At 37.7% G+C, this 72,089-nt stretch overlaps 1 protein-coding gene across 1 annotated transcript; it reads left to right on the forward strand.

The window, feature by feature from the left end:
* The first annotated feature begins 7,550 nt into the window (after positions 1-7,550).
* LOC307160467 (neurexophilin-1) lies at positions 7,551-41,888 on the forward strand. The gene is made up of 3 exons (XM_079874598.1): positions 7,551-8,054; positions 37,706-41,560; positions 41,812-41,888. Exons 1-2 carry the CDS (start codon positions 8,001-8,003, stop codon positions 38,501-38,503), a joined length of 852 nt encoding a protein of 283 aa, XP_079730724.1. The 5' UTR covers positions 7,551-8,000; the 3' UTR covers positions 38,504-41,560; positions 41,812-41,888.
* Positions 41,889-72,089: the final 30,201 nt, after the last annotated feature.

Consider the following 72,089-nt stretch of genomic DNA (forward strand, 5'->3'; position numbering starts at 1 on the left):
GCATATACAAAAAAGTTAATTAATTACAACTAACAAACAAACTAACAAACAAAAATGCTTCTTAATAATTGAGCAGCCATATGTCAATGAGGATTCTCCTTTCCAAAGTATTCATCTTTAAGTAAATAAACTAACTGCATCATTAGAGATAACATCAGAACAGGCTCCATAGCCCTTAACGGCATGAGTCACATCAGATGGAGATAAGTAGCCGGGATTATTGATTTTTATATGAAGTGTATTCACTCGCCTTTAACCAAAGTCTCTTAAAGCCATTTATCCTCATCGACAGACATTAAACATGCATCACTGCTGTATTAATGAGGACTACTGTGTCTGGTTCCATATCTTTGACAGTAAAACAGAAAACGAAGAACAGACATGACCTTCATGCTTAAATGATCTTGGTAAAATTTCCAGAGAAAATTACTGGGGCCTGGACTTTTGTTGTTTTTTGAACATATATATCACCAAACTAGCAAACCAAACCATGGTTTCTGCTTTCTCAGACATATGAAAACACTAATTCAATTAGCATCAGCATTTTAGGTTGCGTCTAACCCTTTTTAGAAGGTCATGGCTGCTTCCTGTTTTGACCTGATCATGGCAAAAGGGTGATGCGGGAGCAATACACACAAACACACATACACAGAGATCTCTCAAATTACACTTCCACAGAGGCCGGCAGAGCATGTGTGTATGTCTGTGGCAGGGTCAGAGCTATTTCAATAGGCTCCCCATTCACCTTTATCAAAGGATTCTCATCCTCTTTCAACAGAGCAAAGCATATCTAAAGACTACTCTGTATGTGTGCATCTCTGTCAGCATAGTAAAAGACCTGTGGTCTGCCTCTATCCCATGAGATCCTATTACTTTTGTTAAAAATGCAAACAGGACAAAATGCCAGCAGAATACTTTCAACTTCAAGGTATAATAGTGCCCCTAAAACTGAAAATTCTCAAAAAAAAATAAGTTACTCACCCTCATGTTGTTTCAAACCCATATGACTTACTTTCTTCTGCAAAACACAAAAGGAGAACATTAGCATGCAATTACAACGAATGGGGACTGAAGCTCTTAGGCATCAAACAAAACATAAAAGGATGGTAAAGGCCATAAAAGTGCTCCATACTATCCATCTTTTTAATGTTGAAGGGAGGATAAAATGATATAAAAGGTCCACCAGCCCTCTCCCCTCCAATGTCAAGACCAAAGCTCATTTGAGGAAGGAAGATGAGGACAGAAGACAGGGCGTCAGACAGGTGAAGCTGTCAGGCTCCAAATAAGATGGATTAATCCTAATTAGCCTGCATGTATTATTATCTTTAATTATGAACTGTATAATAAACAAAACAGCAAGAGAATGACAGAGACAGGCAGAAACAGAAAGACAGACACAAATGAAATAACTGTGGCGACATTGCAGTTTTATCTATGTTTTTATGTCTTCTGTGGGCATCTGTGCTTATATTTAGCATGCTGATGCAGTTTAATGAAGTCCATTTGAGACTCAGATCAATAGAGGCCATATGGACAGACCGGCTTGCCCCTCTAGCCCCATCCCATCAGCTAACCCACAGTTGGATTCAGACTCAACCAACAGAATACATGCTTAAGGTTAATGGCTCATTGTCATTTTGATTAAGTTGTTTGGTGCTCTTTAAATGACAGCCACCGGAGAAGCTAATAGAAGGTTTTGAAGAAGAAACAGCAAGAGAGCAAGAAAGAGGAAAAAAAAAATGATGTGGTGGAAATGAAAGAGTGAGGACATGGCTTAAGCCACTGCTGAGTTGTGGGCTTGGCCTTGACAAAGTCTGGAAACAATTTCTTTAAAACGAGAGAAAATGGCAAAATACACACCCATTTCATGCTGGTCCCTTATAGCCTTCACTGGATAAACTGGTCAGGCTTCAGATATTCTGTATATTAAGAGAAAAAAGGCTACATTATTCATATATATATACAAACAAAGTAATTCTGAGATCTAAAAGATTTCATACAGTTGTGAATTTTCAGATGGAGGGAGTGTTTGGGAAACCTGTTTGGTGACGCTAACAATGCAGAATTCGCATACTTCACCTTTGTTATATTAAAACAAAGACATATTCAGTGGTGTTTATGTTAACACTAACACATCTGTGGGCCACTACTAAAAAGCTATCTAATGATGTCAGACTGACAAGATGATTTGCTGCTAAAGAAACATTTTTTTTATTATTATTATCAATGTTGAAGATATCTATTTAATGCACCCTCCTATTATTATTATTATTATTATTTGAAAAAACAAATAAATCTTAATGACCTCAAACTTTTGAATGGTAATGTGTGTCAAAAGATCAGAGAGCATTATAGTGTAAATGGAGCCAGACAGGGCAGATTAATGTTACCATCTGACAGTCATCCCTCTCACACCTACACCTGTAATGAGTCTGTCTATTAAAAGCCGCAAAATGGATCAAACTCAGAAGAACTATTTGCAAAGATGGGAAAAACTGAAAGATTGCACTTCTTTTCATTCTGTGCCATCACTCAGAAAAGGGGCAGCAGATAGAAACAAAAGAAAAAAAGGATGAATAAGGTACTGATGACGCCTGATCCTCCTGAACTCAAAGAGAAGTGAACTCGACCTCTGCAGGGCATCTCTCTAGCACCTTCTTCCCTGCTCTCCTTTTACTGAGACTGCAGCTCTTTCATCCTTCATCTGCACATTTCTCACGTCTTTCATGCGGGCTTTTCTTTGCTGAGGGTTTGCTTATGTTTCTTTTTTGTCCCATCTGTCCCCTGCTTGATGTTATCTTCTTCATCCCACATTCCTCTGAAGTCTTAAGTGTAATTTTGTCATTTTACAAAAGCTGAGTAAATGCTGGCCTTATGTAGAGTTGGGGGATTGTATCGTATGTTTCGGCACAATTTGTCACTGCTCAAAACAAACACCAATCATATGCATTTTTTTTTCTCACTGATTATGTTTACATTTGTGATCTACATTTTTTCCTCCCCTCATCTTCCATTGTTTACATTCATAATGAGTGTGTATCACTGTAGATTTAGTGATGTTAAATTGAACTCGCCTAAACATTAAGAGGCAGCTGTGATTATGTTTCAGGCACTGATGATATTTCGGCCACCCCGATTCTCTCAATCTCATTTATATCCTGTTTCTCTGTGCTTTAGTCCCTTGTTATTTTGTTCTATCAATCTCTCCCCCTGGAAAATAAAAATAAAAAACATAGCCATGTGGGACACATCAGTGGGAGTGAAATCATATATTCATAATTCTCTGGTGAGGATCATTTAAGCTGGAATAACTGAGTGAGTGTCACTTACAGTTTGATGTCAAACCACCTTTAAAAAAGCCCATGCTGTGTCAACTGCTGAGAATAGAATTAAAGAAAACTATCAAGTCACTTACACAGCACACACACACTTTGCACATATGGAGAAGATGTTGGTATATTTTCCTTAAAGCAAGGGTGCCCTCTTCAGTTTCTATGGGTAAAACACACCTTCAGATCCAAAGAGGTGGATTTTTTCTCTGCTGAAATAAAACCAGGACAGGATGAATGCATGTTATGTCAAATAAATAGATAAAAATGAATCTTATCACTTTACTTAAAACCTGAGAAAGAAAAACTGAAAAGGGAAGTATATGGATGAGGGAAGACATGATATTCACATAACACACTGTCTATTAAGATGCCTTCACCTGGAGGCTGTTTGTAGGCGTGCAGCACAGGGGTACGTGCCTGTTATCCCACAATTCTGATTACTTTCTTGTGCCTCTCTCTCTGCGTGCGCAGTCCTGATTTTCACCTTTCTTCCATGTTTGAATGTGTAAATTGGCAAGACAAAACACGTCCAAATGATAAACTTTCACTCTATGATGGTTAAACTTAGCAGTTAATTCGCGAATAACATGTGTGCCGAACCGTGGGGCCTGGTCTGTACGGATCACGGATCAACTGCGATCCGTGATCCTAATAATTAATGTCCCTGTTCCCAAAAATGCTGGTACTCAAAAGTGCTTCCCTCCACGTTTTCTGCTGCGCATCGTTTATTTTTACCACGCATGTGCACCAGTTATGTGCACCCCTGACTATAAACATATAAGCAAAAAAATCATGAAATATTAATTAGTCTCACCTCTAAAGCTCACTTAAATTGACATTAAACGTGACATTATGGATGTACCTGTAAGGCAGTTTTAAGGTTAGTTCACCCAAAAATGAAAATTCTGTCATTAATTACTCACCCTCATGTCGTTCAAGACCTTCATTCATCTTCATCTATATTCTAGGATAATTTTTATGAAATCCGAGAGCTTTCTGTCCCTCCCATAGACAGCTACATTGCAACTTTCAAGGCCCAGAAAGGTAGTAAAGACACCGTTAAAACAGTCCATGTGACTACAGTGGTTCAACCTTAATGTCATGAAGTGGTGAGAATACTGTGCTCATAAACAAAACAAAAATAATGACTTTTCTGTGCTAGTATGGTGAGCCGGCGTTCTAACGTAGAACCCGGAAGTGCTGCACTGTGTTTACACTACGTGAGTCTGACACAGATAAAGTTGTTATTTTGGTTTTGGTTTTGCGCACAAAAAGTATTCTCGTCGCTTCATAAAATTAAGTTTGAACCACTGTAGTCGGACTGTTTTAATAATGTCTTTACTACCTTTATGGGCCTTGAAAGTTGCAATGATGTTGCTGCCTATGGGAGGAACAGAAATCTCTCGGATTTCATCAAAAATATCTTAATATGTGCTCTGAAGATAAACGAAGGTCTTAACAACATGAGGGTGAGTAATTAAAGCCACACTGTTATGGGTGTAAGGGTAACGCAGCTAGCCTGTTTTATCATATTAGATACATTTGAGTGTGTTGAAAGTTGCTATAATGCTACTCTGTGCGTTCGCTCGGTGGCTACTACACTTGTTGCACACTGCAGTGAGCTAGATCCATATTAGGCATGGTAAATATGGTACTCAGTCACAGTAAATCAAGAAAACGAGATTTAAACAAAAAGACTGTGTTGAGCTGTATAACAATGATTAGTTTTCAGTCTATGAATGTATCCAAACAGTTGCTCACCTGTCTAATAAAACACATAATATATTAAAGTGTCTTTGGTGTTTCCATGGTTTCTACGATGAAAATTGAGGGTAACGCGGGTATGATGTTATACGCACGGACACGGTCCGTTACCTGGTTAAAATAGCTTATTTCTCTGGATCTAAACATTTGGGATAATGTAAGTACACAAATCAACAAAATATATGACATTGTTCAAGTGGTTTTTGGATATTTTAATCCAAAAATCTTACATAGAGTGCCTTTAATGACAGAAATGTCATTTTTTGGGTGAACTAACCCTTTAACAGTGCTGAGCACCGAGGCAGCAAGACAGTTAGTTGTTAGTCATTTCAATCAGCCATTGACAATCAATTGGACAATTTTTTTCAGAATGGCCGTAGTAACAAAAATCAACACAAGATGGAGCTAAAGACCTTTTTATTGTATATAACTAGCAGGCAGTCTCTCGTCATTGGATTACCCACTGTCTCCAACACAGCACACTCAAATGACATTAGTGCTGTGAAACAAGATAAAGCCACTAACGCCCCCAGCCCTGATCCCTACACTAATGCAGGCTCACAGACATACACAAACAGAGACACTATCGCTTTCAATCACAGATACACGCTTGTAACATCATCCTTATGGATCATTTCTTCTGAATACTGCAGAAGAAATTGAATCGGATGAATTTTATAAAAACACCCCAAACAATCTATGTATATAGATGTATAATCTATGTATATACTGCATAACATAAATTAAGCCTGTTTTATGACCAATAAGATTTATTGAAAATTAGGCATTTCATATAGTAATACGATTTTTCTAGTAAAAACAGAAGTCAAAAACTGACCATTTCAATTATGTAGTTTGTCAACTTAATTACATTATTTTAAATTAAAACTAGTAACTTTGAGCTAATGAAAAACGTTTCAGGACGCCGGCGTCCTCCTGCAGATTACAGTAATGTAGAATTGGATGTTTGTAATAATGTTTTATAATTTCCATTATTTTCATTAGTCTGAATGTAAAACAGTGTTATTATTTAAATCAACATAAAGGCAAATACAACAATGTAAATAATTACACAATTTATTTAGTTTTTATTTTATTTTAGGGTGAAATATAACCTGGACATGTTCTTTCACAGGTTTCATGAGAGTCACCCAAAAGTATGTTGATCACTCTCTATTAAAAGTTATGTTTGTGGAAACAGTTGATGTAGAGAAGAAATCGCTTATTACGTCTGTTGCTTTGATCTTCTGTGTTATTTTTTCTTCTCTAGTTCATTGCTTTTCGATTTTTACATTTTGTGTCTCAATCTCTAGGGTTTCAATCAGAGAATTTGACCCTTTGCCCTCTCGCCATTCCATTACCAAGCCAACAGACTTGCACTTAATCATACACGCACACACTGCTTTAATGCCCAATATTAATATTTGACAGGGGATGTAGAGTGACCTTAGAGGGTCAAAGGTCACTTTTCTAAGTGTGTGCACTATGCACAAAGAGGGAGGGAAAAGTAGTAACATTTAAAAATAGGCAAATTATCACCCCTGTGTACCAAAAAATAGATAAGAAAATAAATGATGGCTCATAACAAAAGTGTGGCAATCAAGCGAGTGCTCTCAGTTGGTTCTACAGTGCAAGCGATCTGATTTCATATTAGACTCACATAGAAAGGCAGAGGATACCGGGCTGTTTCAAATCAATAAGGCTACACAAATCGCATCCCAATACACACAGTAGGGCTCTCCCTGGGCCAATTACCAGTTAGGTGGAGGGGTGAGTATCTTGGATGACAAAAAAGAGCCAAATAACCCAAAACAGATAACAGAGGTACATTGATGCAGACAAACCAATGAGAATAGCCTGTACCTTATGACAAGGCACCGCTGGCATCAGGTTTAATAAACTGTGACTGCCGTCAGCACAATGTGAGAAGGACATGTTCCTAGACAAATGTGCATATTAGTCACTTATCAATAGGTTATCAACAGTGTACTCAACTTAATGTTTTCTTTTTCCGAGGAAAACAAAATATAGGCAGAATGAAAGCACCAGCCACCATTGAGTTTCATTGCATTGTTAAAAAAAGAAAAAAGAAAAAATGCAATGACATTTTTTTTGGTGAACTATCCTTTTAACCCTAAAGTTAATGGGAAATGATTGGTTAACAGGAATGTTGTTCCAGGAAGAACAAAGAATTCATATCCAGGGATATGCAGGCTATTGATAAATTTACCAAGCAATCCATCAGTATGCATTTTTGTTATATAAACGACTGAAGTTAATTATTATGATTTAGGTTCAGGAAAGAGAAGGTATGAAGGGGGTTGACAGGATGAAGGAAGGAAGGAAAAAGAAAAGTATGCTTGAGAGAGAGAGAGAGAGAGAGAGAGAGAGAGAGAGAGAGAGAGAGAATGTAGGGGAAGAAGATGAAGAGAAAAAAGAGTGAAAAGGGGATGATTGGGGCTATGACGAGGGAGACAGAAAGAGAGAGGGGGGTTTAAAACGTCAGCATAGGAGCTCTGCTGCCAGTCTGCATGTACTGATATGCACGACGCTCGAGGAGTTTGCGCTCCGGTCAGGCTCGCGCACTGGGATCCTAACCGTCACCAGCACATAAAAGCGCGGATAACGGAGATGATTCTCTTCACACAGCAACACGAAACGAAACAAAGTGTACGCAGATGGAAGCGATGAGGTGTCCTGTCAGTTTCCACACACCTTTGGATGTGACGAGCTCCAAGTAGCGGGAGTTTACCGTGAAAGACAGCAGGTGGGATTCCACTAAGAGGAGAGCTCGCGCTTGACTTTTTGTTGGACATGGGACCGGGTCTCGCCTGTTTTGGATACGGTACCGGAGGAACCGCGTCTTCTTGAACGAAGAGCTGTCGACAGCTGGACAACGACGAGATGCGCTCCGACCACGGCTTCATCCTGCTGCTCCTCAACGGGACAGCGTGCTTGGTGAGGTTTAAATATTAATGTGATATATTAAGTTTGTGTTATATTAAGTTTCAGTCTTGTTTATTGAACCGAACTGGGTCTCTGTCAACGGTTGAGAGGTGCGCTTCACGTGGCCTTCACCTGTGCGTCAAGGGGTGACCGTCATCGTCTTCCCGCCGAGCGCTTCACACTTAAGGGCAGGAGTTTGGGGCACGAGCTCTGGATGGACCTGCTCGAGCGCGTATCGACTCTTTCTTGGAAGTCATGCTTCGCTTCGCGCGCAAGGGGTCCCATGCCTATTTTCTGTATTTTGTGTTAGTGTGTGTGAAGGAATAAGCGGGTGGAAGGAAAGATACACTGAGAAATTTCAGGGGCGTCCTGATCCTACATTTTCGAGGGGGCACTAGTGACAGTATTCAGTGACAGTATAGGATATATAGGCTATATAGGCTTTATATATAAACATATATATTAACATATATATTATATATATAACAAAAGAAAAAATTGAGAGAGAGAGAGAGAGAGAGAGAGAGAGAGAGAGGGAGTAAGGAAAATAAAATCAATGTAACATCGCTACAAACTTTTTGTTGACCATATTTAAGTAATATCACATGATCAAATGTGCTGAATAATTTTTACAGTACAATTGTGAGTGTGATAGTGCGGTTTTATAAGTCATTCATTTTAAGTTAAGTAGGCTAAGTGAGTTTCAGACCATGGCCAGTTTTTTGTCAGCGAAAATATTTCCAGAAGTTACTCACCATGAAATCAAAATTGACAGTTCTTGTTTTTTTTTTTTTTTATGGACTATTGCTGTATTTATTATAAATTATTTAGCAGTCCGCATCATCATTATTATTTTTTCTAAATTCACGTGTTCTGTAATCCTTAATCAAAATTTCCCTCCCACTTGCAGACATCTCTTCTCTACTCTGATTACGTGTTTGCTGGCGCAAGGGCGGGACAACCTGTCACCCTCACATGAGATCACAGCAATAGCAAACGGCAACCAGAGTTGCCAAGTCCACTTGTAATACGCGACTTTGGGCTTCTTCTTTTATTTTTTGTAAGTCGCGTTACGGGTCACGGGTCAAGGGTTTAGGTTTTTTTGGGATTATTTAAAAAAATGTGGGTGCTCGTTAGGAAAATATGACTTGCAACTTTGTTTCTTTATATTTATGGTCACAGTTTTTCCCCAATACATTGTTGACACTGTCTGCTCACAGTAGCCAACCAGTGCAATAATAAAAGTGTAGTAGCGTGAATCGTCATCTCATATCCCACCCCCTTCTCCCCCTCATTGGAGAAAAATCACATTCAACGCGACGCTGCAATCCAAGCCATGTTAGTAGACGCAAATAGAGATTTATGTAAATTTTCAAAAACAATGCCACCAACAGAGATTTGCATGATGGAGAGGAAACATGGGAGGTGATGTTTCTTTTTATTTTATTTTATTTTTATTTAATTTTAAATGTAGCCCATAAATAAGCACACTAAAAAATAGTTTTGTGGCACTGTTCTTTTTACCCCAATATTTTTTGTTAAAGTAACATATTTCTTTTACCACCAAAACACTATTGTATTGCGTTTAATTAACTTAACCTGTATAATTTCCCACTATACTTAATTATCAATCGTTAAACTAATGTAAAGGGTTTAATTTCGCGATTCAAAAAAAAAAAAAAAAAAAAAAAAAAAACGGATGTGACGATTTCCAACGTATTGGATGAAGACTGCATGCGAAGGTGCATGGCGTCAGAGCTAGAAGTATCAGCCGGTTAAGAAAATATAAAGTTAGTCTAAAGGCAAAGTCTTTCATTTCTGTTAGTATTGCGGAAAGTCTAGGCTATAATATATATATATATATATATATATTATATATATATATATATATATATATATATATATATATATATATATATATATATATAGGCTATATATATATTGGCTGCTTGTTCAAACTGCTTCATTAAAATGAGCTTAAGCAACACAATTGCTATACATTTTGTCCAAACTTAATTTGATTGTGTTCAGTCTGCTTAAATATATGTAAAATTTAAGTTTACTTAATCAGTTTGTGTTGGATTACATGAATGATTTGTGTTGCATTAACTGAAAACTGGGCGGTGCTTGTTAGTTCCCAGCATGCTTTGCATAGCTGAATAAAGAGAGAAATAAATGTTGAAATTAAGTGTTATTTTATGTGTTTTTGAGAAAACGAGAAAAGAGGGAGACTTGATAGTATGTAATTGTGTTTAATGTTCAATTACATTGGAATTATTAGAACCATTTAAATTACACCATTGGAGAAGAGTGGATCATTTGGTTAGGTTGTGGACTGATTCTTGTAAGTTTAATCCTTGTGGCTGAGGAAGCACTTATATTTTAGCATTTAAGATATTAATAAGTGCTATCACTAGTTGATATCTAGCTATAGTAGAACTTCATTTGAGAAATCATGTAAATCCAACACTCTTGTTTTTCAGTGCAATATTTAATAAACTAAAGCATGTTCACTAAACTTATAGCTTAAGTCACAGAGAAGCAATTCCATTTATTTGGTTGGACATTACTATTTCACATAGATTCTTTCTCATTCAGTTGTGTTGTCACAACACAGTGAGGTTACATAGATTAAAAAAATTCCATTAATGTTAAAAAATAATAATTTGCTTGCGTGGAACCACTGTCCATTATTGAATTAAGTTAGTTTAAAGAATATTTTTTTGAACAAAAAAACAAGTATTCTAATACTAACAGTAGATATATGGTTTGAATTTATTTTATAACAAATATGTGGCTATATTACAGCTCCCCCTCAGTGCTCTTGTCTTTTTCTCCTTTTCCATCTCCAAACCTATTCTGCTCACAGGTTATCGGAGGATAGTGCTTGCCCTCCCGCTTTGTTGCAATTTGATGATTTTTGTAAAATAGTTTCTGCTTTTCAAATTCTGAGTGGTTTCAGCTTAATATGCTGCAGGCTCATTTACTGATAATAAATAATATTGATGGTAATAGATTATATAATAATATTGCTTTGGGCTTGTTTTGAAGCTGCAGTTGCTTATGCGGTTGACGACAATGATCTAACAATCCAATCAATAACTGATGTCTCTACATTTTTTTTCTTGTCGAGAAGGTGTATCACTCGGATAAACATCACAATACGGAAGCTTTTATTACTAAGCAAAGCACAACACGAAAGCCGGTCTGGAACACTCCACTCCGGGTTTTCCATTTTGCCGTTTCTTGGAGCAAGAGAAAATGACAACTTTCTAACTACACTTTGCATTACTCACATACTCTAGTCTGCAACAACATGAACACAGACAATAACTGATACAAACTGAACGTTTAAAAAGAGGAAAAACATCTATATAGTGCGTAGAGGCCAAGGGTCAAATTCCAGAACTATTTTAAATACATTTTAAATAGACAAAGTGCAATTAGACATTTGCTAACATTTTGTTTCCATTACAAAAAAAAAACAGTTTTTCATTACATGACGGTTAATAATGATTTATTAAATTATTGATATCTGTGACAGCATATTTAGAATTTTTTTCCGGCATGATTTGTGAAACTACTACTACTAATAGTAATAATAATAATAATAATAATAATAATTACTATTATTATTTAGCAGCTCTCAAAATCCACTTTGCTCAATCTGACAGGGGCACGTGGTTCCTTTGAATATAGGCATGACACTTCTGAGAATAAGACAGATGATACTTTACCAATCCTACCGACCAAGTTTTAATAATTTCACAATAACTCCACAGCTAACATTTTAATGAAAAATTCCCGTTGGGGTTGGGACTTTTTTCCTCAGTGGTCAGAGTCAATTGTCGTCTTGGCACACTCTACAGAGTCTTACACTGCTCTTGGCGTACCCATGACTGGTATCAATGAGTAAAATATCCATAGTTTATCTTTAGAGCAAAGGTTGTGTACAGCTGCCTGATTTTTATGCACCTGCTGCGAGGGTGTTATAGCTTAACACCCGCAGTCTAAATTTAATCCCCCTCTAGCAGTCTCTGTGTTACAATTATCTGCTGTGTAGCTGGAATAATTCATGACTTCTTCTTTGACACGTTTTAATCCTCTTGTATTCTGCAGGGATACAAAATGATATCATTAAAGTGAAAAAAAGAGAAGCATATCAGAATTAGGAATCTAAACAACAAAGAAGCATTGCTTTATTTGTAGAGTTTAATTATGCCACATACAGGGTCTTTTGGTAGGATGTTGCATTAGTACAAATCCAGCTTCCTGCTGTAAAGCCTCCCATTTGGCGACTTACATTTGTCTATTCGGAAGGGGGCGGACAACTAATAACCATGACAAATCTTCCCTAGAATAATTACAAAACACCTACGTGTAATTAACTGAGAGGGGCTGCCAGTGAGAGGAAATTTAATAAGGTCACATCTGTAACCCAAGTTTGGATTTGATGAGGGTCAGTCCTGAGAGAAATGTACAGCATACATACCAGGGCATCACCAATCTTAATAAAGAAAAAACACAGTCTTATAGTCTTACTTTGTGATATGAAAAAAAATAATATATATATTGCCAAGAAAAGAAATGCTGAAAATAGCAGACTCATAAAATTACAGGTGAAGGTTATAAGGAATTTAATTAAAATACCATACACGGTTTTCCTTGTGTTGTCAGTGAATACCTTCAGACATGTAGCCATACTTTACGTCAGGAAGACACTAATAATGTAATTATCCAATTTAGCTTACGGCGTTAGGTCATTTATCTGCCACATTACTTAAAACCTGAGGGAGAGTCAGACGCAAGAAAATGGCTTATGTGTTCGCACACCGAAATTGGGCATCATGGATAATTCATTTGCTGTGTGACAGTGATAAATTATAGAGCAATCCATGAATTATCCCTTATTAAACACTATTATGCCGTTATTATTAATAGACATGTAGAGCACATTAATAATCAACCTTAATTTTCAGCAGCTTTATTGAAACTAAAGGGCCTGCTTTAATGAAGCCTTCAAGCGTTTGCCTATAGTTAAACTAAGAAAATCAACTGATCAGCTGATGCTTACGAGGTTAGAAACATCTAAAACCTGGCCACATATACATTATGGGAGCGAATCCACTAAATTACCATTTTGTGTGTGTACTGAATGCAGAAGTCACACTTTCGAAATCGTGTTAGCTGAAATACTGTAGAAAATCATAGCAATGTTTTGAAATTTTGACCTGTTTGATGTTCTCTACTTTTTAATTACACTAGTTGTTCCGTTTGTATATGTACATGTATATGTATAGTCGGCATTAAATAGAAATTCACCAAATCATTTTTTTAATTAAAACTCGATCTTGCGGTAAAACGGCAGACTTCTCAATGGCAACATACAGTATGCCAGACTTCTCCAATCATTGTTGCTTATACCATGATCTGTCCGAATACTCGATTCTGATTGGCTGCAAGGTGTGCAATAAAACCGTTAAGTCAGTTTAATCACCGTTCTATATTAATGCGCTGTTTTCATTGATGTGCACACAAGGCATGCATATCCGAAACATTCAGGAGCACAGAAACTTGTTATAATAATAATAATAATATAATAATAATACATTATATTTCTCAGCAACAAGGGGGTTATATGATTACTATTTTGAAGTAGTTAATCTCATAGCTTTGTTGTTAAATAGAGAGAGAGACGCTGAACAGACGCAGGTATGAATCCCTCTCTTTCGATAATTAATTCAAATAGTTCATTCATTCTGATCAATGTAATCTTACACACTACTTTATCTCTGTGTCTGATTTAAAGCAAGCAGAATGCTAGATCTAACGAGCCATAACTGACGAAAATAAGTGTCAATTTTACCCTTCTGGTCAAATATTATGCTGCAAACATCAATAACAGCTTTAAGTTGTCAATGCTGGCAAATGGCCATGGTATAAGCAGGATAATCCACGGCTAGCTGTGGATCGATTTTAATGCACTTCACGGAGGCAACCACCCTCCGCTTTGCGTTGGCCGGTTCTTTGCCTCCTCGTCATGCATTAAAATAGTTTAATGCATAGCTAGCTGTGGATTATCCTTTACTTAACCCTTTCGCACGTATGATCACACCAGTGTGATCAGTCTAGGCTGGTCCCTGGAGCGAACGATCACACCGGTGTGATTAGAACGGTCAGTGCATCACGTGATCAACTGCTAAATTCAGATGTGCTTTCGCGCGTTGGCTGGCGCTGAGCCAGAGACAGGTGCGCTCAGAGACGTCATATATCACAACTTTTTAGTGTTTTCAACCACATAATGTATATTTTAGGTTTCAGACATATAAATTCACATAAGTACTAAAAAAACAATACATTTAGAGTTTGTAAAATACACACTGATGTCTATGGAAGAGGCAATAATAATCCTTTCCATTATAATTAGACATGTTTTATTCATATCAGATACACATTGTGTAAATAACTTTAAAGTTTACTCTATTCTTCTCACAGTTCACTGGCCACTTACTTTAATGTATTTCGGGAGAAGTGGATGAATTCACGTGTTGTAAATCCATCAGATCCGATTCTCTGAACTGTGGCACAAACTAACATGGCGGCGCCCATCGCACATACAGCTCAACTAACACGATCGTTATAAAGGTGTTTAAACAACAAAACACATCCACTTGCATATATTTGACAATAAGAATATCAGATATTTCAGGCCATAGCTAACAAATTTGTGAATATTTGAAATAAAAAAGGAAAAAATGACATAAAAGCAGATCATCATTCATTCAGCGCTGTTGTTGCTGTGGTGTGTCACGTGATCACCATGGAAACCATAAAGTGACACATTCTAAATAACAGTCACCTTGAAAAACTCACGCTGGGGGGTCAGCCAGAATATTTTAAACTTACGTGTGAAAGGGTTAAACCCTGCCCTTTTTCTTAAAAATGACTGCAAGCTCGCATTCAGATCTGTCTCTATCCAATCAATATCCTTTGGATAGAATTAAGTCCCCACCCTAATTGTTTTAGTTTTTCGTAAATCCATTTCACTCGTGCTGCTACTTCCATCACATTGTTACTTTAATTCAAATGTGCTGTCACTTTAAACCTGAATTTTTCAGGAGTGAATTCAGTTGTAGAAGGAGGTTGTCATTACCATATATCAGTTCGGAAGTCAAGTCACAACAATATTTTGCTGCAGTGTGAACGTACACTAAACAGATCAATACTGCAAACATCTCACCCAAAATATATCCAGACAGCAAAATAGGTACTACATCTGGTAATAGTACTACATCTGGTACATGTGGCGTAACAGATGTAGGCCGGATCTTGGCCGACACTATGTTGCTTTCTGGATATAAACAACAAAAACATTATAAAATAAAAGTTAATACACAACAATATAAAATAATACAATAAAAATTATATAATAACAATATAAAATAAAAAAGGCCATACTTGCACATAAGGCAGACAACTCCTTTCTGTTCTTTAAATATTCAAAGAATCAACAGTCATCCTTTTCACCCTCTTTCACTCCTGATTGTGATGATTTAAAGGGGACCTATTATGCCCCTTTTCACAAGATGTAAAATAAGTCTCTGATGTCCCCAGAGTGTGTATGTGAAATTTTAGCTCAAAATACCCAACAGTTTTAGTGTGTGCCCTTTAAATGCAAATGAGCTGCTGCTGCACGGCACAGAGGGCGGAGCATCACGAGCTCGCGCTCAGTGTCAGAACAATCTCATCTCACGGAATGATGATAATATCAAAACAGAAACTCTCAGTAACGGTGTTCATTTCGACCCGGAGTCGGACAATAATGCCCACAGAGTCAGAGAATATATGCTGTATGGAGATGGAACAGGTATGGTATAGTTTAGTTTAATTACGGTTATAACATATGTGTCATTGCTTGTATCCACTATTAAGCCTGCTGTAGAGGACCCCGTCTGAATGATGGCCATAAATATACTGATGAGTTTAATAAAGTTTATTGTACATCACACAAAAGAGGAAGCGTCAGTTTTACTCCAGACAATCACCGTAAGAGCTGAGTAAACACAGTATAAGAAGTGCGTAAGTACATAAACAAATTTCAGTAGAGTTGAGGGAGCATTTTCTTCAAAAACTAAATGAATCCACCTCGTCTTCAGCGGCTGGCTCAGATTTCTGTAGTAAATAGAGAGAGAGCAATGTGGATTAATACATCCAGCCACACAACACCTATAGGCTACAACGCTTGGCAGACATTCTCATCAGTGCAGCAATGGCGGATGTGTACAACTCGCTGTGAACTCGATCAGGGCGGGTCTATGTTAAAACGGCAGTGTCTGTCAACATTCGTGGGCGGGGCCTGTGGCTTTAGTGACGTCACACCAGCCTCATGGCTGAAAACAGGTCGTTGGGAGACGACACTGCTTATGATTTATGGGGATTAAAAAAAAAAGTAGTGAGTGGATTTTTATCACTGTAGGGTGGTTGTGTACACACACTGCCAACACACATTTATGTCCAAACACCATACAAAGTGAATTTTGCATAATAGGTCCCCTTTAAGTGATTTCTCCACAGAACAATGTCATGCAGTCAAGAGCTTATTGCAGGCAATTACCGTGTTAAACGTGTTTATGCTGATGATATTGGCCTAGCATCATTCTCATTATGAGCTCATTAAATTAATACAGTTACAAGATGTAATTTTTCAGAGCCGGCAGTCCACTTTCTACATAGTCATAAGGGAAAATAAACTAAACACTGACATTAAAATCAGACAACTCCAGTCCATCTGTCTGGGTGTGTGCGATAAGCTTTGGTTTTTGGCATACAGAGAAAAGATTAAAAAAGACTGTTTGTTAAAGTGTATGCATATGTGTTTCATTTTCATTTCATTTTAATTTTATGCTTTTGGCAGATGCTTTTATCCAAAGCAACTTACGTTGCATTTCAAGGTACACATTAACATTCTTATCAGGTCTTGCTTTCCCTGGGAATCGGACCCATGACACGCCAACACTCTACTGTTTGAGCTACAGGAAAGTGTGTGTGTGTGTGTGTGTGTGTGTGCGTGTGTGTGTGTGTGTGTGTGTGCGTGTATGTGTGTGTGTGCGTGCGTGCGTGCGTGTCCACAAAACATCTATTCACTCATTGTTTGTCAAATGCATGTGATCAATATGAGTGAAAGCTGTTTGTGTTTTCAGACCTGTTCTGTTTAGAGGGACATTTCTTATTGCACCGACATTCTTCTAAAAGTTAATCCAGGATACAATAGTCCTGAAGCCATTCAGGAGAGAGTGTTTCTGACTGTCTCCAAATCTGGTGTTGCTTAAACAATGTCACTTGATTTTAAGCTCTTAAAAAATCTGTTTGCATGCCATAAACTGTCAGATATTCTGTGACTCACCTGTTCAACAAGGCCTTTCTTGTCCCTCACGGTCTGCTGCCTTGTCTGGCAGATTTACTGTACAAGAAAATTCAGAGACTGTCCCCTAGATCGACCCAAAGTTCATCTTGAAACAGTAAGAGGGCAAGTTAGTCACTCATAGGCAAACAAGACAGACAACGCACAGTACCAAAGGTACTGTAAGATAAACACTGTTTCATTAAACACTGCTGTCTACCTGTGTGATGTGTGTTAAACACTGTCGATGATTTTTATGCATTAGCACAGACTAACACCAAGTTAGTCTTCCATCCACCTCCTTCCCTCAGATGGGCATCTTTGGCATGGCTCTCCCTTTTGACGATAAGCTAGAGAGATGTAGACTGGGTAAACCCAGACCGATCTGCCGGAGATTTGATTTCGCCCCACAGCTCAGGCTGGAAACCTGTACATTCTTCTATCCTGCTTCCGTTACAAATTTGCGGGGACCAATCACAAACTGGCTTATCCACCTGGCGCGCTATTGGTGGGTTTAATCCAATCCAATTCCTTTTAACCTCTGGACAATGCTCAATGGCTTCTTTAGTTTAGCAAACAAATCGCTCAAGTGGGTGTAAATAGCACTCACTTTCATGTTTTTTTTTGTGTTTTTTTGCACAACCTGCAAAAATCGCTCAATGCCATTTCTGCTTCTGCAAACCGCTGATCAATGCTCCAAACCAACACGTTTGTTGACACGTTTCCTGCCTGGAGTTTTTGCTGCAAAATACATCACGTTGGTCTGATTGGTTGAAGGACTATCCAATTGCGTACAGAGTCATTTGAACTATGCCCGTTGATCACGCCTCTTGTGCAGTAGAAAATACAGAGCAGACTCCCCAGACTAATGTTCAATCTTAAAAGATTGAGCTTGGTCTGGTGATAGCCAGACTAAGAGAGATGCACAGTACAGCTAAAATGGCACATATTTTATGAATAGATTATTAAGCACTACTGTCAACATCCAATTATATCTCCAATTATACTATATACAACATCCAATTATATTATAGTTAAATGCCACTGTATAAATATTGAGGCACTGCTTAATTGAAACTAACGCTGTGGTAGTCACCATTCTTGCATTACACTAAGCATGTGGACTTTTTTCTTAAGACCAAAAACACGAAACATGCAAAGACAGACATTGCATTGCAAGGACATGTGCTCTAGGGTTACTGTGGTGGTAAAAAAAAAAAAAAACCCTCAGTACTCAAGGGGGCGACAGAGTTACCTTTGTCATGTCATGCCTGTGACATTAAACCAGATGTGTTGTTCAGGCAAATAGTTATATCATGACAGTGATAGCTGAGGATGCCATACCAAACTGACTGTAGAATCAGACCATTTATGGTCAAATGTATGTCAGGCAAATTAAAGGGCGGTCAAACTAGCATGTGAAATATCTTTGGACACTGCAACGGGCCAGGGTTCACCAAGCTTGAGCTTTGGAATGAAACAAAACATGAAACTTCTTCACATAAGCTTGAGTTTACGGTCCCCTGTTTAAACTAACAATGAACAACTTTTATAGCATTTATGAATTTGGTTTAATGTAAAATTATATATTAAATGCATTTATACAAAATATTTATTTATTCCCTTTTGTTCAAAGTTAATGTTAGTTCAAAATGTGTAAACTTTCATGTTAATGTATACAACTTTTAATGTTAAAAATGCATTTGTACATGTACATACATTAACCAAGAATAATAAATGCTGTAAAAGTATTGCTCATTCACATGAACTTGACACAGTTTATAATTATGTGTCTGTTTTTGCATTAAGGAAGTACTTTTGAGTCTTTTAGCGTTATTGCTATTCAAAAATACAAGTTATGCTTTAAGATTTACCTCCAGTGTGGATTTTAATCAATACATAGAACAATACATTTTTACAAAAAGCAAATTACCTGCTGGATTAATTATGACTTGGAAAGCAGTGCATATTTGTTTATGTCTAAGGAGGTTTTGGACTTCAAATAGACTTCAAATAGAGAGGGGCAAAGATGAGTTTCTTCATGGACGCAGTGCTATACATCTGTCACCATCTGTGAAAGTAGACAGATGGTTATTGTACTACCAGAGCATTGCGGTGACCTCATCAGGGTGTGACAAAGGCATCTGCTGACATCATTAGTGTGTGACATAGGCATCTGTTGGCGAATCCTTCAAGGCTGGATGAAAACTTTTTTTGCTTTTCTTACTCCCCCCGTGTCCTCTTCATTTTTAATTCTTGAAATTTTAAAATCCTTAGTTACTCAGCGAGTGGTCAGTTCAAGGATTACCTCCGAGCCTGGTAACAAATACTGTTTGAAAACATTAAGATTAGTATTTGTTTTTTAACAGCTGATGTCTGAAGAGCAGTGTATACTGATGGCTGAAATAACGGCAATATGTAAAACACAAAAAAAATATACATTAAAATATACACAAAATTGCTCAATTTTGCTAAATTCATTGTCAAAGCTGACAGTCCTCTAGGATTTCAAACTGACATACTGTAGTGGGGAAATAAAGAGTTTAAAATCTGCCTTGATTTTTGCTATCAGATGTGGAGAACATGAATGGAGTGGTTAGTGATCTTCAGGCTTTCCTAAACAATGTAAAACATTGGAGTAACAGCACTAAAGAATCATGTTCATGATACTTTTCCTTTGAAATGTTATCACACCAAGAGTCATCCCTTAATACCAGACATGACTTTTCTTACTAGAGAATTTATCAAAGGACTGGAGTCCACAATTTCATTCCCCACCCTTCTTTTTCTCCTGCTCTCGGCATCCCTCTCTCCCTCTCTGATTCTCAGTGCGTTCCATGAATGATCCTAACAAGTGCAAATAGGTCAAATAGATGAGATCTAAACTGCCTGTTAGAGCCTGTCCTATAGTGCTATGGAGAAACCCATTACCCTGCGCATCAGCTGTGCTCTCGGCCGTGGAGGAAGAGAGAGAGAACAGATGTAGTTTAGGATGGTGTTTGTGTCGATGACATAGAATCAAACCTCTTCCATTAGACTGTCTTGCACCGCTGCCACACATAGCCTTGTCGGATCTTACTGTGTCAGCCTTTGTCACCCTTTCACCCTACATGACTCACAGATCCATCACTAAAATTCACAGGGCCCGGAACAACATGATTATGGGTACAATGAACAGTGGTTCTCAACTGGCTTTGTTTTCAGGAATCAGACGGAATAGGCCCAACAATGTGCACAGTTAACACAACAGACTGAAATATGACAATTTCCTTTTTAGTTTTACCTAATTTTTTACAGTTTTGATCGTTTTCAAGCTCTCTGCAGGAAATAATTCATAAAATACAATGTGGTCTGTTTTTCCGCATGGTAAGGGAACTCATTTTTAATTTACGTTATAGTTTCTTTTTTTTGTTTAGTTTTGTTCATGGTTTTCTAAAGATGCCACGCAACATGTTTGAGTTTAATTGGATGCACAGCCTTTGGCATTAAGAACAAAAGATATGGAAAGCGTTTTCTCCTCCCTTAAAAAGTTAATTTTAAAGGGAGGAGAGTTCAAACTTTTGAAGCACTGCTCAAAAGTTTGGGGTCTGTAATAAGTTCCTTATGCTCACCAAGTCTGCATTTACTTGATTAAAAATACGGTAAAAACAATAATATTTGGAAATGTTTGTACAATTAAAAAAAAAAACTTTTTCTATTTGAATATATTTTAAAATGCAATTTATTCCTGTGATGCAAAGCTGAATTTTCAGCATCAATACTCAAGTCTTCAGCGTCACATGATCCTTCAGAAATCATTATGATATGATGATTTAATTCTCAAGAAACATTTCTCTGTTGTTTTTGATGCTTGCTATTTTTGTGGAAACTTTTTTTTAAATAACAGCGTTTATTTAAAATATATTTTTTAAATCACGTTTGATCAATTCAATGGATACTTGCTGAATAAAATTATTAATAAAAAAAAAACCACCTTTTAATCCTTTGGATTCCTTGTTGATCCTGGAACAACATTCAAATCAACCAATCAGATTTGAGGGATAGGTTTAGAGCTAATGTCAAGTTAAGGCTTACAACAAGGGTTACAAAATTCTTATTCAGCTGTCATTCTGATTTTAGGGCTAAGTTATGGTATAGGATTAGGTTTAGAGGTAGGGATAGGTTTAGGAATATGTTTTTGTTCCAGGATCAACAAACGATGTCTTACTTGAAAAAATCATGGCAGCCAAACAGACACACACAGACACACACACATGCATGCATGCGCACACACACTCACACTCGCGTACACACACACACTCTCTCTCTCTCTCTCTCTCTCTCTCTCTCTCTCTCTCTCTCTCTCTCTCTCTCTCTCTCTCTCTCTCTCTCTCTCTCTCTCTCTCTCTCTCTCTCTCTCTCTCTCTCTCTCTCTCTCTCTCTCTCTCTCTCTCTCTCTCTCTCTCTCTCTCTCTCTCTCTCTCTCTCTCTCACCCAGCCTGTCTATACATGCCTCACCTTTCACAGACCAGATTGTGCTGATTTGCACCCAAATGCACGTTCTCTCTGTCAATATGGCATAATGCAAATTTTTAACAGCCAATTCAGGCACCGCCATCTCGCCGTAAATACTGAATTATCCCTGGGTCCAGTGAGCATCACTGAACTGAACCCATCCAAATCATTTCAGATGGTCAGTTCAAGTGAGACGGACCATGTGAAAAGGGGCGCAGAGACAGAGGTGAGGAGGAGGAAGGAAGAGACTGATGTTTGTTGAGTAGCCAGGGCTGAGGTGGGTGTAAGGGTCTGCTTATTGGCTCTTGTGACCCCCTTGAAGCCGGCATAAATTATTCATTAAGAGTCAAACGGCTTGTTTCTTGTGAAATTACCTTTCTCTTCCCTTTGTGTTCTTTCTCTCCCTTGCGCCTCTTGTCTTGGTGTGGAATAATTAGTTCTAAGGGCAGAGCCGTTTGCAGATTTTAATCATGTAACAGAAGGAGAAATCTCCCAGCGTGAGCGGATGAGGTCTGTTGCAAAGAGTGAGAGAAATAAATGTGTCGGCGAACACTCAGGAATCTGAGTGGGATCTTGGGCCTTTAATTAAAAATTTATGTCATATTAGAGATGGAGATTTCAATCCAACAGCCTGAGGAAACACAGGAGCACACGGCTCATATTGAGAGCCGGAGAGATGGAGAGTGAGAGCGAGAGAGAGAGAGGTAGTTTTCATTGCACCCTGTCTGCTTCCCATCCCCTCCATTAATTATATGGAGTTATTTAGAAAATGAAAATCTCATCTCATACACATTGTTTTCTGCATAATATTCAAACTTAATTTGACTCTCAGGTTAACAGCACAGTGTCTTTCTGCAGGGACATAATACAGTGTGTGCTTGTCGGTGTGCAGTACCTTGAGCACTCAGAGGAGGTTATCATCTGAATCATACAGCCAAATTAAAAACATATTGTCAGACTTATTGACAGACACTTTACCTTGAAAATGAATCCGTTACCTTGATTCATTTATACCTTCCTCTTTGGAGATTTGTAAAGATCATGAGTCTGGCTTGTCAATATATTTTTTTCTTGGATTCATATGCAGTGGCTGGTGTTACTACTCTTTCTGGCTGACAATAGTCCTTAACTTCCTAAGCTCGGCCCATAGTGGTGGAAATGCACTGGAAGAGGGACCTGTATTTTTTTTAAATGCACAGTAAATAGTTTTGTTAGAAAGAGGCCATCTAGGAAAACACAAATCACATTTTTTTTCACAAATTGGCACAGTTTTAAATCGTAATAATATTTCACAATATTACTATTATTACTGTACTTTTGATGCAGCCTTGGTAAGCATAAGAGTCTTTGGTGACACTTTAGTTCGATAGTCCACTTTAGACAACTACATGTCAACTAGAATGTCAAGAAGTCATTAGAATAGACTGCTTAATATCTGCTAACACTTTATTTTGAAGGCACCCAACAGACATTCTACTGACTATAAGTTACTTTTCAAGTATGTCAACTTTTACTTACACTAACCCTAACAATCTACTAATACTCTAACAAGAGTTAGTTGACATGTAGTTGCAAATTAATGAGAGTTTGTTGACATGTACAGTAGTTGCAAAGTGGACTATCGAAATAAAGTGTAACTGAGACTTCTTTCAAAAACATTTCAAAAATCTTACTGACCCTAATAATTAGAATGGTATGTTCTTTTGTATTTGTATTTGTATTTGTATTTGCTTGTATGTGATCTTCATGTATATAAACAAGCAATTATAAAAAATAAAACTTAAGTATTTTCATTCACAAGTACATTTTTCGGGACAAACAGGGGTTGAGCTTATGATAGACAATATAAAATGACAGTCACAACAAATTTAACTTCCATAATGTGATGCAATTTTATAATTAAACAGGCTCTGGGGAAAATAGTGTAGGGTGAACCTTGATTTCTTTTTTTGTTTTCGTTTTTTTAATTAGGTGTCTGGTTTGTGGTGTGGAAAATAGCTAAACTTATTGGTCAATATTATCCTCCCTCAGCATTGGCTACATTAGTAGAAAAGAAAGGTTCTAGAGAGAGAAAGATTGTGAAAACATACCTTTTTTCTCTTTAGAATGACATGCTCTGATGTAGATTTCTACAGTAAAGTTTGATTCATGCTGCTGTTCAAGTCTGAAAAAGGTATAGAACAAAAATTGCAAAGCCACTCTTTTATAGGACATCGGAACAAATTTCCATATTCGTTGTTTCAGAAGGAAATTTGAGTTAGTGGACAGCGGCTCTTCCCTTCAGGAAGGTTTACATTAATTGCAGAGCCTGTTTCTTTAAACAACTAGGCAAAAACATGTACCTCTTTCTCCAGTGCTATCAGTCTGAAACTCTGTAATAGTGTATCTGTCTGTTCTATTGCCAGGGGAGATGTGATTCAAAGGGCCAGAGCTAGCTACACACTCTCACACACTCGTTATGGAATATTTCAGCCCTCTGAGGCCATAAGGTTGCTGTTTTAAAAGGTTACCCACAGCAGACTGCAATCCTACCTCTGATAGGAGCTTAATTTAAATCCATATTGGAAAATTCACTTCAAAGACGGCAAGTTATTATATGCAAGCAAGGTGTTTTTTTTTCTTCCTTGAACAAAGATTTTTCATAACAATATGAAAATAAGCACACATATTTAATTAACAACTGCTTCAGTATTTCACAATTAAAACTGAAAATGCATGCAGTATTGAGAAAATTAGACCCTAAAGCATTATTAGTATTAATATCGGGGAAAAAGAAAAAGAGCTTGCATATATTTTGCCTAGAATTTAATCATTTAAGTACGGTGTTAACCAGAATCCCAAAGTTAGGAATGCTATTTTTCTGCATGATTTCTTTTTTTCATGGATGATTGGACTCACTAACACCTTAGTCTGTGACAACATATACAGTATTCAATTAGATAGCTACAATAAACCCCACTACTCAGTTGTAAAATGATTATTAAAGCTGTTATTCAAAGTTTTCAGACAAGAGCCCATGGAATACAGATCCTCGTGGCACTGAGAACAGTCACAGATTCTCCATCGGATAAATCAGCAGTCAGAATCAGTGATATTCCCAGATGCAGTCGCTTGAGCTCTACTGAGTAAAATGGTGCTGTCGTCTCTTTAATTGGCCTCAGTAGAGCACTGAAGCTGTCCCTTTAAGAGACTCAGGTAGAATGTTGTGCCAGTCTGTTTTTAATTGGCTGGGGTGAAACTGTGTACCTGTCTCTTTAAATGCCTGTTTATTGCCTCTGGAGCTGACAGGCCCACACCGGTCATCTCCCTACTCTTCTCTAAACTGCCTGCATTGTTCTCTTTCTCCCAGCTCCCACTCTGTCTTCTACACTTGTCTGTCTCATTCTGGCTTTGAATGTCATCTACCTGCTCTCCAGTTGCCTTCTTCATTATTGGAGATGCTGTTCCTCCAGCTCATCCCACCTTCTCTCCTTCTAGCTATATGTTCGGAAAGCCACACTATACTGTTTTTGTACCGTATACAAATTTTCTCATGCGCAAAGTCCGCAAACTGTGCAGTATAAAACTATAGTGTAAACCATTTGCAATACTCCTCACTATATTATTATATATCTTCCAATCGATCCAATTTTGCATTTACAATTATTCATTTAACAGACAACAAAGCGATTCATCTACTTTAATCAGGGGACACTTATAGGAATGAAGGGTAGATGAGTGGGGAGAAGGGATCCGAAAATGACTTGAGTAGGATATTTTAAATTATGATTATTTTTATTTATTTTTTAGAAATGTAGGCCTATTCTTTTATTCAGCAATGATGCATTAAATTGACCAAAAGTGACAGAAGACTTTTACATTACAAAAGATTTATCTTTCAAAATATATCATGGTTTCCACAAAAACATTAATAGCACAACTGTTTTCAACATTGATCATAATAAAAAAGCATCAAATAATCATATTAGAATGGTTTCTGAAGGATCATGTGCCACTGAAGCCTGGAGAAATGTTGCTAAAAATTCAGCTTTACCATCACAAGAATAAATTACATTTCAAAATATATTAACATAGAAAACAATTATTTTAAATTGTTTTGCTGTATGTTTAATCAAATTAATGATATGGTGAGCATAAGAGACTTTCAAAACATTAAAATATATTATCGACCCCAAGCTTTTCAATGCTATATGCATTCTGTAGAGTGCAGTACTATAGTACACTATTCTCATCCCATCCATTTTTGCTGCTTTACCTCCTTCATCTCCTCGTTCATGAAAATCATCTTCTCTTTCTGTCGCCTGGAGAAGCACCTAAGGCTTGTTGTCAATAACCAAATGAGTCACAATTACCACAATGACAAATCCCCCACCCCCATTGCATTCTCACTGACTCACATGACACACACCAGACGGCAAAAACACAACCCAGTTTCAGCCAAATGGCTCCATTTTGTTGTTTTGTTTTTTTTGTGTGTGTGTGATTATTAGCATGTTAAAGGCCCTGTAAAATTGCTTAATTAGCGTTTTTCCTATTGAAACAGAAAGTTAGGGTGGGACAAATCCAAGGGCGTAGATTTGGTTTGAACATTGGGGGGGTTGAAGTTTGGGTCTGCATATTTTTCATGTGATCATGGTATAAATATTGGGGGGGATGTAATGCATAGATTTAAATATTGGGGGGGGGGGGGTATCTCCCCCCCAACCCCCCCACAAATTACGCCCCTGGACAAATCACTTATTAATTTACAGTACTTTATGGCTAGATACTTTTCTCAACTTTTAGGTGTACACTAGAACATAGATGGCAGATCACAGTTAAAGGGATAGTTCACACAGAAATTGTTATTTTTTTCATAATTTATCATCATATTGTTCCAAACCTATATGAGTTTCTTTCTTCTGCTAAACACAAAAGAAGATATTTTAAAGAATGTTGGTAATCAAACAGTTGACGGTAGCCATTGACTACTGTTTGATTACCAACATTCTTTAAAATATCTTATTTTGTGTTCAACAGAAGAAAGAAACTCATGCAGGTTTGGAACAACTTGAGGGAAGAACTTGTTTGGAAAAACATCAGTAACTGATGACAATTTTTTCATTTTGGGCGAACTGTCCCTTTAACAGGCATATAGCCGCAAATCTTAAATTATGACTTGTGAAGTCAAATCCGATCCTCTATTTAGATGCTACACACATAATATCCTGCACTGTCGGCCTCTGTGTTTGGATTTTCTTCTGTGTAATACGATTTTGAGATGTTACCTGTTCTGATCTGGCTCTGCACTTATTAAGATCAGAGCAGATCTTTTCAAATCGCAAAGCACACATGGGCTCACCTCCAAAGAAACTTTTGCATTCACTCGCTACTTCTCTTTCCCTCTCGCCCATGCCTCTTTATGCAACCTTTAGCTCTGTGACTCAGTTGCTCAGCTCTTTATTTAGTTTTTTTTTTTTCCTTCTTCTGTTCAGCTATTTACCATCTGCTGCCTAAAGCAGTGCTCTTGTCCTTTTTTGTTTTATCACCCTGCTAATCATCCATTAGGTCTATTTAAACACACCAACCGGCCAGACGCTTACATTGCTTACGGCACAAAAGGAAAGAAAACACTACATGGTGTAGTTACAGAATGTACCAGCGGGGGCTAACTGGACCATGCCAAACCCTGACCCCCTGAGACACACACACACACACACACACACACACACACACACACACACACACACACACACACACACACTTACTCTTAGTGGGTTTCATTCATGCATTATAATCATTCATCTTACGCGCTGCAATTTATACAGTATGCGATCACTTTCCTTTTTGCAATGTTTCAAAAATGATACTCCTTGTTAAACAACATATTTTACTGAGAACAGGTAGCATTTGTGGTGAAATTTTCAAAAGTTATTGCCAGTTGCGCAGCCCACTAATAGCATTATAGGGCATCCAACTGTAAGAAAGCACACTACGACCAACAACACAGCCATTCGGTGACCTGCAGCAGTAAATTTGAATGAATGCCCCATTGCACAGTCTATAACAGCCTTCTCATTCTGATTGCTGTCTCTAAGGCTTATTCACTATGAAAACTATTCAAACCATTTATGTTTTTGTCTCTAAATGTATGTGGTAAGTTCTATTTCTGTTGGTATTGGTAATTACGCTAAATGTCATAAAACACACAAAAATTTTAAAGGTCCCATTGCATGAAAATGTCACTTTATGAGTTTTTTTAACCTTAATATGAATTTCCCTAGCCTGCCTATGGTCCCCCCAGTGGCTAGACGTTTTGATGGGTGTAAACCAAGCCCTGGGTATTTTTGAGAAAATTAAATCTCAGACGGGCGAATCTAGAAATCTTCCCCTTATGTTGTCATAAGGGGAAAGGTTACCTCCCCTTTCTCTTCTTTGCCCGCAAAAAGAATTTGGCCCACCCATGAGAAGATGAGCTGCGCGAGCGCGATATTGTTTTTTCCTCGAGAGACATCATGGCTTCATTGGCTTGCAAACGAGCGAAGCATGGCAGCTGCTCAGTGTTTGGATGTACAAATGAACACAAAATAATTTTTTTAGTTCCTTCATCCGAGCCTCTGAAGAACCAGTGGATTATGTGAATTTCTGATGTGTAATTGTTCAAGTTCAGACAGATAATCTTTCTCTCAAAGTCGTTCAATACTGTTTATGCATCAGTAAATCAAGCCAGTGACTAAACGATCAACGTCACGTCGTTTCTCTTAGTAGGATGAAAATAATCTTACTTAAACTGTGATTAATATATATACAGAAAGCGATCAAAGAACAGTCCCTATCCAATCGCCCAAGCTGTCAATCTCACAGCGCGAGTTTATCTGGACACTTGCCAAAACTCGTTATGAAATCAATGACGCTGTTACGCTGCACAACAAAGCTCTATACTTAGCTCATGTTTGCATTGGTGAAATCATTAGTGAGAGTGCAAAAACTGCGTTGCAATGATAAGATCTTCATTCACGCGATCAACAGGCTGTCATCTGCTCAATGCTCATCACTGCAACCTTATCTAAATACTTAAAAAACTTCTCACGATTCGTTAATCTCGATAGCTGTAATAGTAAAAACGTATAATAGCTGTGATAGTAAAAGTTTTCGAGAGAGTTCCACTTGTAATGCTAAATATTTCATATGCAAGCATGTCAGCCAATCACAGCAGTGGGCGTTTACACTGAAGTCTCACTCAGACACGCCCCTTAAAACAGAGCGTTTAAATCAGAGGCTAAAATCAGGCTAAGAAATATGCCTTTTATTTCTAAATTCTAACAACTTTTGATCTAAAAAACATACTAACATTAAAATGGCACCCCAGGAAACATTCTAAAATAATAAAATAATCCATGCAATGGGACCTTTAAAATCCCCCAAAAAATCTAATTCTGCCAACATTTCCTCACCATCATGTCATTCCAATCTCGTATGCCTTTCTTTCACCTGTAGAACACGCACAAAAATTATTCCAGCTGTTTTAGTCCACATACACATATTGTAAAATAAAGCAATGCAAGTAACACATTGTATGATAAACAGATGTGCACTAACCACACGGCTCAAGCTATTATGTTTTAACTCTTTACTATTCCTGGCATCAGGGCTCATTATATGTTAACATTTGTTTTGGTGTTTTAATGTTGTTGCTTTTTTTGTCCTCATGTGTAACAATGGAGGTTTTGAGTTCTTAGAAAAGGTTTGCAACTCAAAGCAAGTATCATCGCCATATACTCATTAAAGTCCAAATTTATTTGGGATCCCATAGACAAGTCACTGGTGCGTAAAGACCTCATACAAATTAAAACTCAATGAATAAATGGGATTTACTGCGTTTAGCCCACTGTGCTTTTACCACACATAGTTATATTAAAGAGAATCTCTCTCCCCTAATTGAGCCTCCACTGCAGAGCTATTTTTCATTCTTATTGTCTTGTCTTTCCCCTCCTCTGTTTATAACATCTAGACTTTTCTTTCTTTCTCAGCCCACCGTAATCCACATGAAAACTGAGAGTAGGATTAGAGAGCTGGTCAGTCTAGACAGCCGTTACACTTCCTGTACCAATGCCTCCAGCCGCGTTCCTCCCCTCCCATGAGTGTTTCATCTGGCAAAAAACACATTGTGTTATTTCACCCGCAGTGTTTAGCATGCTGCGCTGTCTTGCACCGCTCACTTTAAATGGTAGAAGGAAGCGAATGAAGTCAATACCACATCAAGTCTGTAGGGCGATGAAGTGGTTGATTTAGTTACAGATCTTATTAATAAAAGGCGGAGGAACATCCCTGTCAAGAGGTGCAGAAAATTACAATGATATTGGATGAATCATGTCCTTAATTTCTCATGGAGGGCAAAGAAGTTATAAAATCCAATTCATCTCATTCAGAGATGCTTTCATTTTGTCACTTGGTTCGTAGTGTGGATTATAATATCCTGTCAATTCCCAACTGTCCCCTCCTTGTTATTTATTTATGGTTGGAAATTTCTGAACCGCATCCTTTGAATGAAGTTTCCTTTACCAAAAATGAACAAGGATATCTCCGTTTTAGGACCCTGATGTGCTTTTAATGTCTCTTCACAAAACAGTTGCACCACTTTTACAGTATGTGTAGTACGAAAGTCAAGACGCATTAAAAACAGACACACACAATAAAACTTGTCTGGAGTTTTACATCAATAATTAATGACACGTTCGGTGACTGTGAGCTGCATTACACGCTGGACTGAAATAGTGGCTACAAAGAAATCTTTAACGTTAATTTTGGTCATGGTTTGTCTTGAAAAACGGAGACAATTTGATGGTCATTGTAGAGAAGTCACACTGCAGGGCTGTGAATGACACTTCTGACACTTCTAGAATTTTGTCGGAGGTAAAATTTGATCACAATGGTCATTAATCGGCTGTCGGTGAACATGTTAAACTAAGGATCAAGACTTCAGATTTTAGCCAAGGATCAGAGGTATCTTTTAGGATTTGCTAAATTTGTCTCAGGCGGCAAAATCATGGGCAAAATCGTACAGTGTGCACCTTAAGTCATTCTATTAAGTAATATATTTATTAAGTAATTAATTGTTCATATTTTACTTTAACAAAGATTTTGTGACTTTTCTAAAATCTTAACCTTTCTGTCTTGTTCAGTTTTCTCACTTGCTCTTGATGAGGTCAAGGCTTGTAAGCTTGGTGGAGAAAACTGGCCACAGATCAATGTGCGAAGTCAACTTTTTCCCCACATATTGGCAGTGAAGGAGAGAGAGATAACGAGAGAGAGAGAGAGAGAGAGAGAGAGAGAGAGAGAGAGAGAGAGAGAGAGAGAGAGAGAGAGAGAGAGAGAGAGAGAGAGAGAGAGAGAGAGAGATGAAGACTGAAATTGAGATCAGGTTATAGGAACAGGGGGTAATGGTGCGGTTGGTCCTCCTCACCCCTCCCTTAAACCCGCTTCACATTCATCTTATCTTCTGTGAGAAAAAAGAAAAGAAGAAAATGAGAGTAAAGTCTGAATAGATTAAAATCAATATGTCTACCTGCTTTTTATTTTTGTTCATTATTAATGTGGGGCTGAGATGCTTCTCCAGGGAGATTTGGGAGAAATGGGATTTACTTGGAGGGCCTCCTGTGTGCCATTTCTAAAGCTGGTTTGAGCAGCACAAATGAAATAATCACTGAAAAAAAAAGGATGCAAAGAGATGAAGAATTGTGACATTCCAAGATCTCAACTTTTCTTAAAAAAAGGACATGATTGACTGACTAATTAATCATACAGGACATTCCAGAATAACTTCTGCCTTGTGGAAGAAATGACATCACTCAAATCAGAATAGTGTATCCAGACTGGAATGTTTACTCCTCGGAGAAGGATGGGATGAAGAACAAAGCTTTTATTTGGTGAAAACAATATTGCATCATACAGCACAGGGACACAGCAAAGTGTGTGTGTGTGTGTGTGTGTGTGTGTGTGTGTGTGTGTGTGTGTGTGTGTGTGTGTGTGTGTGTGTGTGTGTGTAGCACTTATAGACAGTAGCATTTGTCATTTGTTTTTTACCCAATATAGAATTAGAAAATAAAAAGAAATGAGTGTTTTAAGCAAGTCATACAAACTAATCTGAGATGAATAGGGGGCCGTAAAACAGACTGTAATATAAATCATTGTCACACTGCAGTCAATTATGGAAATGCAATCCACAATCATTGCAAAAAATCCCTTCTACAGAGTGACAACATGGGATATTGTGCAGTACAGTTAGCTGGACATCATCACAAAATAAACCCTGACAGTGTGATTAGGACATTGCTGAAATAAAATAAAGATGCAGGAAATCAGTTAACTGGGACAGCAGTGATTTATACAGTTTAGTGGTCATTATACAAAAATATTTGTACAATATAAATATATATATATGTATATATATATATATATATATGTCTGATAAGGTTTAGGCAAAACTTTCAGCGCATATCGCAGTCATCAATATGTCGAATACAAAGGCTTGTCAAGACAGGTGTTTCCATGCAGAATAATGCAATTTAATATTTATACTTCCAATTAGCCAGCATGACATTGATGCAAGACCTGCTCTGCATAGCTGCTGAGCAGATTAGTAGATCTGCAACGGAGCTAATGTAGAATTATTCAGTCTGTAGAGGTGTTACACGCTCGTCAAGGCCAGTTATTAATCCACACGTTCTTTTATAGAGACCTCTTTTATAGAGCACAATGAAGTCCACGCAAGATCCAAGCAAAGTGAATGAGAGCCTGAAGAAAAACGGGCACGACTACAGAAGACTGAATTAGTCAGAGCGTGTTGCGCTAATCCGTACTGTATAAAATGGAGTCTGTCTTATCAAGATTGGAGATAGGCTCTTAGAGTAAAGTAAAATGAGTATCAGGCATGAGTAAGCCTGATCTAGCTGGAATAAGCCTGCGTAAGACGAGATGAGATGGGCGTAAAGCATCAGAGTGGGCTGAAGGATCAGGGTTGAGACAGGGCAGCATGCATTATGGAAGAGAGAGATCCTTAAGCTCAGTGGATCAGGCCTGCCCTGACAGTGAGAACAGATTCATATATACACACACACACACACACACACACACACACACACACACACACACACACACACACACACACACACACACACACACATACCTCAGACACTTAGACACTGTCTGAATATGCTTAAATAGTCTGGCAGCGGGATCTCTCTCACACACACAAAGATAGGCAGAATCCTCAAACACTGACTATGACTGCATACATTTACGGTGAGGGTGGATTGGCATATATTCTGGTTGGAATATACTAAGAAAAAAAAAGGTGGGTTTGAAATAAGGTCTCTAAAGGCACTACCTTATTCTGTTCTTTCTTTCTTTCTTTCTTTCTTTCTTTCTTTCTTTCTTTCTTTCTTTCTTTCTTTCTTTCTTTCTTTCTTTCTTTTCTTGTTTTTCCTTTTTACACTCGGCATACAAAACCATCATCATATACCTACTGATAAGAAAATTCACATATCTCTTTAATATCTCAGTTGTAAACAACTGAGAGCATAATGGTAATATGATTTTTATCCGTTCCTTCATATCCCTTCGTATGACATGTTGGAGCCAAACTACACTTTACACAATTTATGTAACTTATTCAAAAACATAAATGCTAACATCTAACTAGTGTTTATTTCACGACAAAAAAAAAGCCTGTAAAACAAGTGATGACTGTTAAATCAATCAAACATTTTCTATCAAGCAGTACACTTAAACACATCTTCCAAATAAATTTGATTTGCTAAAATTAATCAAACTTGGCAACGCTACAAAAACCAGTTCATCTTGGCGAATCATCAGCAACAACAAAAGGCACAACTAAAACGGAGCCTACTCTTTGAACCTATAGCTCAGGTTCAGAGACACTTGGCACTCCAGAGACAAGTCTCAGTTATATTTTTATGCCCTGGAACAGATGGAGGTGAAGACAAGAGGTCACATGACTATTGGTAGTGTGAGATGGCATCAGTTGACTTGGACACCAGTGGAAGTGGGAATTAATTTTCTTGGTTGCGGTCCATGTCGCCCTAACTTGCAAGGTCTCTGCAACCCATAAACGTGGAAGTGATTTTTGTCTCTGGTGAAGTCAGAGAGCTTCTGTACAGCATGAGACTGTTTCCTAGAAATTAATGTGTCTTTTGGGGGAGTTTTCACTTTGAACCTGACCATGCGGACACAATGCAGCTCAGGCCCATGGCTCAGAGACACAGACCAAACAGAATTTAGAGCTCATCAGATAATAAACAATACATCAAAGCATCATTGTTCTCTGACACTCTGCAAAACACACACACACACAAACTTGTGAAGTGTCACATCCAACTGTTTGATCCAAGGTATGAGAGCTCTTGTAGGATTATCTGTGTATGAGGTGTTGCAAATCGATCATTACCATCTCGTAATTACCAGTTGCGCCCACTCTGGGGCTCTTCACCCATCCATGAGCCCACATAAAGAGGCATCTCGTCCACCTCCACAACTATATACAGTATATAGAGTACACACACACACACTATTTTATCTAACAACATCCTTCTCTCCTCTTGGACTACTTCCATCCAACCCGAGACCTCTTCCTCTCTCTGCGTTTTTTTTTTTTTTTTTTTTTTTTTTTAATCTGTTTAAGACTTTGCTCAATAAAAAAGATTTTAAAATATTAAAATTAATTTTAAAATGAGTGTTAATTTGAATACATTTTTTGGTTTGCCCTCTTCCTCTCTCTCTCTCTCAGTCAAATTATGGAGTCCTAGAGATCTCCTGTAAAAGCAGATTATCCAACCTAGTGGTTCTCAAGGGGGGCGTTCAAATAACAATGAGGGGCGTTGGAAGCAAGATTTTTGAAAGGGGGGGTTTTGGGGGGGGGGGGGGGGGGGGGTAAATATTTGCCTACAACATTCTAAAATCTGCCAGTTTAATGTGACATGTAAGCTATGTATCGTTTCTTTTGCAACGACTCTATTATTTTATAACGAACAGCAGAAGAGCTAAGGGGCGTTGTTAGGCACGTCGCGGAACGGAGTTTTAGCTGTTCTAAAACGGTTACTCCATAAAAATATTCATTTTAATATTTATTTTATTCATAAAATAAACACCAGCAACAAAAAATATAACGTTATAATGTGTTATAAGTTATAACACATTTATTCCTCCGCCAAACAATGTATTTCCAAAGAGGTCGCTAAGCAACACATGCAGCAACAAAGAATCACAAACGGCAGTTCGGCAGTAATACTAATGTAATGTGGTCACAGGTGTATGTTTGTTGAGTAATTTACAATGGCTTCGAATGCAGCTCAACCAATCAGAATCAAGGACTGGAACTATCCATTTTATGGCATATTTTAACAAGATTTTCAAATGGATAAAGAAAAAAAAAAACTGCCAAAATGTTTTTAAATGTTGGATTTATTAAACCATGTTTCAAACACGTGAATAAACAGTCTCATATGTCTATTTATTTTTTAATATAGGCCTACTATTTATTAATTTATTGGTCTATTTTATTTAACATTTTTTACATTTAACATGAATAATCAAACATTTAACCCTTTTGCAAGTATGATCACACCAGTGTGATCAGTCTAGGCTGGTCCCTGGAGCGAACGATCACACCGGTGTGATTAGAACGGTCAGTGCATCACGTGATCAACTGCTAAATTCAAATGTGCTTTCGCGCGTTGGCTGGCGCTGAGCCAGAGACAGGTGCGCTCAGAGACGTCATATATCACAACTTTTCAGTGTTTTCAACCACATAATGTTTATTTTAGGTTTCAGACATATAAATTCACATAAGTACTAAAAAAACAATACATTTAGAGTTTGTAAAATACACACTGATGTCTATGGAAGAGGCAATAATAATCCTTTCCATTATAATTAGACATGTTTTATTCATATCAGATACACATTGTGTAAGTAACTTTAAAGTTTACTCTATTCTTCTCCCAGTTCACCGGCCACTTACTTTCATGTATTTCAGGAGAAGTGGATGAATTCACATGTTGTAAATCCAACAGATCCGATTCTCTAAACTACGTCTGCGGCACAAACTAACATGGCGGCGCCCATCGCACATACAGCTAAACTAATGTGATCGTTATAAAGGTGTTTAAACAACAAAACACTTCCACTTGCATATATTTGACAATCGGAATATCAGATACTGTATTTCATGCCATAGCTAACAAATTTGTGAATATTTTGAATAAAAAAGGAAAAATTACATAAAAGCAGATCATCATTCATTCAGCGCTGTTGTTGCTGCGGTGTGTCATGTGACAAGCAATGACGCGTCACCATGGAAACCATAAAGTGACACGTTCTAAATAACGGTCGCCTTGAAAAACTCACGCTGGGGGGTCAGCAAGAATATTCTAAACTTACGTGTGAAAGGGTTAACATAAACCAAGAATTGAAGAACAATTTGAAATGTCTACTCAGGAGTGCCGACTCGAACCAGTCAGGAGACGTTCATATATTGCATTTTATGCGCGTCCAAATTCGTTATTTCGAATTCGTTAAATTTGTTGTTTCAAATGTAGGCGCGCGGTAAGCGCACTCATAATAGAATAGAAGCGAAGCGGTCGGTTGAAAACATCTCAACTTTCAAGAATGTCGCAAGCGCACAGCAGGTCATGCGACAAAAACCAACCGATCAGCTTTGGCCTTTCCGTAACACCATCGAAAGCTCGGCCGAACAGCTGATCATAGCTGTACAGGGCGGGTTTTTATTTCTCCTCTCCATAAATATATCTAGTAGTAAAGCTAATGCAAGGGCTAGAAATCAATTAATCCTTTGCTGATACTTCCTCGTCATCATGTCATGGAGAGGCAGTCCATAGCAATAACAGACAGAATACACTTATTATAGGTGTACCTTAGTGATTCAGTATAGGACAGAAACATGGTTTGGAAAATGGATTCATGATGTACTCACTCATTACATAAATGTTGTACATTTTAATACAAAAAGTTACAGATTTAATAATAATAGTAATAATAATAATAATAATAATAATGATAATAATGGATAGGGGGCGCTGGCCCCCAAAAGGTTGAGAACCACTGATCTAACCCTAACAGCCATAAAGGGATCAAATCATTCCCACAAAATATATAAAGCAATATAGTGAACCATGAGGACAGGTCAGATCGCGGAGATTGATTGAAGTGAGTCTAATGTGGCCTGGACATTTGTGTGAGGTGTCAATGACGCTTTGCCATGGGTGAATGTTGATTCAAGTGCTAATGATGTTTCCCTTTTAGCAGTTCTTTGTTTTCTCCTTTCAATTCAGTCATTCAAATCATGCTATACTGCAAGGCAAGCACTGCATTCAAATTCCTGCACTGATATTTCTCAAACATTCTATTATTATTCATCTTCTCGACAGTTTCAAAACAAATCAACATACATTCAATAATTTTACCCCATTCAAACTTTGTTTTGCAGATTTCAGCCTTAGGTGCGCAGCATTTTGGCTTTTTATAGAAAAAAAAAAAAGGCATTTTTGCAAAAACAAAGTCTAAACCCTAAGCATAAGTAAACTTCAGTACTGTTCTTTTGCTTCCGTGCAAATGCCGCTATTTCCTTTGGGAAATGCAAATCTAGTTTCTATTCAAATTCCTGTCTGTGTAACCTCCTCTCTCTTTAAATGTCATCATCTCTTTTATACTTCCACTAACTGGCTCACTCTTGCTCCTGTTTTCTTTCCTCCAGCTGGCTCTAGGACAGGAAGATACCCACTCGTCATCTTCTTCCTTCCCCTCATCTACGTCAAAGTCCTCCTCCCCAGCAGACTCCTCCAAAACTCTTGGGGTTCTGGGATCTCAGGGTTCGATTTCACCCCTGAGCCGCTGGGTGATGCACAGCCGTGGCCGAGCCGCCAACACTTCCACAATGGAGCTGCCCTATCGGTCTCCGGTGCCCTTTTCCAAACAGGAATTTTGGGAAATGCTGGGTAGCGACCTCCTCAAAACAGACACGGACGAATCGGGGAATTCCCGTGTGAAGCGCCGCCCCCCGATCGTCAAAACAGGCAAATTTAAGAAGATGTTCGGCTGGGGCGACTTCTACTCTAACATCAAGACAGTGCGCCTCAATCTGCTCATCACGGGTAAGATCGTGGATCATGGGAACGGCACCTTCAGCGTCTACTTCCGTCACAATTCCACCGGCCAGGGGAACATCTCAGTCAGCCTGGTACCTCCGGTGAAGGCCGTGGAGTTCGACTTGGAGCGGCAGAGCGTGGTCTACCCTAAAGACTCAAAGATCTTCAACTGCCGCATAGACTATGAGAAGGTGGACCGGAGCAAACGCACCTCGCTCTGCAACTACGACCCCTCCAAGACCTGTTTCCAGGAGCAGACACAAAGTCACGTGTCCTGGATCTGCTCCAAACCCTTTAAGGTCATTTGTATCTACATTTCATTCTACAGCACAGACTACCGACTGGTGCAGAAGGTCTGTCCAGACTATAACTACCACAATGAGATGCCCTACCTACCTTCAGGGTAGAGCTGTGGGGAGCAGTTGACTAGAGGGACGAGGAAGGCTGGATGGGGGAAGGTGTTAGCATATGAGGGATAGGTTCTATTACGGATACGAAGATGAATGCGAAATGCTAATTTGGGACAGGGGTTTTAAAGGACACAGAGGTCTTCAGCTAAAGACTCTTCCGAAACTTATCATTGAGCTGTTATGGACATCCTCTCATGACCTGAACATCACAGGTAGTTCAAAAGGTGAATGTACAGTATTTAATGTGCTGCAGTTGATGTCTTGAAGAACCTCTAAAGCAACCTGGCAAATATGACCTGCAAAAAACACATATATGCAAAACCAAACGGTCAGGCCCAGATGCTCAGTGTGGGAGGGTCCGCTGCATCAGTCCGAGTCCCTGATTGGCTGCGCTAATCAGTGCCCATTGTTAAGGTCCTCTAATTATTACCCAGGAACAAGAAATCATACTGGTCACCACATATGCAGAAGTGGAAGAGTTCTTTGTTTTGTTTTTTCAACTATGGTTCTTTAACATCCATGGACCCATTGCACAAAAGGTTGTTTAAAATGGAAAGATGTTCTTCACACTAAGAAAAAAAAAATATTTGAAGAACTGTTCATTGAATGGTTCTTTAGGGAACCAAAAATGGTGACATTTTTGTAAACCCCCATTTAGAATCTTTGTTTTTTAAGAGTGTAGGTTATTTTTCACAAAGAATAATCACATTAGCTCACACAAGACATTAACACACAACATTCATCAATGACACACCTCAAATTTTCCACCTCTGCACATAAAAAACGTAAAGAATGACACCGAAAGTAGACTTTAAAAAAAGTTAGTGCTGTAGGTGCATAATGAAGTGTAGCAAGTGTAAGAGCAAAATGATAAAAACCTCCCCCTTAATATCAATAAAAAGAACAAAAGCAGGACAGAAAACTCTTTAATTAAAAATACAGCACTGAAAAAGAGATGTTGAATCTGCATTGAGCCCAATCTCTCTATTGTTCTGACTGTTACGGAAGAGCAGAAAAGAGGTTTTGTTTGGTCAGGATTCCTGACTTTGTGCTGTGATAACTGTTCTGCTGAACGCACGATTGCTTCATCCTTGTCTGAACATTCCCTTACAGTCAGCTGGTTTATCGTTGAGAAGAAAAAAAAAAAACAAGTTAATTTTGCATAATTTAATCACACTGATAAATGGGAGAGCTTGCAGTACATTTTAAGATTTACCTGGCCAAGGTCTTTTCTGGATGAAAAATGTTCACATCACATGAACAGAATTCAAGCTGACCTTCAATAAACACCCTGTTTATTGATAAATGATTGTGAAGGAAAATCATTGATATAAAATTCAGGTGGATTTAGGCAAACAGTTGAACTGAAATCATCAGGGGGAGAAATGAAGGAAGAGGAAAGACAGAAAGGAAGGATGGAAGGTAAAAACAGCAGTGGGTGTTGTGACGTATGCAGTGACGAGCAGATGTACATGACAGAGTGAAGAAGAGAAAAAGAGGATATGAAAGGTTACGCACAACATGAGCAAACTAACAGGAGATGGACCGGGAACAAACAGATGAGGAAGGGACAGAATGAATATAGAGGAGGGGAAGAGGAGAGAATCATGAAAAAAGACTGAAAAACAAACTCAGGATGCTAAATAGAGTAACATAAAAGCACAATATGGAACATCAAAGTGTCGTCTCACCGAGAGAGTTGGGGGGGGGGGGCTTTTTATGAGCCCACGAAGGAAAAAAAAAACTCTTTGCCTGAAGTTAAATTCAGTATGGTGAATATATCCCTGTGGGTTTCTATGCAGTTTAGAGAGTTACAAAGATGGAAATATCCTGCTGGATAGATCAGTTTAACCATATTCTTAAAAGAGATTATTAATCTCGTATTACTATTTATCTCCCTCTATTCTGAAATTTATTGTTTTACAAAGATTATTAGAGGTCCGAAATTATCTGACAATATAACTAGCAGGTTATCGCAAAACTTGTAGCATCATATACAAGCTGGTAAAACTATACATAAAAAAACACACACATGAAGTTGAACAACAACTTTAGACATCAAAGATAAGATTATGTTGCTCGTTATAAAACATTAAACTTAGTAGATGGTTTGATTATACATCACTTACATCTGACTTAAACCATGCTGCAATTCCTTCTCAGTGTTTTTTGGACCCTGTAATTGCTAAAGCAGGTAGAAGAAGATTCTCCTGTGTCTCCTCTAACAGGCCTGTGTCTGATCTGTGTAACTGAGCATTTGATCCAGACTGTGAGGCTTTGATCTGTCTCTGTTGCTTAATATGCTACCATGTCGAAATGTTTGGCCAGTCTGGTCATATGAAATTTGCCTCAGTCTAATTCTCAGAACAGACACATGTGAAAATAAAACACCTCTGTGCCCAGTGCAGCATGTCTCGCCTGCCCTGCTGGTGAACTGAGCGCTGGGGCTCTCGCTTCTCCCTCAGGCGCTGGTCTGGACTGAGCTTCCTAATCTCCTGCAGCTTAACTACACTACCGCCTGCACAGAAGTGCGCGCGCACACACACACACACACACACACAGACAGAGAGAGAGAGATATGCTCACGTAATGGTGTAATCGCTCACTTGCAGGAATCTTTCATTCTCTTTTTTTTCATTAGTTCTTTTTTTGCTCGTTCTTTTTCAATCGTTCAACTTTGTTTGTTTCATTCATTTTTGTTGCTTTCAGTCTTACTCTTTTGTGTGTTCTTTCATGTTTCTTTTTCATTCGTTCTTTTTGTTCTCTTTCAGTCGTTCAGCTTCATTCCGTTTGTTTCATTCATTGTTTCTCACTCATTAGTCCATCCTTTTCAGTCATTCTTTCCCTTTTGTTTGCTCTTTGATATTTTTCACATTCATTTGTTCTTTCGTTCAATCTTTTGTTACAGTACTTTTCTTTGTTTGTTCACTTTCATTTTGTTTTCATCCATCCTTTTTTCTCTTTCCTTCTTTCACTTTCTTCTTTTGTTTTCTTTTGCTCTCTTTTTTGTTTGTTCCCTTCATTTGTTTGCTTCTTTCTTCCTTCCATCCATTTGTCACTTACTTACATTCCTTCTTTCTTCCTTCTCTATTTTCCTACTCTTTCTCTCTCTCTCTCTTTCAGTCAAGAAACATCTTCAGCAAACCCCTAGTGGTTCGCTTCACTCTTCTCATGGTCACAGGATACTTTAGATCCCTACTTATACGACACTCACAGTTAACAACAGAACATTAAGTGTTCCCCTGGTGCTCTCGTACGAGAGTTCGCTGACTATTGTGTGTCTATATTAAACCGCTGAACATGAGCACAACAGTGCTGCACAAAATCATACCGTTTAGAAATCAATTTTAATTAGCTTCAACTTGCTTTCAGGTAATAGTCCCACTTTGAATCCTACTTGCCCACAAAGCTTCCTGCAAATCTGTTACCCATACATAACGCAGCCCCCTACAGATACCATTATATCCAAGGGAAATGCCACCAAAACAACCCAGAATCTCCCTCTGACTGCAGAAGAGGGATAAGAAGACTACACTGTCACGCACTGCTGGGCGTTGCCAAGGCAAGGATAAAAGTTGAAGTGGAGGAACTCTTCAGTTGTCATAGCGACGGGCTCCTTGGCTGGCCTGTCGGGCTTGGACGGAGCATCGGACACCTGGTCAATCCGTAGAACCAGAACTGAGCTAGCAGCCTCTGTAAGCAAGAAATTGTATAATGAAATGTGGTACAAAATGTACTGAACAGACATATACTGCATATATATATAGAAATAAATGAATATTTATAAATATATATATGAGAATTATATAGGAATTCCGATATATAAAATAATCCAACTCCCGAGGACTGGATGAAGCTGTATTACATGTCAGACATACAGTGGACTTTTCTCTGGTTCATTTGAGGTTTGCTGTTTATTTCTCTATTTTTACATTGTTTATTTAAAGTGTGTGTCATATAGTGTATGGATGACAATGGTGGCATTTATTGTGGTTTTCTGACATCTGGAAAAAAAAAAAAACTGAATAAATTAGAAGGAAAGCACTGAGTTCAGAGGGCTAAAGTGACTGTCGTCTCAGGTCTCATCTTGTTTTGACTGCTGATTGACAGAGGGGATGACATGAGTACGACATGAAAGTCTATGTTATCACTCTATTTGCATACTTGTTTTCAGTGCCCATGGCAAGAAGCGGGGGAAAACAGGAGGCAATATTCCACAGGGACACGGAGAAAGAGATGGAATGAGAGAAAGAGAAAGAGGTGACAGAATTACTGAAACGGTGTAACAATACAATAAAGTGCACTTAAATAGTGTCACGTGAACTCAAAATGTCTTCTCAGTTTCGTTCATTCCTTTCTCTCTGAAAATGTGGACATAATCGGCATTAAATCTGTCCAGAATCACAATTAAACCTGACATTCCATAACATGAAAATGAGCTTGAATTATGCCGTCATTAAGCAGATTGATTACAGTGTCGTATCTGACAGCAATTTCCGTTCACCCTTTTGTTCTCTTTGTCTTTATATATGTTATTTCACGTCCCTAACCACCCTGCGCTCTCTTCACTTTTCTCTCTTTCCTCTCATCTCCCAATCCGGCCTCTTGCACATCCTGCCTGAGGATAACCTTGGAGAGAGTGATGAAACCACTCTAATTTGGGCTGTGAGCTCCCGCTCAACCCAACGTTGATAACATAATTCAAAACAAACCAGCGGTGGCGCCCCACAACACATCAGACAGCAAGGGAGAACATAACGGAGAGAAAAGCATAAGGAAATGACAAAAAGAGTGAAAGATAAGACGGCATATAAATACGTTAAAGTGGGCAGGAGTACAAGGAGTGCAATAAAAAAATTAAATAAAAAAAAAGCTATTGAACATAGTTTAAATATTTCTGAAAATTTACACAATGAAAAAAATGACAACATCAGACCACTAGCTTTGGTTACTGCCTTTTACATAAGCCTGTAGGATCATGTCATGGCCTACGGTCACAGTTAAATGTTGGCCTGTAGTATTATGAATATGCATCTGATGATGAGAGCAAATGTATGCATTATTATTTGTTTCTGTTTCTTCTTATAATTTTTTTTTGTGACCTCCACATAAGTTGTTTTCTCCAGATCTCAGCAAAATGTTCTTGTGAATTCGACCTAAAGTTGTTATTCTTCATGATCTTGTTGTGGAGGTCACAAAAGGCATTTCTTAGTGCAATATAAAAGCTGCTCCATGTCTGTCAGTGATAAACCAGTTCAAATTTGGTGTCTGACACTTGAGCAGGAGACTTTATTATAATAAACACTATAGTGAATACGTGGTCAGTTTTACTGCCAGTCAACTCAAGAGACCGAGATGTGGTTTGTGACCATTCAGACAAATTGGCAGAAAATCATGAAAAATCACAAGTAAACAACTTTTGTTATACTGTGATCACAAGAAAAGAAAAAAACAAAAAGAAAAAAAGAATAATGCATGGCCTCTTAGGGCTTCCGTATAATGTATATACATATTTTGATGTAATACGTTTTTTACATGCAACATATAAATCACAAATATGTCATCACACAATTAATATACTTGAGCAAACCAGATAAGTTTTATAGTTAAAAAAAAAGAAAAGAAAAAAAAGCACTGGAGTAATGTACCAGGCCTTATATGATTTTGAAGTTCATCTGGAAACATTACAAATTCTGATATTTAAATAAATAATACCACAAACTATAAAATCTGTCCATTCAGCATGAAGCCAAACTGATTAATTAGTACAGGTTATGGTGCACACATTTGCTGGCTGGGACTGTGGGTTGAGAGCACCATACAGAGGATGGGCGGTATGTACACTGCCTAAAGGAATCTTCCAGGTCAAAAGCTCTATTGGCAGCATTTGTGGCATAATTCAGTATACAACAGAAAAAATGCTTGTTCCTGGTTATTTATTAAATAAATAAATAAATAAATAAATATGTTTAATATGACAATAGAGAGAAAGTAAACTGCATAATAAATAAATTAGAAATAAATCAGTTGCAAAATAAAAAGGTGCAAACTAATTAAACAGTTAAAAACTCAATAAAAGAGGTGCATAAAAATGGCAAAAAAAAAGCTAAACAAATAAATAAATAAATAAATCACAATTAAAGTAAGTCACTTGGATGTACATTAAAATACACCGTTTGAAAAGTATAATCACAAGATTAATATTATGCATGTTGGCAGGAGTCGCTTTCTCACCTTGAATGTGTGGAGCTTCACTTTGCATTTGGTAACAAATAATCAAAATTTTCATCCACCAAGATAATTGAAAAGTGCTGCCAAATGAAAAAGTTTGACTTAAATAAATAATAAATACAAATAATAAAAAGCTTTTAATGAATAATTCATTGATGCTGCTTGTACAAATATACAGTACAAGCTTCACATTTCTGCTTTCAAATCTTAAGAATCTTACGGTTTGGATGGATGTGTCAAGAATCTGGGAGATTATTTCCTGTGGTAATACACATTATTCCACAAATGCCATCTTGTTTATGAACTGTGATATGGTGGAATAGATTGACAAATCTGGGAATACCAGGGGGCCACGAGAACGCAGAATCCAGCAGTGTTGGGCTGAGTGCTATTTTCCTTTGCCATGAGCCGTTGGCCTGATTTTCATAATGAATCATCAATATTGATGTGCTCTCTCTAGTTAAAGATCCAACCTGAAGAATCCACAAAAAGCTTCTCGAATACTCAACGAAAAAAAAGGCATCAAATGAAAAGCAGTCCAATGCAGGAGAAAAGAAAGAGGATGAGTAGGACGACGAAGACCTCCATGTCTATGAAAACCAATTAGGAGAGCAGTTACCTGGAAACCAAAAGAGTCCAGAGGCTAGTCATTAGCATAGCTCTGCTCATCAAATTCAAATATGTGAATTTATTTTTTCTGTCTTGTTCTCTCTGTAACAATATTTTGCCTCAGAACTGTCAGTAGACATGGAAATCTTGCACACAAACACATTGGAAGTGTTTCCATGTATAGGCATTTTAATAGCATTTCCAGACCGCCATGACGCTCAACAACAGAGATTAGCACAGCCGGGGCTCACAAAGATAAAGTCACGAGCACACAATCCAACAGCTACTCAAAACCCTTCCTCAAGACTCAATATTTACTCAAACACATACTGGAAGATAGAGAGAGAGAGAGAGAGAGAGAGAGAGAGAGAGAGAGAGAGAGAGAGAGAGAGAGAGAGAGAGAGAGAGAGAGAGAGAGAGAGAGAGAGAGAGAGAGAGAGAGAGAGAGAGAGAAACCAAAGGCTGTGTTTTAGCTGGCCAGAAAGCGAAATGGAAGGAGAGGAAAACCAAATACCTGATTAAAAAATATGAGAGAGCGTGAGACAGAGATGTGGAGTTAAAAAAAAAAAAAAAAATTAAAGAGCATCTGTGAGGCTGATAGGAATAAAAGAAGAAAAACAGCCCCAGGGGCCAGAATAAGATGACATGAATAAACTAATCATTCTAATTTAATTAGAATAATCTCCCACAGACCTTGCAAATTATATTAATGGCCGGATTATAGAGTGTGAGTACAATATACCATTGCTCTGAAAACTCGATCTCACAATGTTGTAATAAGATGAATCAAATTGTAATGATGAAGATTTTAATTTTGTTGTCAAAAGATTTGTAACCATTTTCTTTTTACAGTTTGGAACAGCAACATCTTTTGATGAAATAAAATTAGTTTCTTCCAACAGTTTCATTAATAATTTCTGTTTTAAAATATTTTTTAGAGAATTTTGAGGAAATAATGTGTAGAATAATAATCTCATTAGACTTATGTATTTATTACCATTATATTGGCTATAAGACCTAGGTTTCTAGATATTGCATTAGACTTGAAAAAAAGAAAAGAAAAAAAAAGCGCTTGACCATCAGTAGAAATGTAGATTAAGATTTGAGAGATGCCGGACTGACTCCTCGAAGGTTTCATTCTCTTTTTTTTCTTACAACAAATGTGTGTTTGTCCCCACGGTGTTACACTACCTTTCACCTTGAATCAATGACTTGGTCTGTTTTTAATGATCTGGCTTGACAAAATCTCCTCCAGAGACTACAGAGGAAGCCAACCAAACACATAACAAAGCCTTGAACAATTCCTGTATCCAACTCAGAAACTTTAATAATAATAATAATATCATTTTCTGGGTACTCAAGGCGCTTTACATGGAAGGGGGAATATCCTCAACCAATAAAATAATTAAGGGCTCGCTTGTTTTGGTCTACATCCAGATGCTGAAAAGACAAATGTAAACTGATACTTTAAAAAAACAAAAACAATGAGCAATGAGAGGCAATTACAGTGATTTTGCAACAGGTAATGGATGTTTCTTGGGAATGATTCACATTGGAGTGCCTAAAACCCCCTTAGTGGTAAAATTGTTGTAACTCACAAAATCTCATGCCATATTTATTATAGAACCCCAGCAATACATTTTCCCCACTAAGTAATATAGTTCATTAGCCTAACTGTAGGTTCTTTATGGCTGCAGAGCAGAGTGACAACTTGCCAATTTCATTTAGAATGTGTGATCACAGGTAATGTTAATTTAGTTCATCCAATTTCCACTGTGAAACATGATTCCTGATGCAAAATTCCCTATTTTAAAGCAATCCACCTTTATACGCACCTAGCTTTACATTCTATTAGACAGAACCTATGATAGCGCTGCAATCTCATAACACACACCTACATGCCTCCAGACATACAAAGCTAAAAGAGGCATCACGAGTCGATCATTGTGACAGCAGTAGCGATCTCTCTCTCTGTCTCTCTCTCTCTCTCTCTGTGGGGCAGCTGTAAAGGACATCTCCACTTCAGAGTGAGGTGCCGTGAATCAGAGGAAGTGATTTAAATTCACTGACGGGACTTTAAATACCAGCCAGGGATCATAGCGGTGCCCTTTGGCAAAGTAATTATTCACTCGACTAAAAGAAGCCTAGGTGTGTGTGTGTGTGTGTGTGTGTGTGTGTGTGTGTGTGTGTGTGTGAGTGCGTGCAAAGAGAGATACAAGGAATTTTGTATCTGAGTGAAAGGATTTCTATTGAGGATGTGTTTATTTAGGTGTGGTTTGTGTGAAAGGGTATATACCCACTCTACAATCAAAGAATGTTTGTAGTGAATCACTCTGTAGTGTGTGGAGCCTCAGTATGTTGTACAGGATTCCCTAGACCACAGAATGGCAGGAAGAGAAAAACTGCACTATTGTTCAAAAGTTGGTAAGTGTGGTTGGTAAGACTTTTATAATGTTTTTAAAATAAGTCTCATATGCACACTAAGGATCAAAAATACACTAAAAGAGTAATATTTTAAAACATGAGTACAGTTTTAAATAACTGTTTAAACATGATCCTCCAGAAATCATTCTAATTTGCTGATACATAGTTGAGCTGCTTGATATTGTGAAATATCAAATATGTTATACATTTTTCCAGGATTCTTTGAGGAAGTTTAAAAGATCAGTTTTATGAATACTTGATGAAAGAAAGAAAGAAAGAAAGAAAGAAAGAAAGAAAGAAAGAAAGAAAGAAAGAAAGAAAGAAAGAAAGAAAGAAAGAAAGAAAAGAAAAAAAGAGAAAAAAACAACAGAGAATGAATAACTGAATTTCAGATAGAACGAACAAACAAAACAAATGGATGAAATGAAGGAAAGGAAATAATTACTAAGAGGAAAGAGGCAGAAAACAGAGAAAGTCAGACAATGTCTGCCTCCTCATCCCTCTATCTATACGATATATGATCATCTTTTTATCATCAATCCATCCATATCTCCGTCTAGTAAGCTCAGTGTCTCTTTGAATAAACATCTGTAGAAAGACTTCACATTCACAGTGACACTTCTTTCTTTCTCTCATCCTCTTCTATCTGTCAGCCACATTCTGTTTATTTTGTGGTATTTTTCCCCCCACCCTCCTCAGGACACCCTATTTTTATTTACCTCTCTTTTGTTCCTTTCTCTCTCTCTCTCTATCTCTCTTTTATGAAATAAAGCGGCATAATTTGGGTAATAGTCAGAAACAGTGACAGCCCCACTGCATGATGGGAAGTGACATTTATTGGGAAGCCGTCCTTCAGAGAGACATGTGACAGTTCCTCAGGCCACCACTTCCTCCACTCATGTCTCTCTCACTCCACGCTGTCTTTCTCTACTGTATGTGTGTGTACTGATGGATAGGACTGCTACTGATATGAACACACTGACTGTGTATGTACAGTAAAGTCAGAGATAAGATACATACATATACATAGTATATATACACTTTCATTCAAAAGTTCAAAAACCACAACAAATTCCTCGTGTTTGCGCACACTTAGCGAATAAAGCTCATTCTGATTCTGATTATTACTCCAATAAGTACACAGTATGAATATGTGAAACAGGACTGTAAAATAAAGTGGTACCAATATATAAATAATTCACAAACATGTTACATTTCAAAAGATGTCAATACATACAATGCTGACTACGCAAACTAATGAGATGGATAGACAGGCACTGTTCCAAAAGTCAGTAAGCTGCCTTGCTGCCTACACAGGCGGCACCCTAACCTCATAAGTGCCTGATTTGGAACACGCTGCATACGCAGCAACTCAGCACAAACAGCAAACCACATACCGGAGACTCGACTCATAATTGATTTTAAAAGAGTTTGACATTAGCATGTTGCTATGCTATCGGCAAAATTCTCTAATAAGCATAAAATTTATCACACACATATTGGGTAAAATAATCCATTTTTAATTACACTGAACTGTTTGTTCTTCAATAGTTTTAAGTACTGAATGAAATGCAAGTTAATTTATAATCGACATTTCTCTTGCCTCATCTGTCATTTGGACTTATTTTTTCACTGAGCTTGTCACAGTGCATAATGGGATTTCTTTCTCTACAAAGGATGCATGCAATGCTGACTTAGAATTCGGCTAATATTAAGTGTCTTAGAAAGCAGGATAATTAAGTTGCTTACCTTGTTGCCGTCGCATCTGGATCATGCCCATGATAAATGCTGCCTCTGTAGTTTAGGAACAGACAATAGAAAGGAATGGCTAAAGAAATGAAAAAGTGTATTTTTGTGCTTTTTATGACTTAAGCAAACTTTCCGCGTTTATTTTATTACTTACACACACAGTAGGGCCCTCAATTATTTCCCTCATAGCTGCTTCAAAATGCAGACTCAGCTTTCGCTCGGTCTTTCTCTACCCTCCTCCTCCTCATCCTTCTACATCCCTCAATCAATCTTCATTTTCTCTCACTCTGCACATTCCGTCCTCCCTCACCATTTTTCCTACTCTTTAATGGGTGACCATCAAAATCCCTCAAGTAAAACACTCCTCGTCTTATCTCTCCAGTCTTTCCCCATTAATTCCCTCTGTTGGTCCTCCTTCCTAATAAACAAGATTTCATATGATACCGTGGAATGCAGGACCGGCTCCATCTTCATAAACACAATGCTGTGCAAGAATGATAAAAAAAAAGAATGATATGAAGGTGCATACAAAAATATGTAAAGTTATGACAAGCACCTTTGTAGCGGCTAATGAAGCCGTTAGAAACCAACATGTTTGACCGCACAGATTCTGTTCGACCACCTGTGACAGGCACAGAAAACTGCAGCACATGCCGAGCTGTGTGATGTCAGTGTGTATCAGGATGTCTTGACAATCTCTCAAAGTGACATGACTCATTTCGAGAATAAGGTGAGTTGTCATAGGCTTCATGTGAAGGTGTGAAATCACATGGATGAGGAAAGATGCGTGTGAATGAGAGAAACAGAGAACATTTAGGACAGAATCAAAGAGCACATTAAAGGTGTTTTCACACCCACTTCCTTTCAGGGGTCTGAGAGCACTTTGCAAGAAATGGGGTTTAAAGTGTTAATGCTTCAAATTAACTCAGGTAATGTTGACACACCGTTGAAACAGAGAAGGCGACAATATGCTTACTGGGGTTTTAGGTAGATGGTATATATCATTATAATAACACATTTAATATAAAAAGTCAAACAAGCAATAGAAACTTTGGTCTAATGAAAAATGGTGAAGAACAAAAGGCTATTAATGCATTCATAATTACTTTTTCACTTTTCATTATCTCTAGTTTTGGTGACTAAACCATAGAATTTAGTGAGAATAATGATGAAACATGTTAAAATGTCACAAACCTGCTTCATCCCTCCATTCCTCCACCCTCAACGCACACAATCCCATGAGTCACAGCTCTGTATTCAAAACACAAACAAAGATAATACAAAACAGGGAGCAGGAACAAAATGGAAAACAAGGAATGGGAACATGGCATAATCAGATGCAACAGTTTAACAAACATGCAAAGACAACGACCATCAACAGACAACTGAAACGCTGGGGTACACTGTATATACGTGACAAGATGACACGGGCTAACAAGGGACATGTGCGGGTAATTAATCACTATAGCAACAAACAAGGGTAACTATGGAAACAAACAAAGGAGCTAAAACATGAAGTGAACCACAGGAACAATGGGAACAGGGACTCAAAATAAGACAGGAATGTAACACTAGTGATACTCTAATGACAGTTAGTTGGCATATAGCTGCAAAGTATTAAGAGTTGTTGATAGTTGCAAAGTTACATAGTAGAATGTCTAAAGCGGACTATCAAAGTAAAGAGTAACCGATTTAAAAATAAAACGAACTGAAGGTAACTAAAGATGTTAGAGAGAAATGCAACAAGGACAAAAGAACAGAGTAGAGAGGAAGAAGATGGATAAGAGAAAGAGGTGAAGAAGGGTTGAGTGTAATTATATTCACAGTGTTATGAAGCATATACCCATTTAGACTTCACTCATACACACACACACACACACACACACACACACACAAACACACAGCAGAGCTCATGCATTGTAAATCCTTTATACACTCACAGACTGGTGATCTGAAACAGAAACACTATGGTTTGAAGGATTAATAGCGAGATCACTGATTCACATCAAATAATGCACTCCTCCGCATTCACATGCACACATACGTACACACACAGATTTTGACAGCACACAGCTTCCATATATTTTGCATTACTCTGTCACTTTTGCACACAAATTGTAACATTTCTTTGATATAAGTTTTGAAAGTTTAAAATCTGAGATAAAAATAAACTAGTATGCTTTGATATAAATTAATGTTTATGAATTAATATTACTAATTAATTCATATTTATAATAACCTTTATTAATATTGATATAACATGTATATGTATGTAATGTGTAATATTATTTAATTAAATGTGTTTATTATTTTCTTCACTATGTCAATGTGTAACGGTTGATCTTGTAGAGAATGTGCACGACGAAGGATTGGAAATCAGAGTAGTCTTTAATAAAGCTAAACAGAACACTAAACTATAGAACAATCACTTCAATATAAGCAATACTGGACAAAGAAACTGAGGAAACACAGGGCTTAATAGACAGGGGAAAGTTAACATAACTTAAAAGAAAAAAAAACTTACAAACTCAATGAATAAACATGGAAACAAACTAGCAAAGGCAACACAGGCAAAACAGGAACATAAAAAAAAATAAAAAAACAGAACTACACGTGACACTATGTCATTTACTCTATGTCTCCATCTGCCCATTTTCAACAGTCCAGTCATCTAGTCAAAGTCAATTTGTGTTCTTAAGCGATCTTGCGTGATTGTGTTCTCGTACTACATCCTAATCAACCGTCAAAGTTCAATTCCAATACTCAAGAACGCAAGAACAGAGGAAGCATGAAAGCACCCAGACGTGTTCTTGAAACCGAGGATGCAGCGAGTGCAGACTTGAGATAATAGAACTGTTAGAAATTCCAGAAGACGCTGCGGGCCGACAACGACCGGAAGCCTGTAAGCTTTAGACTTCTCACTCTCATTTAAAGGTGTTCTAAGCGATGTCGGGTGACGTCACTTCCTGTTGACGTTTGAAGTATTGTCAAACAAAACGGAGGCTAGCTCGACCCTCCCAGCTCCTCCTCATCCCATCCCGTCCCCTCTCCATCCCTTCCGTGCTTCTTGAAACAGGCTTTTCCGATGTAAATTCGGGACCTTGCGCGTTCCTTCTCCTTTTCCCTCTTCTTTGCTATTTGTTCATGGGAACGTCGTCTCTTTGGTCGTGTGACGGCCATATCAAAATTCAAGAGAATATAATTCTAACATTAGTCGTTGTCGTTGTCTAGGACATCTCTCCTAACTTCCCTCTTCATGCTTCTCTCTCCTCCATTCCCCACACCTCCCTTCATGTGCACGCACACTAACCCCCCAACCCCCACCCCCACCCCCAAATCATTCTTGTCGGTTATTGGCTGGAACACTGTTTGTTATGTTTCATGGTGCAGGTTGGCCCAGTTTGTTTTTGTTGCCGTTTGTGGAGCCTGGGCTGTCTACAGGGACCAAGTTTTTTCTACAGTGTGTTCAGGGGACCGGCAGTTAGAGGATAGTGAGGAGATGTTTGCTGTATGTGACTAAAAATGTTTCAGCCTAAAAAACACCTGACATCGCTTAGAGCACCTTTACGATATTCCCACTGCAAGCTTGCAAAACTTGAAAGCTCATGAAAGTAAACTTTTTTCATTTTGTTTTGCCTAATTTTAATAAAGTGATAAAGACCTGGAGAAAGCCTGTGGTATTTTTATTGGCATATTAAAAAGAACCTTAAAGGGATAGTTCACTTTGAAATTAAATTTTGGTATGTTTTAGCTTACCTCAAGGGCATCCAAGATGTAGTGTCTTTGTTTCCGCAGTAGTTTCAATTTTGATATTTTTTAGGTCAAACCGTTCTTGTATGTGAGTCATATAATGCAGGTCTATGGTCACCACCTCAAAGAGCATGCACAGAGAAGTCCAAATTAAACAATTCCCCATCGTAAGTACACATTGATGGCCTAAGACATGAAACGAGTGGTTTGTGTGAGAAAACGAACAGTATTTACAGCCCGTTCTCATCCTAGGGCGTCATATACTGACGCTTTTGACATTTCGTCTACATCCAACGCACATGGCACCCTTTAGCGTCAATATGAGACGCAGATAGATATGGGCCAGAAGGCGCCTCCTAGCGGTCTAACCCTAACCCTACCCCAGACCTAAACCTACCCATAACCGAACAAAGCTCTGTGCGTGTCATATTGACGCTAAAGGGTGCCATGTGCATTGGATGTAGACGAAATGTCAAAAGCGGCAGTATATGACGCCCTAGGATGAGAATGCGTTGGTATTTATATCGTTTTTACCTCTACACAACCACGTCCAAGTGATCTGAGGGCGCGCGCGCTTCCTTATGTGTGACGTGTGCGCGCGTTCTGGCTTAGTCTGCGCAAGCGCCGTAAAGTGTAGAGGTAAAAACGATATAAATACTGTTCGTTTTCTCACACAAACCGCTCATTTCGTGTCTTAGGCCATCAATGTGTACTTACGATGGGGAATTGTTTAATTATTGTTAATTGTTCTCTGTGCATGCTCTTTGAGGTGGTGACCACAGACCTGCATTATATGACTGACAGACAAGAACGGTTTGACCTAAAAATATCAAAATTGAAACTACTGCGGAAACAAAGACACCAACATCTTGTTTGCCCTTGAGGTAAGCTAAAACATACCAAAATTTAATTTCAAAGTGAACTATCCCTTTAATGGTTCACAAAGGTTGCAACAATGGAGGAGGCAGCTTTATTCAAAGACAAACTCAAAACTTCAACAAAACAGGCTCTCGGGTACGGGTAAGTGTACAGGTAAAGGAACAGATGGGTTTAACACAGGGTTTAAAGACATACTGAAGAGCAAAACAAGACACACCTGACCTGAACAAACAATCAATCAGAAACTATAGAAACAAACAAGACAGAACTGAACTAATTACCAGATTAACTAAACAGACCAGAGCAGAAATCAAAACAAACTGACATTGTGACAAACAAAGCATAAGTAACATTAAACTTACACACTAATTTTCAAAACGCGGTAAATTAAAATGATATGAAATACTATGAAAATAATGTTTATAATAACATGAAATAAATGTTTTACTAGGTTGTGACATTTGTTTTTGATGTTATGTTGTATTTATTGTGCATTGGCCACTACTTGTATGTTGGGATGGTCAGTTGAGCAACAAGACTGCAGCACATCTCAATTCTGTGTCCTTGCATCATTCCGAGTTCATTCTTTCATGGTAGCCTGGCAAGACCAGTCTCCACAAGAACACAAGTCCATTCTTTGCATTTTTGGAATAGAGAAACAGCCTACATTTCCCAGCATCCCTCCTGTTCATCACCTGCACTCACTCGGCCGTCACCCACCTGTTTCCTATCAGCACTCCAAGCTGCACCAGGATAAGAGCACACACTTTACTGTTACTCTTTATCTGATCTCAACTACGGATAAAAGACTACCTACCCACTCTGTTTATCTCCTTTGATACTCAGAGGGTCTCCTAGTGAATCACTAGCGATCTCCCTGTGCTACTCTAGCAATCTTCTGTAAGCTACTCTTTGGAATATTATACTTACCTGTCTACTCACCATACTCCTGTTAAGCGGTGTGTGCTCTCTCTACTATCACGCTCCAGTCATCATTGCTTCGCAGTCATCCTGATAAAGGATAAAGACTCAGTTAGTTCATAATATTCATCAACTCATCATTATTCTGACTGTGCCATTACTCACCTGCTTTGTTTAATTCATCACTGTCAATACCCTGTTTGGGTTTAACCTAATCTCTGTCTCAGAGTCTGGTTTTCCCTGACATTGTGACACTGATCATATGAAATAGTCAGATGTTCTTGCATCCATTGAATTTCAAGATGCTCATGATTCACAAAACATACTGGAGAATGTTCATCAGGTTTTACACCTGAAATTGAAATTCATGTTTCAATTCAACTTTTCACTCAGATTGTTGTGCTGATTATATAATTTGTAAACACAAAATAAACAAGCATGTTCACTAGTAGTCTCAGACTGTATTTCATACACACAATGACATTTGATATCATCTGCACTGCACATTCCCACCCAAAAGTCAGGGTGAAAAGAGGAACAGGCAAAAGAGTGATGATGAGGAGGAGAAACAGGCGAGGAGAAATTGAGAAAACGAGTTATGGTGGGGCGCAATGAGCGGGTTAAAGGATAGGAGAGCATTGGGGGAGGCCGAGCACGTTTTATGAGGCCCTTAACATTTAGCTGCCCATGCCTGTCTATTACAGCCAGAATATCCTCCTACACACAGATCATCCATCAAATTATAAAGAGAGAGAGATGGGGAGGGGAATAATGATGACGGAGAGAGGGACAGAACAGTACAAAAAAAAAAAAAGATGTATGAAAACCTGAAGAAATAGACTATAACAAAAGGATGAGTGGGAATGAATAGTTCAAGTACAAGACTGAAAATGAGGAGAAATAACTCCTTCGCTTGTCAAGACAAATTTTGAGCGTGTTTGCAGACATTTTTTGATATAATTGCAGTCTGGCTGCGCATGCATCCCATGAAAATGAATGACCAAAAATCTGTCAAAGCAGTTTCTAAACAAGGAAAACTGAGAAACTAAGACATTGCTAGACAAACACAAACAGAGGTTTAAAAAATGAGAATGAAATGTCAAGGACAGATAACAGCAATCTGGCTTCCAGAAGAGAAAAATGCAGGTGGGCAGAGAAATGCTAGTGGAATATGAAAGGATGGAAATATTTTTGTTAATTGCTATAGTGGATTTGAAATAAGACATGCACTAAGGTCCACAAGAGGAATAGTTATTAACAAACATCATGAACTCAGCCTCACTACTAATACATTGACCAAAATGACATAAGTTAAGACTTTAAAAATCGATTTCAAATAAATGCTGTTCTTTTGAACTTCACATTCCTCAAAAACACATGAACAAATCTCCACGAAAATAATTTGCAGTGCATTTATTTTCAGCACTGATAATAAGAAATGTTTCTTGAGCACCAAATAAGCATATTAGAAAGATTTATGAAGGATCATGTGACACTGAAGACTGGAGAAATGATACTGAAAAATCAGCTTTGCCAAAACTGGAATAAATTAAATTTGTAAGCATATTAGAATAAATAAACAGTTATTTTGTGGTGAGCATAAGAGACTTCTTGCAAAAACATTTTTTTAAATATTACCAACACCAAACTTTTTAACGGTAGTGTATACATAAGTCAGCAAACAACTTTTTAAAGAGAAGTGAATACTTTTTGCACTACTAGTGGCACCAAAAACAGCTATTTTTTTAACAGCAAAAAAAAAAACTATTTTCAAACAATGCTCCACCTGTTTGCCACTGTTCAAAACAGGTAGCCTCGCCCTAAATTCATGCTATTGGTTGAGCCACTGTTGGTATGGACGACCCAGATGGCAATTTGTTTGGTGCTGAGAATTACACAGAATGTCCCGCACAGAATTACACACACTTCTCCTTTTAGAACCCAAAGTATTTTTTTCCAATAATGACAACCAACATCAATACCAAGTGTCACATGACCACAGAATGCTCTGCATCTTTTATGCAATCATAAGGGCTTTTCACACTTACCCTGGGTCATTCTAAACCCTGGGTAAACAGAATCCTGGTTTATCTTTAGGGCTTTTCACACTGCGTCCGAAAGATAACCCATGGGTTAACCCGGGTTAAGTGTGCTTTGCTTATCCCCAGGTTATCCTCGTTCTAATCACCACTTTTAACCACCGGGTAAAGGAGCTGCTCATACTATGCCCGGGGTTAACAGTTAATCCTGGATATTCATAAACTGCCGTTTCACACTGCACAATTCCTAAACCCAGAGTTAAAGTCCTTATTTTGCATATTTGCGGTGTCAGTGTTGACTGGACAAAAGCACCACGTGACCTGTTTACATAAATGCTCTAGCATTGTGCATCATCATTCATATTACACATTGCTGACTGTAATATAATTTTTTATAAAGGTAAGATTGAAGCGGTCTCTTCTTCACTCCAATTGTAGCGTTTTCCTTCGCAGATTGACATTTTTCCTATCATACTGTACGCAGAAATTACTGTTTATATACATCGCGCAGTGTTTCTAATGCCAAAAGCGCGTAAATATGAGGCACGCGATTGGTTGTCAATTGCTAAGCATCTAGTTGTAACATTCTCAGAGGTGTAAAGTCCAAGTTCAGAAAGTAAAAGTCCTCCTCAGTATTTTGTTCCAATCACCTGGATTTGCTAATTTTCACAGTTTTTCAGCCACGAGATAGAACTAATTAGTGAAATCAGCTGGCTGAGTTCATGGGTGGAATAAACATATGGCAGGACTTTTACTTTCTGAACCCTGGACTTTACATCTCTGAACATTCTAACACTGCATCGTTTCACACTGTACAAGTTTACACCGCAAAGGTGGTGCTAACCCCACATCTAAATTACAAGTGTGAAACGCTGCTTTAGCCGGGGTTAAAAGCGTGGTTTAGAACGATGATAACCCAGGGTTAAACACAGTGTGAAAAGCCCTATAATATAGTGATCTCAAGTTTATCATCCTCGTACACACCCCTCTTGTTAATTGCGTTGTGAATGCTGTTATGTCGACAACCCCACAAATAAATCTATAATGAAATGCATTGAAAAAGACTCAATGAGCAAGAGACAGAGAGAGGGAGAGAGAGGGAGGGGGTGTGAATAAGTAACCTTGTGTTCTCTTTAGCAGCGAGTCCCTCTGCTCCATCCCTCTACCCCCAGCAATTAATCATCTGATAGTGAGCTTACTCAAGTGTGCCTCTTCCCCCTATTCTAATTAAGCGGGGGGGGGGGGGGGGGGGGGGTAAGGGGGTGAAGGGGGATAGAGAGGATGGACAGATTGTCAGTGAAAGACGGAAGGAGAGATGCAGGCTGGGGAGTAAATGATTCGAAGGAGAGATGCAACTGAAAGAGAGGGAGAAAGATGACAGGAACAACAGCGGATGGGAAGATTTAGAGGAGCTGCCACCCTCCGCTGGTCTCACAGGAACGAGACACCGTGCTGCCACCAATGGCACACTATCAAGCATACTAAACAGAGAAAGAGTGTGCACTTTACAGAAATCTCCATTACAGAAATGCCGATGGTGTCTGGGGGAGTGAATATTTAAGGGTCAATGACAAATAAAGACGCCTGAGATGACAAGGTAAAATCTTTTGAAAAATCTAAAGAAAAATTGCCAATTTCTCAGAAAAGCGATTCATGTTGGTTTCATACATTTCATTTTGTTTTTTAAAAACGTCTGAGCGCTGCCCTCTTCAGGTTGAACGGTGGCTACTGCAGTTGAATTTTCCTATTGGATGTTTGCGGTACTACGTGACGTAAGCAGGTTCCAGCTCACCACACCCTCCCTTGGTACGAGCTAGCGTAGATTTATCTTTATTTAGTACAGTGGTCAGGAGGGTACGTAGGTGTAGTGTTGCTGGTTGCAACAGCACTGCTGGACTGCATAGCTTTCCAGTAGACTTGGAAATTAGGCGCCAGTGGTTGCATGCACTTGGCCTGGAAGACCGTGAGTGTGAAACCTGCATTTTACGCGGAATTGCTTTTCCAACGCAATAGAGGTGGAAATGGGCTTCTCCACACAGCTCGCGCTGAAAAGCGACGCAGTGCCAAACGCTGCTCCTCCGGCATCTTGATGTGAGTGATCATATATATTTTAATCACAATTTACGGTTAGGCTAAAGTTTTGCGCTCGGTGTTCTCCGACTTCGCGTGCAGCCGTGTAGGAGCGCAAAACCTCACAACACCCACCCCCTGTCGGTGATTGGCTGGAACACTATTTATTTTGGGTTTGAGTGGTTGGTGAACCCAATTGTTTTTGTGTGCAGATCTCAGAGCCTAGGCTGCCTAGAGAGACGCGTTTTTTTGACGGCATGCTTATGGGGCGGGCAGCTAGCGGATCGTTAGGAAAGATTAGATGAATGTGATCATTTATGTTTGGGCCTTTTTTGGGCGTGAAATCGCTGATACAACCTTTATCATTGTATTAACGTTTTATCTTTGGCTTGAACTGACTGTCTTGCTGGAAAACAAATCATTTCCCAAGTGTCAGGTGTCTAGACTCCATCAGGTTTTCCTTCAGGACTTCCCTGCATATTTTCTGTATTCATTTTATCTGCTACCATAAGACTCTATTTACAGCTGTCACTCTCTTTTCATTCCTTAATTATGTATTTAACTGTACTCCGAGTAATATTCAATGAAATGTATTAAACCTCATACAGTCCTCATTACCCTGTCTTTAGGGTCCATTCGAACCCCACACTTTTACAGAGAGATTGTATAAAAATATAAAAAAAATGAATACAAATGTGACCCTGGATCACAAAACCAGTCTTATGTGTCACGGGTATATTTGTGGCAACAGCCAACAAAACATTGTATGGGTCAAAATTATAGATTTTTCTTTTATGCCAAAAATCATTAGGATATTAAGTAAAGATCATGTTCCATGAAGATATTTTGTAAATTTCCCAACTTAAATATATAAAACATTTATTTTTGTGAATGGATGCAGCACTATCGCCAATAGAAATGGAGAACTTTAAAGGCGATTTTCTCAATGTTTCGATTTTTCTGTACCCTCAGATTCCAGATTTTCAATAGTTGTATCTCGGCCAAATATTGTCCTATCCTAACAAACCATACACCAATGGAAAGATTATGTATTCAGCTTTCAGATGATGTATAAATCTCAATTTTAAAAAAAATTACACATAAGACTGGTTTTGTGGTCCAGGGTCACAAATGATAGGCTACATACTTTTTATTTATTTAATTCCAAACATTTATGCTGTGTTTTATGGGATATGTTTCTGAAAAAATTACTTTGATGATCTAAATTAAATACGAGTTGTTTCTGGATACTGATAGGTGTTAGAGGCAGAATTCAACCATCTGCTGTTTTGAAGAAAACATGTAGGAATTACAGTTTTAGAAATCATGTGTGTTTTGACCATATCCAGCAGGGCCATAGAGATCCATTCATTTTCCTGGATGGGGTGACTGCTCCTATCACAACTTATATGTATATATATTTAAACAGTATAAAATACATCAAAATCAGCATGTTATTGTTGTTTGAAGTGTCTGTTTTTGCAAAAATGCCACATGAATTTACAAAAATATAACAAATGCCACTAAAAAAAAGAAAAGAAGTTAGATTGTATTCACAAATTATTTATTTCAATAAACCAAATGTAAAAAGAAAATATTACAAAAAAATATATATGTAAATAAAACCAATAGTAATAAGCAGAAATGAACAGTTGTTTGTGTGTGTGCATGTGTATGCGAAAGTGTTTGTGTGTGCATGTGTGCAGTCTTACCCCTTCACATCTCCATTTGTTGTGCATTTGTGGCTGATTTTGTTTGCCAAATTCTATTTAAACGCTGTCTGTTGCAGTCACACCCTTTGTTTGTGTGTGTGAGTGAGTATGTTTATTCCACATTGCATTTGTGCTCTACCAGGCCTTCATTTCTGTGTGAAAATCATGAATATAAATTAATATTTACTTTGTTTAAACTTTTTTAAACAGAAGCAAAAAAGGCTAATCAAGTCCACAATAATTCAATGGTGTATAACACAGCAAAACACAAGCAAGTCTAATAAAAGCAGTGCCTAACATTTTTTATAGAACAGTAAGTATATTAAATGAACCTTTTAATACCAGTACGTAGAATGTACAGCTGCATTGAAAACAAGCAAATCTTCTCTATAGGCTATTAATACTGCATACAACACAAAACTATGACCTTCACCTGTTAAGCTCTTGTCTGCTAAGTGTTGCTGGAGAAATGAAAAAGAGATGTAGAAAGGAGTAATGGCCATCAGAGTGCGAAACTGCCACATCGGCACCACCTCCCCATAAACCTCCATCTTATGTCTCTCCTTCATTTATGAGACAAGTGGTAATTTATGGCTTTATTTACGAGGGGGGTTGGTGGACAGATTTAATATTTTAATTCTGTTTTATTGCCTGAGCATGGAGGAAACCCACCGAGGTTTATCACCACCCATCGCACACAGCGACATGCTGACGGACAGGCCAGGGTGAGACTGCCAAGAGTGGGAATGAGGCTTGGAGTGAGGGATAAGAGAGAGGAGCGTACGTGAACAGAATCATCCATTCCACCTCTAGACGACCTGCCAAAATATTCAACGCTTCATACCTTTCTCTCCTGCTCTCTGTCATGTCCTATAACTCTTGCCTTGGCTTACTGGGACAAGAAGGTTTTGGCCCTGAGGCAGCCAGTCAAGCTCTTGCTCCAGGGAGATTCATGGTTCACACAATCGACTCACGGACAAGCAGAGAGTTGATTCACGGCTTAAAACCATCGTCTCAGGGCTAATATCAGGATCGATTCACAGCACCCTACTGTCCAGACTTGATATAGGAGTTGATTCATGGGTTAAGCCAGTTGAATCACAGTGATTTCCTAAAAGGAAACTGCAGACATGTTCAAAATGTTAGACAGAGATTTAGTAATCGTACAGTGTAAAATCCCATTCACACATCAAGCTAACATAACACTAAAGATTTAGAAGCTTTGTGCCAGATCGAACAGAGGAACTGAAAAATGCATGAAGTCACTTAATTTTGAATAAAACATCTACAAAATAAATGTTGTTTACATGTGACATGAATCTTAATTTCTTTAGTTCCTCTTTTTATACTTTGCTTTTGTACACTAATTTTTCATACTCATAAATACAGATGAAATGTAAACAAACTCTTCAGACAATTTTGTTTACCTTATAGAATACCTTACGGTATTTTTGTTTACCTTTTGTTTACCTTATAGATGGCTAGTTTCAATATTATTCAATATATATGTATATATTTAGCAAATTTATACTTTAATTCAGCAAGGATGCATTACACTGATGAAAAGGGAAACTTAAGATATTTAGTTCCAAAAGATTCCTATTTCAAATAAATGCTGTTCCTTTGAACTTTAAACTCAAAGATTCTTGAATTTTTTTCAGGTTCCAAAAAAATAAACAATAAAAATAAAATTACTATGAAGCCGTTTTTAACAATATGCACCAAATCAACATATTAGAATGATATCTGAAGGATCTTCTGACACTGAAGACTGGAGTAATGATGCTGAAAACTTTGCCATCACAGGATTAAATTACATTTTTAAAACAGTTATTAAACCTTAACAATATAAAACCTTACCGACCCCAAACTTTTAACTGGTAGTGTGCATGTTCTAAAAAGCCACAAAACTCCTATTTTGATTTCATGATATCTTTAAAAACAAACCAAATGCATATGGAGAAAATGATCCCATTCAAATGAAAAATCATCACGATTTTGAGGCTATGGATAGGTTATTAAAACAAGCCTATATATACTTACACCGACACACACAGCCCATATCACTCTCACCATCACTCAAAACAGAAACACACACCAAAATCAAAAGTAAAAAAGATAGAAGTGCCAATAAGAGAAATTAAATAATTTTTCACCTTGCCGAAGTTCACTCGCTCACGTATCAGACATCATGGGATGTTTGATTGCATTCTTAATGGAAATCAATAGAAGGTTTTCAGCATTCTGCAAGTGACTTTTCTTCCAATCTACAAAATGTCATTACTTTTTGAGGCCTACAATTTCAGCAAGGCAAAAAAAAAAAGGAAAAAAGTGCATCAAGCAACTGAAAATGTGGAGGAGCAGCGATGTTAGACGACACTCTCTCACTCTCTCTCTCGCTCACATCACCCAGTCATTCGGGAGGGAACAAAGTTACACAGAAAAGCAAAAGTAAAACAAACCAGTGTGAATTAAAGTAGTGAGAATTCAGGCGACCCATGTAAATGGACAGAAATAAGATCAGACGCTCCTGTGGTGGTATATTGATTAGTTTGCGGGCCCATCAGGGGGTTTTGTTCAATCGATGAGTCTCTAACAGCCACCCTCTCCTCTAGCCCCAGGGGTTTATGGGAATGTTAAGATTGGCAGTTCTGTTAGGGACCTGGGTACCCCACAGATCTGATAACACCCCTGCTATGACTTACACACGCAGACCAAACAATCCACTCGAAAACAGCCTCACCTCCCGGGGAGTGTCACGGACTGGTTATTATCGCTGCAAGAGTCGGACACACTGCACAGGAATGTTCTACAGAGGGTTTTTGGGGTGTGATCACAAGCAAAATCTCACACAAAATCTGTGACTGCAGAATTCTGTACAATGCACTGCAAATAGAGTCACACACATTTTTTTTCAGCAGACTTGATTCCGGAAGTATTTTTCTCAATAAGGTTTTTAAAAAAGTCTTAGTTCAAAAGTAATAACCCATGAACCAATCCAACCAGCAATTAGGTGAATTACAACATTCCAAACTTTGACTTGAACGTATATGAAAATCAGACAAAAAGACAGACTGTGTACCTAATGGCTGTAGTCAAGTCACCTTCATTTATACAGCGCTTTTGACAATATAGATTGTTTCAAAGTAGCTTTACAGTGATAATAGTACTGTAAATTAAAGTAACAGAGATTGTTTTGGCTTTACAGCAACTCTAGAATAAAGCTCTAGAAAATTTGCAGTTCTTCATGGGAATGGCGGGTTCTTTTGGTGTGATGTACCTGTCGCGATTCTCTGACTGCTGGAGATTTCTCTGCAGACTCATGGGTAATGTAGTTTTTTTTTTCCTCAGAATTCCTCTGTTAAACATAAAATACGTTGAAATAATGCAGGATTCCTGGCTTGAACAAAAGCACACGCCATGGATTGACAACCTTGTAGCTCACAGTAGGTCTGTCTTTAAAGGTTTATAAGTTGTCCTTCAAAATCAATTACCGTTATGGAGAAAATTATTCAATTCACATATTTGTATAGCGCATTTCACAATACACATCATTTCAAAGCAGCTTTAGAGAAAATGCACAAGTCCACATTACAATTTAGAGTGATCTGTGATCAGAGGTAACTGTCTAGAAATGTACATATACAAAATCACAGTAAGCTAAAAATGTATTAATTCAACAATGTAATAATTAAAGATAGAAACAATGAGCTCATTGAAGTACTGAATAGCTACTTGTTTGTTTAATGGGATTAATGGGATTTTTACTTCTGGAACCCAGCTGTTGCAATGGAACCCCAAGTTTTCTCCAGTTTGTTTCCATTTACACTACACCGTTTTCAACTAAAAACAGTAAACATTTTATCCATAAATTCTGGCCATATTCATTCACACGACAATAGCATTTTGGGGGCCTTTCAGGGTGCAAGTTTCAGGTTTCAGAGTGCAAGTTTTTGAAAATGATAGCGTCATTGTCTCTGTATAAACAACAAAAATGTGAATGTGAAAATGGTGACGTTATGTGCATGCATATTACATGTTCAGTCTATAGGCACGTAGTTTTTCTTTACAAAGTGACATCGCCAACTACTGGTCTGGCAGGCATAATACAGCATTTTTAATTGTTTTCACAGATCCGTGTGAATGGTGATCATTTTAACCGTTGTCGATCATTGTCTTGTAAACGTTCCCTAAGTTAGAATAAATCCATTCTCCTAAATTCTGCATATTTACTCCATATTTACTCCATTTCCATAGAAAATGTGAAAATAGATGCACAGATTTGATCTGAACCTGCTTTATGAAACTTTATTTCAAATATTTATAAATATTTATTCAACATTAATTAGTCAAACTGTTATTAAATCCCAAGGAACATCAAGCGTACAGCTGAAATGAACAATATAATACAAATCAGAGAGAAAGAACAAAGAGGCAGAATGAAACTTTTCCTGATGTTCCAGGAAGAGATAAACAGGAAAAGGGTAGGCAGACAGAAAAGATGTGCTCTCTTCCCCTGGGTCACTTGAATAATTAACCAACGATTAATTAAACCTGTTTACGAAGAGAGGACAGTGACAACAAGATGGAGTAAGAAAGGGAATGAGAAAGAGACCCAAACTTATCACAAATGGAAAAATCAGAAACCGCAAGGGACACACTTGTTTAAGCTGACCTTTACTTCTCCTGTCGACTCCACGGGAAGTGTGTGTGTGACTCCGAGCTCTGGACTCACTGATTAACAACAACTGTCTCTTTAAAAGTTAAACAGAACATAATATCTCTAGACAAGGGACAGAATTCAATAAGGGCAAAAAGTAACAAAAAGACACCAGTGTGGATGTTATTTATTAGATGAGTCAGCAAAACATATTCTTAGATTAGGTTTCTGCTCTAAATGTTGCCTGCCTTCTGGAAACACACACGTACTGAAGCCTACAGGGGCCACGTAGAAATGTAAACACATAGCTTACACTGAAACAGTATGTCAAAGAACTGGGTATTGTCACAGCAGGGGGGGGTAAACAAAGGACAAGCTGACCAAATTAAAGATCCTTCGCAGCATGAGGATTTCACTCAAATGCATGAATGCTCTATTTCTCAAATGCCTTCAAATACTTCACTGCATGCTATTCTGAAGAAAGAAATAATGTTTGTTTTCATAATCCTTAATCCAAATGTAATGACTTTCTCCTTCTCCAAAAAGACTTTTCCTTTTTTGTTGATGTAACCAAGGTTGCAAGTGTGGAGAAAAAAAAAATATTAACTAATAATATCATAGCCTCAGTGTTGAACATGAATGCCCATTTTTCTTGATAAATCAATTTATCTAGTCTCATCCTCAATTATTTCCATCTGAATGCTGCTTCATGTCACATTACAGCAGGTAAAAGATTTGTTAATGCCATTTCAAGTTAAAGGTTATTTAAAGGTATACTTCCTGTTCCACATAATAATAATAATGATAATTCAAACTCAGAAATAACAAAACAACAGCAAAAAACACCAAAAAGAAGTGGCAATGCCATTTATAATGTTCTATTTAATATCTATTTTTTATCTTCTGAACTTTCTATTCATCGAAGAATACTGAAAAAGCACAACTGTTTTCAACATTGATAATAATGATAAATATGTTTGAGCAGCAAATCAGCTTATTATAATGATTTCTGATGGATCAATGTGACACTGAAGACAGGAGAAAATTCAGCCACAGGTATAAATTATATTTTGAATAACTTAATTCAATTCAAAGCCAGATAACAATGGTGTCATAAATTTAGCCACTTTAGATAAAAAGATGCTTGGGGGAAAAGGTAAAAATGGCACATTTAAAAGAAATGCCGCCATATTGAGTATTATATTTTCTCCCTTTCATTTTTCGATGATCAGATCTACTCATCCTTATAAATTCTCTGGTATACTGCTGCTTGTCTAATGAGCATGCATGTGAACTTTAAATGCTTTTAAAGAGGAAATTAATTTACAACAACGCCAGCAATGGCAGGATATTAATCGGTCACTTTCTGTAATCTCCCCGCAGCAGCACAGACACACAAGTCTAATCCATACAAACACAACACACACATACAGATGATAAATGAAAACACATCCTTCTAATGCGGTCTCTAGAAACATCTGTCTTTCATTTGAACTATCTGCCTAACCTCTTCATCATCAACTCTTTCAAATTAATTGTTTTATCAGTCTTTCTGTTACCCTTGATATCCACTTATAGCCACCCCCTGCTTTTCCAGTCAATCTCTTACTTCATAGTGAGAGAAATGTGAGAATTTGCATAAGAGAAACCCCACCTGTCATCAAAAATACAGTTCAAAACTTGACCTCTGACCTTGGAATATCAGCTCAGCTTTTCAGAAGTTGCAGATCTCTTGCATCACTGTGACAAAGTGCATTATTTCCACTGACATTTTAAAAGTGACATTTATGATACTCATCTGTTTTGATTTATGCAACCTTTTTGTCTGCCGCAAATGACCAACTAAAAGAAAAGCCAAGCCTGGGCGCGCGTGTGTGAGAATGTGTGCGTGTGTGTGCTTCAGAAAACACAAATTATGAAGTTTATGATCTGACAGACTGCTGAACAACTGGTGTGATTGTCACAGTTGGCTGAACCTGCTCATTGTCTCATTCACAGGCAGTTTCTGCAGGCTGAACGGAAGCCCAGACTCATTCATATAACAGCTGTGATGTCTCCCTTTAAAAACTCAAGCCTCAGCCGTGTGCCTTTAGAACAGAGGTCACCAATTAGCGGACCGCGTGCCTGTCCAGATTGCTTCCATCCAGCCTGTGAAACACTTCTCATAAATTAACATAATTAGTGCTTTTTCTCAACAAGGAACATTGAAGCCATCTTTACGCTTCAAAAGTGACGCAGGAGCAGCATTATCTATACCATGATAAGGCAGGAAATGTACACTGCAAAATTCACAATTGCAGGAAAGCTACTTAGCCCAATTTATTACACAGCTCAAAAATTCTAAATTGTCAGTTGTGGCAAAGGTTTTTGCACATTGACCAAACTCGGTATTTGAGCATTGCTCCTGACAATCAATTTTCTTACACTGTGCTAGTTTTCTCATAGCACTCCGCTGTCCTTTTCTTTAACATAATCAAAGTATTTCAGCTCATATCAATTTTTCATGTCCAATTATTTATTTATTCAGTAAGCAGCCATGTAATAAGTGGGATAATGACAGTTAGATAGTAATTACAGTATAACTAAATAAACATATTCAGGTCCCTCCTGTAAGCGCTGGGGATTATTTTGCGATAATGACATGCTGATTGTACATTATACCTTACGTTTCCTGCACTTGATTCTCATGCACAGCCAACAGACTTAAACTGACTGTTCTGATAGTGACAACATTTAAGTTTTGATGCAGGATTTCATTTACACCAAACCAAATAGAAAACAAACCAAATGCTGCCATTTCATAATATACTGTCAAATCCTGATACAAATTAGTTACAAATGCAAGTCAAGCTAAATTTGAAGCCACAAACCCTTGAACTAAAATAATAATAAAAAAAAAAAAATTCTTTGAGATCATCTTATTTTCTGAAAGTGAAATCTCTCCTGCAATGACTATTTGTGAAATGCACCTTGTGTATTTCATTTCATGACCATTTAACATATTGGCTCCAGTCTAAGTGATAAGTACTTTTTGGACCTTTGCTGGAAAGGAAGTTTAGAGACTGGACCTCTTACCGCCAGGTTTAGGATGTGGTGGGCTGAGGGTTCATGAGCTGAAAGAGTATATCTTTCCATAAACCCCTTCAAACACACAAGCTTTCACAAACATGGCGCCCACATGCGTTTCCCTAAAGGAATTAAAGCATGTTGAAGATTGCGGTCATCTATCATCACGCCCTCGTATCACACAAAGATTCAAAAAATTTCCCAATCAAACCAAATTAACCTCGAATTAGTGCAGTGTTGGGAGCAGTGTTAACGAGCAGAAGCTGCTAATTGGCTGTGATTGCAGCAGGCTGGAGTGATTGCAGTCCCATTAAAAAGTCATAAAGTTCTACGAGCAGAAATGTCCCATTGGTATATCTGACCTTCTTATCACCGCACCATTCATCGAGACTGAGGAGGAGAAAATGAGAGAAAACAGAAACAGAGAATGAAAAGAATAATTTTGACAAAAAAAAAAAAATCATGAGGAAGAGCTGGAGACAGTCCATGACAGAGCAATTACTCTATGACTATAGTTCTGTTTACACAATGCCTTACAGGAACTGCTAGAATACTTACTAAATGAACCAGAAACTGAAGTCAAGCCCCAAGCTAAGATTGGGGAAAATAGTCCCCTTGAGATATTGTGAATTTTCCGCTAAACTGTAACACATTTTGTATGATATAGCATAGTTAGAGAGTATAAGATCCTAAGAGTTAAGCATGTACAGGATTATAAGAATTGAGTTTTTATAGCAGAAAATTGCTAAATGAAATCATGAAAAGGGGGTAAAATGACACTCTACCCGGGACAAGAAGCTTTTCTGGGTATTGACTTACATTTATTGTAAATTAAATGATCACAGAGTTTTGATGTATTCTGCATTACTGAAACCTGGCTTAAACCAAACGATTATTTCGGCCTTAATGAGTCTGCAGGCTACTGTTATAAGCACGAGCTTCATCTGATTGGTCGTGGTGGCAGTGTTGCAACAATCTGTAGAGATATTCTTAATGTTGCTCAGAAAAGAGGACACTGGTTTAATTCATTTGAAGTGTATAGAACTCCAGGGCCCTATGTTGATTTTCTAAAAGAGTTTGCGGATTTTTTCTCAGACCTTGTCAAGAAAAACGTCCTCAGACCCATTCATCATTTTAATAATATACAAAATTTAGTTATATTAGTTATATCTTACTGATATAGATAACCTACCGCAAAGTGATGATGTCACTGATCACTGGCTGCATATGCGTACTGCTGATATTTGCCATATCGCTCCACATTATTGACCAGGAAGAACAATTAACCCATCCACTAAAGATAGATTCACAAATAACCTACCCGATGTGTATCAACTGCTCAGTGTTCCCATAAACACAAAGGAAGTTGATTAAATGACTAGCAGCATGGGCACTATCTTCTGTAGGACAACAGAAACTGTTGAACCCATCAGATTAAAAAAGAATAGAGAGAAAAGTAATGCACCACGGTACAAAAGTATTATTTGTGCTCTCAAGTGAGAAACTTGTAACCTAGAACAAAAATGGAAACAAAAACTTATTTAGAGGTCTTTAGAATCGCGTGGAAAGACAGTATGTCCTGTTATAAAAAGGCTCTAAAAGCAGCCAGGGTCAAGCATCTCTGCAAACTCATAGAAAATAAACAAAGAAATCCAAGGTTTTTTATTTAGTACAGTGGCTATTAACAAATAAACAAACATATTCAGTATTCAGGGACTGGCATTAGGGTGGTTTAGATCATACCTACACTGAAAAAAATGATTCATTGACTAGCTGAATTTACTAAAAAAAATTATGTTAATTGGTTCCACATAATTCATTTTAGCTACATTTAAACAAATGCATTACGTTGAACTAAGTTCAACTTTATGCATTTGTTTAAATGTAGCTAAAATCAATTGTGTGGAACCACTTACGATAAAAACATTTAGTAAATTCAATGAATTTACTGAAATCATTGAATTTACTAAAAAAAATTATCGTAAGTTGTTCCACACAATTGATTTTAGCTACATTTAAACAAATGCATTAAGCTGAACTTAGTTCAACGTAATGCATTGGTTTAAATGTAGCTAAAATGAATTATGTGGAACTAATTAACATATTTTTTTTTAGTAAATTCAACTAGTCAATGAATCATTTTTTTCAGTGTATCTGACTGTTACAATTTTGCTCATTTAAATGGGGAAATATCTAAGTTTAAGTCAGTAAATTATGGAGTGCCACAAGGGTCTGTTTTAGGCCCTCTGCTATATTCAATAGCATGCAGCCTATTGGTAATATTATTACAAAACATGGAATTAGTTTCCACTGTTATGCTGATGAACCTGTTATATATTTCATCATGACCAGATTAAATCTCTAAATTATCCAAGTTAATAGAGTTTGTTAAAGGTATAAAATATTGGATGACATGTAATTTTCTTCTATTAAATTTGGATAAGACTGAGGTGTTACTTACTGGACCAAAAACCTGAACACAGAATCTCTTATACAATTTGCATCTAGAAGGATGTACTGTTACTTCATCCTTCAGCTCGTCTTTTGATAATTATATTTCAAATGTTACAAAACCAGATTTTTACCACCTCTCAAACATCACTAAGCACATGCTATCTGTTTCTGATGCAGAAACGTTAGTTCATGCATTCATGAGCTCTAGACTGGATAACTGTAATGCATTACTAGCTGGTTGTCCTGCATACTCAAACAAACTAGTCCAAAATTCAGCTTCTACAGTTCTTACTAGGTAAATATGACACCAATTTGATCATCTCTGGTTACCTTTTAAGTTCAGTATCGATTACAGAGTATTGCTACTGACCTCTAAAGCCCTAAATGGTTTAGCTCATGTGTATTTAACTGATCTTCTATCACCCTACAATCCATTAAGCTCTTTAAGGTCACAAAACCTTGTACTTCTGGTAGTACCAAGGATATCTAAGTCCACTAAAGGAGGGAGAGCATTTTCATATTTGGCTCCTAAACTCTGAAATAGCCTTCCTGATAATGGTGGAGGCTTAGACAGACGTTCCTAGTTTAAATCTAGATTATAGACACATCTCTTTTGCCAAATACTCACATAATGCATCTCATTTCCTTGTACTCCAATTATATCAAATGAAATGAATATTAAATCTTTTGCTGGAAAATACAACCCCTACGAGGACTTCAGAACATACACAACTACCAAATTTTCTATATATTGTAATCATGATCAAAACTTGTAATAATTGCTTTAATGAGATCATTATTTCTGCCTAAATGAATACATGATATTAGCTAACTGCATAATTTGTATTATCGTAGAACTGTACACTTTTGACATATGAACTTTAACATTGTCATCTCTGATAACAGATTAGCTTACTCTAAATAAACATGAATGTTCTGTAAAGCTGCTTTAAAACGATATGAATTGTGAGAAGTGCTAATAAATGTAAATAGAACTTCTTCCAACTGTCATCTTACTT

Source organism: Squalius cephalus (assembly GCF_949319135.1).
Source record: "Squalius cephalus genome assembly, chromosome: 1".
NCBI lineage: Eukaryota > Metazoa > Chordata > Actinopteri > Cypriniformes > Leuciscidae > Squalius > Squalius cephalus.

Excerpts from the sequence above, each read along its gene's own strand:
- LOC307160467 (XM_079874598.1), top strand. The coding sequence starts at position 8,001 with ATGCGCTCCGACCACGGCTTCATCCTGCTGCTCCTCAACGGGACAGCG. Across the intron at positions 8,055-37,705 it reads TCAACGGGACAGCGTGCTTG|CTGGCTCTAGGACAGGAAGA; the intron begins GTGAGGTTTAAA and ends TCTTTCCTCCAG.